Raw genomic sequence first — 56,702 nt, forward strand, 5'->3', positions numbered from 1 at the left:
TGACGCATGACTGCACTGCGACCTACAGCGACAACCGCATAGTGAAGTTTGCTGACGACACGACTCTGGTGGGTCTCATCACGAATGGCGACGAGACTCGGTACAGGTCGGAAGTTGACCTTCTGACCACGTGGTGCAGGGACAACAACCTCCTGCTGAACGTCAAGAAGACCAAGGAAATCATTGTTGACTTCCGGAAGGGTCACACAACACACCTGCCGCTGATCATTGACGGTGCTGTGGTGGAGAGGGTGAGCTGCACCAAGTTCCTGGGGGTGCACATCAGTGAGGACCTCTCCTGGTCCGCAAACACCTCGTCACTGGCAAAGAAAGCTCAGCGCCACCTGTACTTCCTGCGGAAGCTCAGGCGCGCATGTGCTCCTCAGGCAGTCCTGTCTACATTCTACCGTGGGACCATTGAGAGCGTCCTCACCAGTTGCATCGCTGTGTGGGGTGGTAACTGCACTGAACAGAACTTGAAGGCACTGCAGCGCATAGTGAATACGGCTGGTAAGATTATTGGTGCTTCGCTCCCCTCCCTGAAAGACATTTACACCTCCCATCTCACCCGCAAGGCAACCTCGATTGCCAGAGATGTGAGTCACCCGGCTCACTCTTTGTTTGACCTTCTGCCCTCTGGGAAGAGGTACAGGAGCCTGCGCTCCCGCACCACCAGACTCGCCAACAGCTTCTTTCTCCAGGCTGTTAGGGCCCTGAACTCGCTACCCCCTTCTGCGTAGCGTGCGGCACTGTTGCGCTATTTTCGGGAATGTCTGCTGTACGCGCACTTGCTCCTTTTTTTTTCTGCTCCCCTTATTTATTTATTCATTGTTGTGTTATTTATTCATTATTTATTCAGCACACTTTTGTTATACTTGTTTACTTGTTTGTCTGTTGTGAGCCATGTCTTGTCACCGTGGGATAGGGGGGAACGAAATTTCGGTTTCTTTGTGTGTCTTTGGCATGTGGGGAAATTGACAATATAGCTGACTTTGACTTTGACTTTGAAAGACTGCGTGGGGCGAGCTAAGGTAGGGTTGGGTAAGTAGCAGGAGAAAGAAAAAAATACGACAGATAATTATAAAGCGGGGTATGCAAGAGAGGGGGAAGTAAATCATACACCCGCCATGCATTCTTCTCCCAGCATTGATGAAAGACACCACACGCTCTATACCGCAACTGGATTTGCATCTGTGTGTCTGTGTGTGTTAGATTCTTCATCGAGACGGAAGAGTTGAGTGCCTGCAACAGGTGTTGCCAGCACATTTTTGTTCCAAGAATGTATACATTTTGATAAAATAAGCTGTTTATATTCAATCGACATGTTTTGTATTACTTTAAGATTATTTTTGAGATTAGAAAATGAGTGACACTCCCTTTTACATTGCTAGTTTCCTTTCAAGGCAAGTCCATTTTAAAAAATCTTTTACTTTCTAAATGAAATGTAAATTTGCTTTCTCGCCCAGCTACTGTGCCTTTGGTGACAAAGAAACAAATGTGCTTAATAACAGCTCCGTGATGCAGTTAAAAAAAAAAAAAAAAAGGTCTTCTCGTCACTCGCCTGAAGCATAATCACCATCTTTAAAGATCGCCTCTCGCTTCATTTCCCGCGTCTGTGCCCACCTCTCCGCCACTGTGTGTGCGCAGAGGCCATCATTACAGTGTTGGGTCTAAACCCATCTGTCTGGCCTCTCAATAAGAGCCTCTTTTTTTTTAAGGTCAGCTTGAATAAAGCAGCGAGCGGCCAAAGTGTACCCGCCCTGCATTTTTTTTTCTCTCGAGGCCTCCTCCCCCTCTCCATTTCATCAAGCGCCAGACGGGACACATACAGAACTTTCCCTACATGTTTGGAAATTGTCTTTTTTTTTTGTGGGTGCAGTGAAAAGTCCAGCACGTCCACTTAACTTCTAGTCCGCTTCACTCTTCTGTGTGTGCACGTGTACATGCTAAACCGGGGTAGTAAGTCTGGACATGCTGGAAGCAGCGCTGAAATTCTTGTGCGACGCTATTCATGCGGGCACGCAACAAGAAGTGTTAACCTGATTTGGTAACCTTAATCTGGCAAGGTAGCGCCTCTTCTAATAATCGACACTCAAATCAAGATAAGGAAGTGTCACGGCGCTGTGTTTTCACTGACAGCCAAATATTTGCTTAGCAATGTTTTAAATGACAACCACACCTGATAACAGATACACCATCGACCTTTATACAGGGTCTGGCAAAATTATCGGACACATTTGTAGGTTTAATAAAATGCAAATACATGAAAGAAACAAACAAGTTTTTATTTTTATTTTCAAAAAGTAGGTACATACAGGACTGTCTCGGAAAATTTGAATATTGTGATAAAGTTATTTATTTTCTGTAATGCAATTAAAAAAACAAATATGTCATACACCACGGTCACGACCATGACTTGCTGCTGCTATACTTTGGATTCTCTGTTCTCTACAATTTTGTTTTTGTGCCTGCAGTCACGTTACCAATCTACGGCAAGCCAAGGAGGTTACAATACAGTGCAAAAAGGCGAAGTGAACCCAGTGCGCTTTGTGTTCACAATGCACAGATTAGGTGAACCGTACCGTTGACTTTTTAGCGAACCGTACTGAGACCACCTCCTGAGGTGGTCTCAGTACGGTTCGTTTTAAAGGGGTCTGAGTACGGTTGGCGCGTTCACATCTGCGCAAAAAATGCTGAGTCATCGATCTGCGTTCGCTTCGAGGGCTGAAAGGGACCAAGTGTGAAAACACCCTAAATCACAAGTATAGGGAAGACTGCTGATCTGACTGCTGTCCAGAGGACCATTATTGACACCCTCCGTCAGGAGGGTAAGACACAAAAAGAAATTTCTCAAAGAGCAAGCTGTTCACAGAGGGCAGTTTCAAAGCACATGTGGCAGGTAACGCTGCACAACCAAGAGAGATGACCGCAGCCTTAACAGCATTGTGAAGAAGAGTTGCTTCCAGAATTTGGGGGAGCTTCAAAGACAGTGGACTGAAGCTGGAGTCCAGGTATCAAAAGCCACTGTTCACAGACGTGTCCGGGAAATGGGGTACAATAACCGTATTCCCATGGTCAAGCCACTTCTGAACTCGAGACAACGGAAGAAACGTCTGAATAGGGCTATGGAAAAGAAGCACTGGACAGTTGCAGAGTGGTCCAAAGTCCTCTTTTCAGACGAAAGCAAGTTTTGTATTTCATTTGGAAGTCAAGGCGCCAGAGTCTGGAGAAAGGCTGGAGAGGAGCAAAATCCAAGTTGCTTGAAATCCAGTGTGAAGTTCCCACAGTCAGCGATGGTTTGGGGAGCCATGTCAGCTGCTGGTGTTGGTCCACTGTGTTTCATCAAGTTCAGAGTAAATGCAGATGTGTACCAAGAGATTTTAGAGCAGAAAAGCTGAAAAGCTCTATGGAGATCATGATTTCATTTTCCAGCATGATCTGGCACCTGCCCACAGTGCCAAAACCACCAGTAAATGGCGTACTGACCATGGCATTACTGTCCTCGATTGGCCTGTCAATTCCCCTGACCTGAACCCCATAGAGAATTTGTGAGGTATTCTGAGGGATTAATAAAGTTGAGTCTAAGTCTAAGTCTAAGTCTAAGAAGAAGCTGAAAGACACCAGACCCAACAATGCAAATGAGCTAAAGGCCGCTATTGAAGCATCCTGGGCATCCATAACACCTCAGCAATGCCACAGGCTGATTGCCTCCATGCCACGCCGCATTGATGCAGTAATCCGTGCAAAAGGATTCCCAACCAAGTACTGAGTGCATTAATGGACATTTTCAAATGTTTGATTTTATTTTGCTGTTATAAATCTTTTTTTTAACTTGGTCTGAGGAAATATTATAATATTTTGAGATAGGATATTTTAGTTTTCTTAAGCTGTATGACATAATCAGCAATATTAAAATAATAAAAGGCTTGCAATATTTCAGTTGATTTGTAATGACATGTTTTTTTAATTGCATTACATAAAATAAAGAACTTTATCACAATATTCTAATTTTCTGAGACAGTCCTGTACAATGCCATTTTGTTTTGTTCCGTTCCATTTCATTTTCGAATAATGTTATTTTGGTCTTACCGCTGCCACATTTTCTGGAGTTGTGGCGCAGCGAGGTCGGTGGGTTGATTTTTGTTTCAATGCTGATCCACTGGCTCTGAAGTTGGTAACCCATAACAAGATCGTGTTTCAAGCCAGTATGGGATTATGTCTACCAAGTCTGAAGTGCAAACGGAACGGAACACTTGTTGTGTTGCAGTCACAGGTTCGTTCTTGATAATCGTTTCCACAATGAAAGCGCGATGCTCACCGGTCCAATTCATGTTAGCAACTGAAAGGAAACAAAATAACATAACTCAAAAACGAAACGAAACAAAACGGCATTATATTGAAAATAAAAAAAACTTTTATGTTTCTTTAATTTATTTGCATTTTATTAAACCTACAAATGTTAGATCATTATGCCGGACCCTGTATTTATCATTGCCCAAACACGCCGCAAGTTGAACAAGATCAGGCACCTGACACGACTGATTTGCACTTGACTGTACCTTACGAAGATCATCTTTGTCAACAATGTTTAGTGACAGGCAAAAAAATGAAGCCCTCTTCCACTAGAGGGCAGCAGAAACAATTAACCTGTATCCACTTGTTGCAAAATAGCTTGGGATGCGTCAAGAGGTCTAGATCAGGCATGTCCAAAGTCCGGCCCGCGGGCCAAATCCGGCCCCCGGTCAGATTTCATACGGCTCACAGCTTCGGTCTTATAACATATTATTTATGGCCCGCCTGCACTGTCAAACTGAATAATAAAATCATGAAACTTGAAACTGTAATTCCTCCTATTACCAAAGGGTGGCAGCACCACCCATCTCTGCACATTTCTGGGATGGCACTGCAAAGAAAACGAGGAAAGTTGACATTGAGGGCCGTCGCTTTCAAGAGAAATGGGAATTATGATACTTCTTCACTGAAACTCAAGGCAATTGTGTTCATTTGTAATTTGTAAAAAATTTGTCTTGTTTAAGGATTTCAACCTAGAGACACTATCAGACTAAACATGCTAACCTATACGACAAGCTAACAGGGAGTGACCACACTGATAAAGTGAAGCAGCTTCAAGCGGAAGTGGCATCTCAACAGCAATTCTTCACGCAGGGCTGTGAGTCAAAAGAGTAACTGACAAGAGCAAAATTCACTTGTTTTAAGTTTTAATAATAACAGACAACTTTGGATTACTTATAACTCCCGTTTAAAATGTTCATGAGGCAAAAATAATTTTAAACTCATGTAAATTTAAGATATTTCATACAGTTTGTTCAATGTTATCTGACTCTTCAAATATGAATGAAAGGCAGAATTTGTGTTTTTAGAGTTGTGCACATCTGTCTGAGTGGCTTATATTTGGTTATTTTGTCATTAAAAAAAAAAAGACAATTGGGACAATGAAATTTGTTTTAAAACAGTGTGTATTTGCATGAAATTTTTGTAGTTAAAAAATGTCCTGAAAAAACTATTGGCCCCCGGGGCCTTTCACTTTATCAAATCTGGTCCTCCTTGCAAAGAGTTTGGACACCCCTGGTCTAGATAGTCAATTAAAGAATAAACTGAGATCAGAAGTCACTGTAAGCAGATTCCTGAGTTATTGTTTTTTTTACTATGTAAATGAAAATATGTCAATAAGAGTTGGGAAACACTGTTGGAGGCTTTTCTTATTAGGTAATGAATACGTCACACTGCAGTTTTGACTGATATTTATTAGTAATGTCTTTTGGAATTCTTTGTTTTATTGGAACCACTCGTTCTAATGCAGTGCAGTCGCACAACCACGACAACAACGCTTCTCTAAAGGTGTCAATCAGCTCCGAGCCTCATGCCAAGTGCTCCTTTCATCAACAACGAATGTTGCACACCGACCACATGGCTTGACAAGCAACAAATATTTGCTTGCTTTGATGCATCACAACATGAAAGACAAATAGCTAACGTCTCGTTGGCGTGTTGTGTTGTTAAAAAGTTCGTTTAGCCATAGGGTTAGCAACAACAGTTTAGCAACGTATGCTAAAAAAAATTGGGTTAGTCGTGATGGTGGTAAAGTGGGTAATAAAAGCCCGACAATTATGCACGTCTCCCGGGGCGTCTGTTTCCACTCGGCCACGCGCTTTTATTCAACAAGCCAGCCGGCCGTGCGCTCTCCTAAGCCCGAAAAAGGGACCGGAGCTGCTATCTGCTGGTTAGCTTCCGGATGCTAACGTGTTGCGCTAGCCCTTCGACATGAAATCACAGCCGTTTTCAACTCACCCTTGGCGCCCTATTCACTTGCTCCGCAGTAGTAGAACTGAAAGCTATTGCTGGCTCATAACTCGCCGTCATTCACAGCTCCTCCGCTCGAGCATGCTCTCGCAGCCACTGGGAGGCAGCCGGCCGGCGGGCGGGCGGGGCTGGGCGGTGTTAGGGTGGCGACGACGGTGAGGTGGTTGCTGACAGATAGGCGAGACTGGCGGTTGACCGGAGTGGGTTACGGTTGCTGATGCTACTGCTGTCCGCTTCACTGTTGTTGCTGCGAGGAAGAGAGCAAGGGCGCATGCGCGGGTGGCGTTGTCTTATTGGTTACGCTCAGTTACTGTAAATACTTGTATAGGTGGCGGGCCGAAGCTCGCTAGAGGCTTTCTTTTGTGAAATGATTGATCTGGTTAAAGGGAGGATGTGATATTTTAATATGACCTACATTGATTTTTATTAACACATTTCTGATTGTTGGTAGCTGTTTTTCGGTCATCGTTTTATGAAAATCAATGTTTAATTTCGAAACGCAACAGGCACTGCTGCAAAGGGGTCCTTGTTGCAGAACCAATCAAAACTCATAAGGTGTCTCCCAATGGCATTCCTCCAACTCAGGAACAAGGAAGTAAATATTGCCTCCGCTCGATTGACAACAATGGACTTTGATCCCACTTGGTAAGTTCTTATTTAATATAAATTCATATTGAAAATGGCTAAGGATAGCCCCGGGGCTAAGAACGTGCAGTGTGAAAAGCCCTAAAATGTGATCGGATGTTAGGAGTCATCAGCAGTTTATATGGAGTCCATTTTGGCTTCAGAGATCACACATCACTAATTTTCGTTACAGATAGTAGCTGCAATAACTCCTGGTTTTGCCTTACAGTCTTTCTCAGATAGTAATCTAACATAAACGTTAGTCAAACAACCCTAACCCAATGCTAATAATAGTTGTTTCACATTCTTGTTGGGTGTTACGCTAGCATGTTGTGGGTAGTGGAATACCATTAAACAAGACCAAAGAGAGGAGGATCATAGTGGTAGAGAACATTTATATTTGTAACACAATAACATTACCATTTATTATTAACAATGTTCGGACATTCCAAACACACACACGTATGTCTGTACAAGGTAGGTCGTTTGATTTGCACATGCATCTCCCGTTCATACATTGTGTTGTTTTGCAGGAGCAGTACACAAGTTTCAGGATTCCGACTGGGGCTGGAGGAAGTGACATCCAGTCAATCTCAAAGAAGTCTCCTTTTATCCTTTTATTTGTATTTTATAGTGGACTACATCATACGGTGTCAAATCCTCAACAAAGACAAAGTCATGTTTTGACAGCTTCTGGAATTTGAGAAGAGGATAGGCGGTTTGGAGTCTCACTTTCAAGGAAGCAGATTTTTAAGAGGAAATGTCAATGCCTTCGGTGTCAAGTACAGATTTCCTAAACAGGGCTGTTAACTTTGAGAGCTTAAGCAACTTCCGTTCCTTTAAAAACCTCTCCTCCACCACCGTTTCACAAAAGTGCTTGTATCCTTTTTGATACAGTGTGTACCCTGTGCTCTTGTCTTGGTCATTTCTCTTGTGCAGAAAACGTGTGTAGTCTCTGTAGCATCTAAAATGGTACTTTGCTTCTGCAGCAACCAGATCTACCCCACGTATGTGGATGAGCAGGTTCTCATCTTTGCGGGCCTCTGCTGCATCACACAGCCTACTAGCTGTCAATGTTTCACAAGATGTGAGCCTCTCATCTTTGACCTTCTTCCAGTATTTATCTCGTCTGCATATTATGCATAAGACTGGAAGGAGATGGGATTTTTTTTGTTGGTGGTAGTGGTCGTTGCTGAGCGGAGGAGTCTACTCTTTGGTAGTCCTGTATCATGCTCAGTTACGTGTGCCTCTGCGTCTTCTACATTTGAAAGGGGAAAAAAATGGTGTTTGGGGGGGGGGGGTAGATAGAGATAATGTGATGACTAACTTTGTATTGTAGTAGCAATGCTCCAAAATGTATTGTTTGTCTGTTTCCCCAGATGCTCATCCTTGGACAACACTACAGATATCTTCTAGGCCTAATCTAATCTAAAATAGCCTGAGGGGTTCGTAATCTTGCAAGATCAAAGATTGAGCTGGACACCCCTGCACTGTAGTTACACATCACAAAATCAACATTCTGTTGATTCCTGTCTATTCCAGGCTAGATATGACCATGACTCATACATGCTGTGCCCATGTTACAGGATTAAGATGCTGTGTCCATGTTACAAGACTAATACACATCTCTCACACCCATATTGATAGCTTTCTCCTGAAAAGAAAAACCAGGGCAAATTTTACGCCCAGTCCAGTAAAATAAAATACAGTAATCATGTGTCAAATTTTTGAAATAAAGTGCATTTGGTACGAACCTTTTGCTGTCACTGTCATTTTTTTCTTCCTCTTGCGGGCAGGCTCTATATTCCGTACATTTGCGAATTGCACGTAGCATTCCCTGTGGTAACCTGCATTAGCTTGAGCATCCGGAATCGGGCTGTTAACTTTTAAATTGAATGTTTTAATTGCAAATTGTGCTATTGCACTCTCTGGGCCGTCCAAATTAGCCCACTGCAAAGAACAAGTAATACATTTCTCCCAGTTTATCCGTGAAAAAGGAATTATTTTAGTGGGCTCTTTACAGGATTTGCACACATGCATGCAGCACTCCATCGTTCTCACTGTAAATACCTAAATAAATATGCCACCTAGTAACGTCACAAGCACTACCGTTCATATCACGTTAACGTTAGCCATCTACCGTAATTTCCGGTGTATAAGCCGCACCAGCTAAAATTCGGGAATTTTTAAAAAAAATTCTTACATAAGCCGCACGTGCACACACGTTTTTTTACAACGAAAGACAGTACACGGAAAAAGTTTTAATAACATACTTTAACATGTCTTTCTAAACGTTCTAAACTCGCATGCACACTTCCGTGTTGCTGCGGTACTACTGCTACGCAGCAGTAGTACCGCAGCAACACGGAAGTGTGCACGCGAGTTATTAACAAAGAAATTCTGGACACAGAAAGCTTTTTTAAAGTTTTAATAACATACCTTAACATTTCTTTCCAAACACTGCCTGTGACGCGGCAGTAATACCGCAGCAACACGAAAGTAACACAGCACTAATAGGGTTTGATTAAATAAAACATACCGGTAAAAGTCACTGAGGCGCGGCGGTAGCACAGCACTAACAGGGCTGGTTAAAGTAAACGTAAAAAAAAAGAGCTTCATCGTCTTCATCTTCCTCCTGTGCAGTGAAACCATCGAAGTCTTCCTCCTCAATTTCTGATTGGAATAGCGTTAGATATCCTTCGCCACACACTTTCTCAGTATCTCTTTCGTCGTCGTTTTCATCCATTTCTTCTAGCATTTTCCTGTTCATGCTAATCTTATTCATGCACGAAGCGCTAAATTACATTAAACTAGCGAGCGACACGTGTCGCTCCAGAGTAGACGGGACCACGAAATAAAGAAAAGGGTGCCGCAACACAATGTCATCAACATCGACTGCCTTTAGCTTAAAAGCGGCATCATATGCATTTCTTTTGTCCCCCATAATGACGGTTCGTGTATAAAAGCTTCCTTTCAGTAATGTCCGCCTTGATCGCGTTCTACGTGATGCGCGAAATGTTGTAAACACAAACTAGCACGTCTTCTTCGGCGCATTATTTCTTCTTCGCCTGTCTCGCTCTTGCTTCCTGTTAGAGCGCCCCCCTGGAGGCCGGAAAAATCCATAAGTACGCCGCGCCGCCATTTAAGCCTCAGGGTTCAAAGTAACCTTCTGAATAAAATACATTAAAAGTTCACATTCATTACAACTTGTTTTTGGTGAGCAAAATGTCAGAAAATTTGAATTTAAATGCTGATTGATTGGGTTTTAATACAATGCAGATGGTCCAAACAGCGCCACTGCTTTGTGTAATCTCTGAGTCACATGGCAGAGTAAGAGAAAGGGTTTAGAGCACAGGTGTCAAACTCAAGGCCCGGGGGCCAGATACGGCCCGCCACATCATTCTATGTGGCCCGCGAAGACAAATTGTGCATCAAATTCGTGTGTCATTACTGGAATTGCAAATTGTCTTCACTTTTAATAATATCTTTGTTTTTAAATATTTGACCGGTTTTTACTTGTCTGATTTGAAAACGAGTTATTTGTCAGTTTGTTTTGTAGCTTTTACTGTATATAATAGTGTTAAGAGTAAAAGTGATCAAGTCATCACCAAAATCACGAAAAAAATATTATATAAGCCACCGCAGGGTTAAACATTTTGGAAAAAAGTCGCGGCTTATACACCGCAAATTACGGTAGGTTAATTGCAAGCAAGCTAACTATCTCAGTAGAATTTAATAAAAACACTACACAAGTTGGATCATAGTCTTGAAAGTTTTATTAGAATTGTATTTACTGTCTTCCAATGACAGTATGCAGTTCCGTCTTATTTACATTTGGGGGGGGGGGGGGGGGGTGTCCTTAATCCCCGTAGGCCAGGGGTGGGCAATTAATTTTTACAAGGGGCCACATGAAAAACCTGAGTTATGTCAGAGGGCCACACCAACAATAACTTAAACCTGCTCAACTTTATTCCATTGTAATATGCACTATATTTTAAATGGCTGGCACTGGTAATTAGAAGAATACAATTATTCTGTTTATATTTATATTAGGCTATGTGAAATTGTGGTGTATAGGTCAAATAAAAAAATCATTAATCAGTACAATTTATTCTTAACTTCAACTTTTCCTCAAACTGTGAATTACAACACATTTATAGAAACATATCAATGTGACCTCAACCCGCCTTGTTACGGTACGTTGGGAGAGTGACACATTCTCAAATGCGCTCTTTTTCTCCGGGCATATAAGTGCAACAGAGTCCAATAAGCACTCCTTAATAAACTCTCCGTCAGTAAACGGCTTACGTTTTCTGGAAATTTTGCAGGAAATGACAAAACTTGTCCTGACCGCTGCATCTCTGTGGGTGTGAAGTTTGATAAAAAGTCCTTGTTGGGCTTGCAGTTTTGCTAGCAATGCATCAGGCTCTTTATTAGACAGATTTCTGTATTTTCCTCATGCTTGGTCGTGTAGTGGCGACTCACAATATATTCTTTAAACACAGCGACCTGTGTGCCACAAACCAGACACACGGCTTTACCTTTCAGTTCTGTAAAGAAATACTTGGCAGTCCATGTCTTGTTGAAAACACGGCGCTTCTTGTCAACTTTTCTTTTCTTCGCGTCAGCACACATTTTGAGGGCAGCATTACTTCGCGCTGTTCACCTACACGCACAGCTCACATGCACGCACGCTACACGGAAGTGCGACGCCTTTCAAAATAAAAGCAGCACAGTTGTATTGCATGTACGACACTGATTTTTTAAATTTATTAAGATGCAATCAAATGTAATTTACGATTGCGGGCCGGACAGAGACGCACAAAGGGCCGGATATGGCCCGCGGGCCGTATTTTGCCCGGGTCTGCCGTAGGCGAATTGTCATTGGTTTATCAGCTACAGGTGTCCATCGATTTGAATGCAAAAACATTTCATTAAAATGTAAGATTGTGAAAAAGGATGACCAAAAATTAGCTGCCAACATTATTTTTTTTTTACTTAATATAATATCTAGATATCACACACAAAGAATTGTGTACTCCCTCGATGCAGATCGATCAAGTTCACTTAAATCGCCTTCGGCCCGCTGTCTAGATTAGACCTCCACATACTGGCGGTTCGGCACCTATTCGAAGATTAAAATAAATAATAATAAAAAAAAAATAACTCCGCCAAGTAACGGTGATTGAGAGCAGCTTCTCATTTTCAATGCCAATGTGGTAGCAGACAGCAAAGTAAAACAAAGCAAAATAGACGCTACTAAATTGTTGTACTATGTTCATCTTGTTTTCAATTGTCAATTATTTTACTGATTCTTTTATCACAAACAAATTATTTAGGTTTCATTACCTGATACCTGACATGTTTCGCGGAAGTGATAGCCGAAACATGTCAGGTAATGAAACCTACATAATTTGTTTGTGATAAAAGAACCAGTAAAATAATAGAAACTACTAAAAATATGTAGATCTCCTTTTCCTTTCGTCTTTTCCCCTCAGGGGTCACCACAGCGAACCATCTGTTTCCATGGTTTGGAAATAACAGACTGGGTTCGCGGCATGAGAAATTTTGGCAAATTTCTACGCCGGAAGCCCTTGCTGACGCGACCCTCTGCATTTACCCGGGCTTGGGACCGGCACAGGAAAGGCACTGGCTTATGGCTGCATTACTAAAAACATATAATCTGTACATTTTCATATAATTGCATAGCTATATAATCACATGAGAGCTCACAGTGATTAATAGGTTCATAATAACAAGTGCAAGTAAAATCGGATGAATAAGTTAAATTATTTGCTCCAGAGTGTTACTAAAATATGACAAGCACTACTGCAAACAATTCAACACATTTTAGAAGCGTTCACATTTGCAAATACGTGTTTTCCTTTATCGTATTATTTACACGATAGGCTTGATTTCAGTAACCCAAAACATTTTCACAATTTTTGGATGCCAGTTATGCACAATAGGGAGCAGTATAACACGGCTGCTTCTCCCTGCACTGTGAGAATGTAATAAATGGGGAAAATGCACTTCCCATTTGATGATTTTCCATCACTAACCTCAGGTGTCTTTCCTTTTGCTTGTTTTTTCTTAACCTTATTAATCTTCTTTAGGGCCGTGGGCTTGGCCTCGCACCATTCGCCTGTCCTTTAACACGCCTGGGGGGGGGGGGGGGGGTTAGGTTAGTTGAGATCTTATCGTTGAGAGGGTCTCTGTTATTTGGCAGCTCGCGTTTCCCATATGGTGTTAATTGGCACAAAATGTGGCCCGGCATCCGCCCCCGCGCGTCGCGCAGACTGCAGGCTCGTTAAAGGGGACCAAATGGAGCTTGGCGCTAGAATGGTGTCAAGATGACCCGTGGCTGTGCAGAGTCACCTTATACTCAGGTGTGACATTACAGCATGAGAAAGGCATGCTGGGAAAGCTCGCAGAGGGGTGGGGAACGCAGATGAGGAAGTTCAGCAGGTGAAAAACGATATCCTGCAGTACTCTGGACTTGAATCGTAAATAAAGGTACACCGTGTGTGGGTAACTCCCAAATAGACGGCTGTCCCAGCTGCAGTTAAGTAGTAAAGGAACGGCCACCCCAGCCAGCCACTTTTCAAGTATGCTTGCATTTGGAGGCGTGTGCAGTCGGGATTTGGACTTCCAGCCCGTACTTGCACATATACTGGTTGAGCGGGTGACTCAGCCGAGGCAAGATGGCAGGAGGGAGGGCCGAGGAATGGGGGGGGGGGGGGGGGGGGGGGGGGGAAGGTGTGGCGAGATGCCTCTGGCGCATTCCTCTAAGCAGTCGCGCCCTTTGTGTATGTACCTGTTTGACATTGGGAGTGTCTTTTTCGCCCTCCTCTGTCACTCCCACCTCAAGTTTTCATGCAGTCGCGCTAAAGACGTGTGTGTGTGTGTGTGTGTGTGTGTGTGTATGGGGTGGGGGGGGGGTTCACACTTTAGAGTTGCAGCGCAAACGGGCATGATGAGGGTTCGCAAGTGAATACATAGATCCAAACAGGCACCCTCAGAAAATAGTGTGTGTGTGCGAGCTGCTATTAGGGTACGTGTAAAACAAGGTGTGTTCATGACTTAGGCCATATAAAGGAAGCTAAAGTTCGGAAAGCACCTACCCGATTGTGCACTCATGCGTTGACTTGCGTCATTGTTCACTTTATCAGTCGAGATAAGGAGAGAGGGGCAAAACAAATTAGAATTTCTTTTCAAAATATATGTAATTTAAATAGGGATTTCATGCAACTATTCAGGTGGAAAAACGGGCGGCTCGGTGGCGCACTGGGTAGCACGTCCGCCTCACAGTTAGGAGGGTGCGGGTTCGATTCCACCTCCGGCCCTCCCTGTGCGGAGTTCGCATGGGTTTTCTCCGGGCACTCCGGTTTCCTCCCACATCCCAAAAATTGGTAGGCCGATTGATCTCTCCAAATTGTCCCTAGGTGTGAGTGCGAGTGCGAATGGTTGTTTGTCTCTGTGTGCCCTGCGATTGGCTAGCAACCGGTTCAGGGTGTCCCCCGCCTACTGCCCGATGACGGCTGGGATCGGGTCCAGGACGCCCGCGACCCCCGTGGGGACTAAGCGGTTCAGAAAATGGATGGATGGATGGATATTCAGGTGGAAAAACACTTGTACAAATATCCAGAATGAAAGTATATCACACGGTTTAATTCAGATGTATTGTTCAAAGCTCAACATTGATGAAAAATATTCTAGAGTGGGGACAAAACTAAGGTGGGCCCGCTCTGAGTGAACAGACCATCATTCAAATCACCCCAGCAGTGATTGGATCAGTAAAATGAGTCACTTCGGTTGTCCTGTGATGCATTCATCACTCACTTATTAACAAGTAAGAAGAAGGGAGTCACTCAGCAGCCAAGTAAGTGAGTATTTGGGGATTATCAAATACAAAACAGCCATAAAAAGCCATTTGAGACCAACAAGTACATGCAGGCTACACACAATCAAAGGTCTCGGATGGCGACCAACTGCCACTTCAATGCCACAAATTCAAACTATAACCAGCACAAACAATCAAAGCACGCCACACACAAATATATTGTAGAATTAAACAAGTTGCCTTAAGAACAAACAGCAAGCAGCCATGTTTTCAGTGGGGGGAAGAAAAAAAATACGCTGCAAGACTCACAGTGAGGGCGGAGCTTCCAGCCGGAGCCTGCGAGTGTCTGAACCGGGCCAACGACGTCTCTGGGCGGAGTCTCTGGGCTGGTGAGTGGGGGAGCGGGGAGCCGAGCGTCCCGCCTGCTCTTTCCTCATTCGCCGCAGTGGCGTAGTGGCGGCGGCCCTGAGTGTGCACTTGGACGCACACACGCACGCACGCAGGGCACTCGATCCAGGCCTGGAGCCACACTTTGGGGGAGGCTTTCAGAATAATTTGCTTTTTGTTGACAAGTTCCAATGCGGACGCAAAGAGAAGACGCCTTACAAGTTTGGAGGTAAATGGAAGGCGAAACACAGTTGGACAGACAAACGATCAAGCGGCTACAGTGGCTCTATTCAGTCGACTTCCTGACTTGACTTTCACACTTCTATTCATGCTACACATTCCATTCTGTCGTTCTGCTCCACGCGGCTGCTCATCTATTTGAATCCTGTCTGCTTTTTCCTGCACTTCTTACAAAATGTCTCCATTCAATTTCACATCATGTCTGAAAGAGTTGAGAACATAAATGCAAAATGTCTTTGATCTGCATCGAGTCTTGAGCATGACATCCTCCAGGTAACTCCTGCTCACATACACTAAAATAGACGGGATAGTTTTAAAAGGTGCGCCCAATTAAGTCAAGCGATCCTCACTTTCAAAAAGTTCCCCGCCTTTGTACTTCGATCCCTCTATTGTCATGACTGCACACATCTTATTTGGTTTAGAGCCGTAAAAAGTGCCAATTGAAATCGAGTTGCCGCGTTTTCCCAGTGAGTCACTCACTTGGAAAACAGTGGTCCACTGTGTGTAATTACAAGTGGGGGGGGTAGTCAGTATTGTGGCAAGAATTACTTGCGGTGCGTCTTTTTATGGATGTGGTATTTGCTGGAATGGTTTTGTTCCATTCTCAGAGAGCGTGGAAAAGGTCCATTCGTGCTCGATGTTACATAGTTGACAATTTTAGCAGACACAGAGAAAATGTTGCAGTACCGGCAGGAAACTACGGGGGCAACATTGTAGATTGGATGCAAATTGTTTACAGGGAAACCAGCGAAGAAAAACATTTTACGAGAAAAAATGTAGCTGCAACTACTATGAAGAAAAACGTCCAAACTATCACACCAAATAAAAGTTGTAACATGCAAGTTAGTCCAAAAATCATATGGCAATATTCTGCCAATAATGTTTGGTGTTTGAATGAGTGTCGTCCAAAGAGCTGAAGCACCTTTGGTTGGCTTTTGTGCCCGTAAACAACACTTGGACCCAGAGTGCTCACCACCACACACCCAACTGGATCTTGAGTCCTCAGTTTTTGTGCGCCACTCAACGGTTCTGGTGAGGTGCAGAGACCATGTTTGCGCTCGCCTGTTTGAGCACGTTAACTAACGCCAGCCGCTGGTAAAAAGCAGCTGTGGGCTCGCATGAACTGGCTCGTCCCTCCCAACCTGTTCTCAGGTATTCCTCGCCGAGCTGAATCATCTCACGAAATGAACGCTAGGTATGCCCGCTCCACTCGCGTGGGTGAGGCGGCTTTAGAGACAACAGATGCGATTGGGGAATATGGGTTCCAGATAGTTCACATGTTGACACGGAAATTTGTCTTTGGGTGCAGGCACCCATTCTCTCAAACGGCATTTCAAGTCAGTGTCTAGACAAGAATGCCAGGAATGAGCTCACCTCAACATCGGGCTTAGAAAGCCAGCGGAGGTTGAAGGCCTGCACTGATAACAAAACAGTGCCGTTTGAAACAGTGGTGACAGTTTGGAGCCGAGAAATGAAAACAGGCTTCAGTTCAGGAGTGGGTTTTTTTCCGCCGAGCATGAGTTTTCCTTTTTTGGTTAAAAAAAAAAAATACTAATGCAACTTAGTATATTTGGAGGCAAGAAACGAGGCACCCGAGGGAGTCAAAAGACGGTTGGGGGGGCCTAACCTTGACCCTAAACCTCAGCCAACGGGCCGTGTGTGAAAAGACTGTCGTTGCCTTTAAAGTAGTCGTCGTGTCCTTGTCAGTCACTTCACTTTTCCACGTAAGGGAGGACGAGCGTACGATTTCATTCAAGACTTTGATGTTGCTGTCAAAACAAAGCGAGCAGGCCGTGTTTGTTTGACAATCCGAACCAGTAAGCCAGGTGGGAGTGTTGGTTTGGAGAGAACCGCCCAGCAGTGCTTCTTCTTTCCACAGTAAAGCTCAATCTGGCTTGACTCGGAAATCTTCAGATTCCGTTGCGTGTTCATCATTTCTTAACACGTGAATTTCATCATGACTCAAACGTGATGATTCAGCACAACAGATCAAGCCCGAGGAAGATCCATTTATACGACAGTCTGTTGAAACAGTTCAATGCGAAATAGCATGTACGCCCGCCCGACATACTTCCCGGGCCGCTCGCTACGGAACTTTGGATGGGAGCGCCAGACCACAAAGTCAGGAACGAAAGGGAAAAAGCAGGAAGTTGCTCCCAGATGACGCACTGGGCAGAAAAAAAGTGCTACCTGGTGACTCACTAGGGCCACGAGTAAACTTGACTCTCCCTGCCCTATCACAGTAACATTGTGGGAAGGTCACACGCTCTTTGAGTTGGAACAAAAACACTTGGCCTCTTAAATAACAAAGATCATTTGTGCACACGCTGACAATCAGCCTCCCACCATCGTTAAAGTTAAAGTCCCAATGATCATCGTCACACACACATCTGGGGGTGGTGAAATTTGTCCTCTGCATTTAACCCATCCCCATGTGATTTTGATCCATCCCCTGGGGAAGAGGGGAGCAGTGAGCAGCAGCGGTGCCGCGCTCGGGAATCATTTGGTGATCTAACCCCCCAATTCCAACCCTTAATGCTGAGTGCCAAGCAGGGAGGCAATGGGTCCCATTTTTATAGTCTTTGGTATGACCCGGCTGGGGTTTGAACCCACAACCTTCCAGTCTCAGGGCGGACACTCTACTACTAGGCCACTGAGCTGGCATGACAGACTGTACGCTTCCACGGAGACGTAGCCACACAGTCCAAAACCGTGCGCTCGAACAAGTGGCTGAGCAGGGTAGTGGGTTTTTTTTAGTCTCCATTCTTACTTCAAGACGAATCTGACTGCGGCATCTCCATGAGTTGGAATTGCATCAGAAACAGAAAATCTTCAAATGCCGAGCAAACTCTCGAGGAGCTTGTAAAGTCTAGTGCCGCCGCCACCACCAGATGAGACATGTCGTGTGCTGTTGTTAGGGCTAAATTCAATTTGGGTGTTGTGGGATCGAGGGTCGACCTGCTTGGCTCAGCTGATTGCACTGTGCTGCTCTTGAAATGCAGCCTGAGACCACTCCTTAATAGAACCTTGGCAGAGTTGGAGTCCTGGAATTAATGGACAAGGGCCTACGAGAAAAGAGTTGATTTGGCTTGAACAACTTTGCCTCTTTAGCATCGTGCTATTTGCCCTTAACTTGGTGTCTGAGCGGTTTCCGGCTGTGACAGGTTGACTCAGCGGGATCTTAGCGGGAGAACCTGTCCATACACCTCTGCATACTTTGTGCTCTCCAGTTCTCAATCTTGACGCGATCCCTTTTGTGTTGTAGAGTTGCGACTTCCTCAGCACCAGCCCTGACTTGGACTCCAACTAATACCTCCAACCATGGCTCACCGCTCTCAGAGTTCTTCCATTGGTGACAACCCCCTGGACCCAAATTACCTGCCCCCGCACTACAAGGAGGAATACCGCCTTGCCATTGATGCACTGATTGAAAATGATTTATCGGTAAAAGAGATTTGCGGCGTATTTGGGGCTCGTTTATGTCAGAACTATGCATTGACCGGGCGCTTTCTGTCCCGCCAGGCCTACTACGAGTTCCTCCAGGGAGCCGACGTGGTCAGCTTTCTGGCACAAGCTGAAATTGAGCACATCAAATCCACGATCCAAGAGCCCACTCACGCCCACAGCGTTTCCGACCTGAGGTACCCAGAGGCAGGCCACAATGTGGAGGGCTCGTCCGACACCTACTGGCCTATGCAGTCCGACCTGGCCGCTCCGGGCCTGGACCTCGGATGGCCACTGACTCAGAACAGCTTCATCGGACCCACGGAGGTCACCACTCTGGTCAACCCGTCGGAACCAAACATGCCAAGTATCAAGGAGCAGGCCAGGAGACTCATCAAGAATGCTCGGCAGGTAAGAAAAGGTGCCGAGTAGCTTCAAGCACAGACGGCCAATCAGTGTGTCGGTCACCACCAGAAATCACATGCTGGGTCAAAAACCAACACGTCATATCCTATCTTGTCCTTATCGCACGTAGCCAACGGCCGAGCATTGCTGACTCGTGTATGTTTACATAATGCTATCTCCCTAATTGTACTATCTACCACTGCCGAATTTGCTGCTCCGCCCTTTCCGACCAAGGTCTGGCGAGGGCTAAACTGGCTTGCATTTGGAGGTCCTCGCAGCTTTGCAATCCAGATTGTTTGATTTGGAAGACAAATTGTACATTTGTTCTATTTTCTAGGTCATTGCGGTGGTGATGGACACGTTTACCGATGTGGATATTTTCGCCGACCTCTTGGATGCAACAGCTCGCCACATTCCTGTTTACATTCTTCTAGACGAGCAGGAAGCTCAGAACTTTGTCTCCATGGTGATCAACTGCAAGGTCAACTTGGACTTAATTCAGGTAAAAAAAAAAAGGTCTCGCATTCAGAAAGGTCGATCTGCCTCAATCTGACACGCGAATGCACATTTGAATTTTACAGATGATGCGAGTCAGGACCGTGGCGGGAATAACGTATCAATCCCGAACGGGGAAGTCATTCAAGGGGCAAATGAAAGATCGTTTCCTATTAGCTGATTGCAGAGCTGTGCTCAGTGGTAATTATAGGTGAGTTCTGTTCCTTGTGATTTTTTTTCTTTTGTTTCTCTGCAGTCATTTTGATGATTTTTTGGTATTTTGTCCCAGCTTTATGTGGTCATATGAGAAAATCCATCGCTGCATCGCGCACCTTTTTCTGGGTGAACTGGTGGCCACATTCGACGAAGAGTTTCGCATTCTCTACGCTCAGTCCGAGCCCCTCGTCATCGACCCGTCGGACGGAACGCTGGCAGTCCCGGACACTGGCGCTTACTTAAGCAGACAGTTGGGTTTAAAGAGGACCCAGTCCTTACGGAACCCTCTAGGCTTCCGGAGGCAATCCGAGATAACCTCCAGCTTCTCATACGGAGATCAGGAACGCAACCTGGGACTTCCATTCCGACGAAACGACCCCTTTCGTCACACCATTGAGCACGGGGCGGCGATCGTGATGGGGAAGTATTCTCAGCAGCAGTTTCGTCCCCAGCAATCCTACTTGGAGCAGGGACGGTCTATCGTGTCACGGCAGATAGAGATGAGCGGCTTCAAGAGGCACAGCTACGCCGAAGGCACCCAGGACAACTACATGTCCTCCAGGCACTACATGAAGCACAGAGTCATGAACAATCTGGACGAGACAGACTTCAACAGGTACGCTACACTGCCCACTATTCTTTTGGTGCCACAGACAGTAAACTCACTGAATCGCTGTCTTCTTAACAGGGAACCCAGACACCATTTCTACAGCGAAGGTCCCGGCCCGGGTTCTGGCCACGGACACTTTGACAGACATCGTCCGCCGCATCTATCCATCGACCAGTATTCAGACTCGAGTTCTTTTCGCTCAGACCTCGAGTTCAGTGGCGGAAACTATGCGAGAGGCAATGCACATCTTTCCTCTGACGATTTAAGCGGACCCGACGGGATTCACGCACCTCCAGTAGCCGGGAGGTATGGAGGAACCGCCACCCAGAAGAGGCCAACCATTGGTCAGGCTTATGCTTGTCAGAGCTCGCCCACGCATCCTCACCCGCCAGACAAGAAGTCCTTTCCAAAGCACTCAGATCAGGAGCACGGGGAGGACGCAAGCGTGCGACACGGCTTGCGCAACTGGCGGATCCACTCGTATCTGAGCACATACGAGGAAGGCGGAGAAGATGGGCTCAATCAACCCGCCGGGCCGGACGCCTTTGAAGATCCTCCACCTGCTCAGGAGCCCGGTGAAAGTTCAGCCGCCCGCTTTGGGGTAAAGGAGCCGCTGAACGTTGCTTCCAATCCCAGAGCGGATTTCAAAAAACCTCGCTTTGGGAAGCCTGTCGTCCCTGACAGCACCGGCAAGGAGTTGACCACCAAGGACCTGCTTCCGTCATTTTCGCTGGATAGAAGTGAGAAGGAAGCGGAGAAAGACCGGGAGCGAGAGGTGAGGTGGGGTTCTGAAAAAGACGCCAGCAGGGAAAGAGAAGCCAAAGAGCACTCAGAACTCTTCCTTTCCAAACATGACTCGTTCCGCTCACGGATCAACCCGCTCCTGCAGCGGAGCTCACGTCTGCGCTCCTCACTCATATTCTCATCTTCCAAAGCTGAAATGCATAGCGGGAGCACCGCTGCTGCCACGGAGGATGAGGGCAAATCCTCCATTGTAGCCCAGATCTTAGAGAAGAGGCGATCGTTGTCTCGGGAACCTTTCGAGTGGAAAAAGATGGCAGAGGAGAAGGATCAAGACAAAAGTGAGACTGCAAAGGAAAGCGAAAAAGGAATGAAAGACATAGCAGAAAGCAAAGATGAACCTCAGCAGCACCTGGCAACCGTTGACACCTCTGACGCTGTCACCTCATCTCTCAACTTTAACGACCCGGCGAATCGACTCAAGTATTTCAAAGACGTAGCTGCTAAACGGAAAGCATCCAGAATGGAGACTGAAGCGTCGCTGAAGGTCCCAGAATCAGCAGAGAAGAAGGCGGACTATCCTGACCATCCCCCCCCCACAAACACTACAGCCGGTACTGCGAGTAGCTCGACAGAATCTGAGACCAAAAAAACGGATGCATTGGGAAAAGAATCAGAACTCACTCGGCGATCTTCGCTTACATCCTCCAAGCCGTCTCTGCTCTCTCCCAAGCCTTTCGTAAGTAGCGTTAAGCACCCCGAAAGCCACAAGGACGAGAGCTCGTCCGACGGCCAAAAGAAAGACCTCTTCAAGACTTTGAAGCCCCTCCCGTCCCCAAAGATCTTCAAACGGGACCAGCTCAAGTTTAAGGTACTCAATCCTCGCAGGGTCTCCTGTGGCGAGGAGATCCTCACGGACGCTACAGACTCCGAGAAGAGCGAGATGAAGAAGAGTCGCTCTCAAAGTTCCTCCACTCTGCCACACGATGAGTCCAAGGAGAAGGTGATGGGTTCCAACACATCCATCAACACGTTCGGCGAAGGGAAGGGCGACGGTAAAACGTTGGACTTCCTAAAGAAACAGACTCAGAGGCTCAAGGGATTCTTGGGTCCCAAGGATAAGGAGAAGAAGTCCTCGGGAGAAGATCGGGGCAGCATGAGCACCGTCAAGGAAATGGTCGAAGATTACAACAAGAAGCAAAGTAAAGACACGGGGGGATCGGCCTCACCCGCCGCCGACGACCAGCCCACGGCAAACCACAGGACGTCGCCTGGCACATCGGGTTCATCGCGCTACCAGCCCTCGGGGAGCTCTGTGCTGTTCAGCAGCAACCTCCGTGACGACACAAAGGTCATCCTGGAGCAGATCTCGGCTAACAGCCAGAAGAACCGACACGAGCGGGGCGAGGACGGAGATCGCGATGCAAAGGACAATGACTTCTTGGCCAAGAAAAACCGCTTGCTGAGACCCCAAGGCGGCATACAGGAGAGGGAGGGACTGCTCAAGAGGATAGAGAGCCTAAGAAAGGAGAAGAAGGTCTACAGCCGCTTTGAGGTACTTTACGGCGACATACGATCTTTGTTTTCCACTCCAACTGAGACTTGATTCAAACATTTGAAATTAGATTGTTTTCACACACTATATCTCAAGTTGTAACATTTTGGAACCAAGTTAGGAACAGCATCCCAAAAGTGCGATCTTATTCTTTCTACCTTGTTTCTGGTTTGATTTCCTGATCAAAATTAATTCAGTATGTTTGACTGACTTTTTGCGAATGCCAACAAACAAGTGTGTTGTTGTTCTTTGAACAGATGGGAAATACACTGGGATAGCTGGAAAAAGAAGGTGCCTGCTTGAGGACGACGTGGGAGTCGACTAAAGCGCCACCATCAAGTGCTAACAACACGCAAGCTTTGCTCCAACACAGTCACCTCTGCTAACCTGGAAGAACGTTTGGAAAAAAAAAAGTAAAGACAGATGCAGAATGTGCCAGTTTGCTAAACATCGCTACAACTTTGGCCTTAGAAGGTGACCGAAAGTGGATCGTGTGTTGACAGGAAAAAAAAAGGTGGCAGTGGTGCAGGCTTGTTGACTGAAAGTGGAAGTTGGCAAAACAAAAATACACAAAGAGAGATGGATGCCATTCAACAACAAAAAATGTATTTTGTCTTATGGAAATGTGTGCCAAAACACAAATATTAAGAGTACAAAAATTTTGGAACGCTGTAATGGGGAGGACACACTCATCCAAGGAAGGTTTGTGTGTTTGTTTGCTGCGCCATACAGACGGTGTGTTGTAAGTGAGAAGACGCGTTGAAAATTTGCGTTGCCCCCTCTTGAGCCAAGTGCGAAAGGACGCAAAGGTTTTGATGGCGCCTCTGCCGAATCGCGTGATGAAACCAAAGATTTGCGCTGATTGAGCTTTTTTCTTTCTTTCTTTTCATATGCGGGATTGTACAAATTGACAGGAATTCATCGGCTGGGTATTTTGACTTAAAAGCTTCTTTGTCTCGCTGGACATCAAAGAAGCTTGTCTTAATCTTGTTTTTAATTGAAATTGAAAATGTGGCCATTTAGTGTTAATAAAATTGCATTTGAAGTATGCTGCAAAATACTTTTATTAAAGCTCTTCAACAATATAGGAACACTATCAATGGCTTTGCAAGAATTGAACACCCTTTTGACATGTTATGTAAACACACATCAAAGTAGGACAATCCAACAGAGGAAGATTTGGAATGTTACCTTGGGTCAACGTTAGGAAAGAGGAGCAAAGTGGCCTGCTTTTTCCATGAAAGTACCAAGGCAGTCCTTGAGGTGGACGTCATCGGATGAGCTGACGTCTCACGTTCTGCGACAACAAAGTATTTTGACAGTTTGGAACATGAGAGGAAGAAAAGAAAAACAAGCAGCGAAGGTTCATTACCTTGAGTCAGTGCTCCGCTTTACTCTGTTGGCTGAGCGTCTTTCTGGATGAGATGACCAGATGCAAGTCGACGGCTGTTTGTGACGCGGCGGTGGCGGCAAAAGGTGTCGACTTACAATGTCGGCGTAGAGCTGCTTGTGCTGTTGCATCATTGAGTAGAGCTCATTCTCAAACTTCAACCTGTCGTTTGAACACGTCCTGTCATCACTGTGGCCATATATCATTGTGCTTCAAAATCAGACGCACTTCATCTTTTGCTGCTTGAGCTTTAACTCCCAGATTTCAGAATGGTGCTGAGAGATGAGGTCCTCGCTTTTCTTGTTCCGCTCAGCAAGCCTAAAACGGACATCAAGCAGTGCCAAAACTGAGAACATGCCTTCCGCTGCTTCACAAGATACCGCTCATAGATGTGATGCGGCATTTTCAAAATATGCAAAAGATGTGATTGGTTGTTGAATTTCTGGCTCTAAAGACTTTATGACAACTTTCAATGGAAGACAACTTGCAAGTTGGAAGACGAACTGGAAGGACTTGTATGTCGTTCCACAGGTTTGAGTGTGAAAAATCACCTGACATTCTCATGCTTGGATTCTTCGCACTGGAGCTGCAACTTCTGCAACAGTTCTGGAGGAACCGGGATGTTGTTGTTTTTTAAAACAGACTTCATTGAGGGCGTTTTGAACTGGACATGAATCTCCAGTACCTTCTTTTTCCTGCCCCTTCCTCTCCAGTTGGGAGGCCTCTGTTTGCCCTGAAACGACAACTGAGACATTTTAGGACACTCCCGTTGAAAATGCTAACAAAGTACGAAACGATGGGACCTGTTAATAGGTCACGGTGCAAAAATGTTTTTCACAAGAATGACGCAACAATTGTCAACGTAATTTCACCGTGACAATAACGAGCAACAGTTGGCGTTTGGCTGTGCGATACTCCGCCCTAGTGGCAGTTTCTAGGCATGGTTATTTATTAAAGCCTGTAGTTCGAACTCATTTCCGTGTTTGTGGTTGGTTGACGTTCAACTTTTGCTTGATGACAATATATGCGCGCTCCTTACGTGCAGCGAAATCCTTGTGTAGACAAACAATGAGTGATTTCCTCTTCATAATATCAGTCTCCAGATCTTTTTTGGCTGCAAAAACACACCAAATATAACGAGAAAACAACATTAAAAATGATATCAGGCTTCCCATTGAAATGATGATGAAATAAGGATGGCCTTCCGAATGCACGACCAAGTTCCAAATGCTCAATGATTCAAACACTTATGTACTATTTCAAATTTTTCAACAATGAGCTGAACATTTACAGAATTGGTAATAGAATCTCATTTCCTAAAAAAACTATGGTGAATGTGTCAGTTCTTTACTTCAATTTTACATCAATACACGGATCAGAATGGGGTGTGGTTGAGGGCATTATTGCCCAGAACAGACTATGGACTTAAGTTTCGCAGTTGTGTGATAATTCAACTTCTATTACGAGGAACATAGTTTTGTGTATAGACCCATAGGGTCTCATTAACATGCCGATATTCCTACTGCACATGCGGAATGTGCATGGTAGGTTTTAACTATATAACAACATCACACGGGTCAGAATGATTAATACGTACAGGATGCGAACATCCCAATATGTGAAGACTATGGCTTTAATCATGTCTCATAGTCAGTCATTCATCACACCCATGGTACAAAAATCTTAGTCAGATAAGGATATACCAAACTGATAACGTCGGTGTAACTTGTGCAATCGCTGGTTTGACTGGGAGGAGTAGCTAAATAACTTACGGTTTCACCTAACTTTATTTGCCGCCTCTCTCACAAGAAACTCTTGATGTACAGGTTTCTAAAACGATGGGTCACTCGATAAAATTTCAATTTACGCAGTCATTTTGTAGGTTCAAAGTAAACAATATGAAAACATTGTTAAATACGTCATCAGAAAGAAGCTTTCTTATTGGCGCACTTAAAAAGACGCGAATTGAACGTTCAACGAAAGTAATTTCACGCTAACTTCGAATTCTAAGCCCAAAGGAGAAAATAGTGCACATATTGCACACACGTGTTGCGTCGGGCGTGCCGTGTTAACAAAGAAAAAAACGTTAAAACACGTCGACATGAAAAAACGGAAATGGAAATAACTTTGACGTGGAGCATTTCCGCTGACAAGAAACTAAATTAAGTAAACCTACAAAACTAGAACGATGTGTGAGAAATATGGACTACACGCCATAAGCACGTCAAAGTGCGTTTTAGCTTTTCTAAGTTGTTTTTTTTAAATTTTATTTCATTCCTTTATGTTAAATAGCATGAGCCAAAGTAAAAGCAGAAATACGTATCCAGGGCGTAGCTCGCGTCACTTTAGAAACCATCCACAGAAATGTACTATTAAAAAACAGAATAACAACATAATGATGTAAGTTATGATGTCCACTGCACTGTAGAGATACTATATGTGCTCTTTGGATAGTACGCAATCTCCTCATTTAGCCAACTTACACGTTAGAAACCTTGAAATATCATAACGTTGTCCAGAAGATGTCACTGCTAAGTTTGAACTTTCCATAAGAGACCCCAATTCCCATTCCCCAAAATACACGCAGTTATAACAATTTTAATCACCATTTATTGTATGACTAAATACCAAACAAGTAGTTTCATTTAAATAATGTGTGTGTTAAGAAATAAAAAGTCGGGTCACCTTGTTGCAGGCTCACGACTTTGTTCTCCAGCTCTTGAATGTTGGGCTCCTTTAGTCCTCTACCTAGTGGAGGATTATAATTTAATAGCGGACGTGTTTATCTGAATATGAAATTATAACATTTGAATACATCTTAGACCAACTCACCTGCTTTGGCTCTAATATCTTCCATGTTGAACCCTGTTACAATACATGAGAGTATCAACAAATATTGTTAAAAAGGTGGTAACTGGACTGGTGTTGCCCATTTATTTAGGGCAATTAAATGCCACGTTAGATATACAATTAGCTTATTAGCTTTAGCCAGTTATAGTATACTGTGCTAACATTAGCCGCGCTGGGAAGCACCTGTGAAGTATGTGATGCTCGTAGCTTCAGCTTCAGCAACGCACAAAGCAACTAGCACATCGGTATTGTTTTTAACCCTTAGCAAAGTCGTCAACCTACTTGTCGAGTTGCTCAGTTTTACGCTCAAGAATGGTAGAGTTTCGGCTGGAAAACGGCTCGTTTAACGAGCTCCTTAGACGTCCAATTTGTTGTGTGCACGTTCCCGGCGGTCTGCCTCACTGTTGTGTGATTCTGCTTTTAAATCTCAGGCCTTCTTGTGTCTTGTTTTAGTTTTTAGTTGCATTGAAACGTCTTTATTTGTGAATATTTGCTTGTCTATGTGCCCACGCCCCTCACCCAAATCTATGTAGTTGCATTAAAACCTCTATTTGTGAATATTTGCTCATCTATGTGCTCACGCTCCTCACCAAAATTAATTTAATTGCATTAAAACCTCTTCATTTGTGAATATTTGCTCGGCTATGTGCACACGCCCTCACAAAAATCTATTTAGTTACATTAAAACCTCTTCATTTGTGAATATTTGCTTGTCTGTGCCCACACCCCTCTCCCAAATCTGTAAACCAGATTTGTATAGCTAGACATCACTTTCACACTTCACTGTTTACCTGTTGTGTTGTTTTCACAATTTGCTCTTATGTAAGGTCCATTTGTATCTTCATTGTTGCACATTAACCGGCTGAGAAGTACTGAACAAAATTTATTTGTGCAATGAACCATGACACTATATCATTGTTGTCTTCTTGTTCCAAAGACAGCTGAGATAGGCTCTGGTATACCCACCACTTTGCTGAAGACTCACTTTTGAGAGAAATTAACAGAAGTCCTCACACATTCCACGTTGTTTTAATGTGAAGCCGACAGTGAGGAGGAATGCGTTTCCAATCAAATGGAAGGCATTACGTACAATGCAAACGCGCACCCAGCCTATACACATCTAAGCACTTCTATGTACACCTACGCCTTGCGTTAGATACAAACATCTTTGCCAAGCAACAAACCTTCCCAAATACAAATTGCATTATGTGCTGACAATTCACATGCGACAGGCCATGCATGGGATGGGAAATAAAATGCCAGACAAATCATTAAAAACACTGCGTGAGACTGCAGCGGTACCTTCAGTGTCACTTTGTCACCAGTGTTTGAACATTTCCAGTCCTCAGTTAGTAACTCATCTACATGACGATCAATAAATAAATAAGTTATCATGCATTTGTCTCCGTTGCATGTGTAAATCCAGCGTTCGGCTACTTTATTAGTGGTCATTCCCGTAAAATAATAATGTAAAGCAGCTTACCAATACTTAATGGAAACATGAAACTACAGCACTAAAAAGAAATACGATCACTGCACACCAATGACCAATCAGGAAGAGAAAGGGAAAAAAGTACGACGAAAGGCTTACTTGTACATAATTGTCACACTTTTTCAAGGTTGAGCTAACGCACTAGAAAAGTCAGTGCGAGGGTGTCCGAGACTGGCTCGCTGTTTTAGTTAAGGGCCAGCAAACTCAAGTGAAAACTAAACTGAAAAATATGACCAGAACATAGTCCATGGGAATAAGACGAAATATTTGCAAAAAAGACAAACCAAATTGACGTTGCAACCGTCATGAAAAGAAAAGCAAGTTGTGATAAATTTAGTATTTTAAATTTGTAATTTAGCATCCAAGGTAGACTGCATTTACTGGACGATGTCTTGCGAGTAAATTTTGTGCAATATTTTGCTGGCCCACTGTACCAAAGCGTGAGGTAAGCATGAAGGTAGGAACCAAATCAGATTTTTTTTTTTTTTTTTTAAATAATGCACCTATCAAGAACAAATGGTTTGGTTTTAACAATGAAAATAGCATTCTTCAGTGTCGGCCAGCCCTGCATTACAGCTCCCCTCGCCCCCCAATGATTATTAAGTCGTGTATAGTGCTACGTGGAACTATTTGCAGCTGGACTACCGCGCAAAGGCGATTGACTAATGCTTAAAGAAACGAGCGTCGGGTAGTTTTTCCGCCGTTGCCATGCAGTTACAATCGGAGGGATGATTCCAGCCGAACGTGGCAAACACGCACGGGAGATAGGACGCGTCTCCAGATGGGACGTCGCCGGCGAGTGACCATTTTGTGTTAGCAGAAGCACACAGGGAGTTTTAAACACGGAGAGGGACCACGAGGGTGCTACTGGCAAAAAACGGTCAGTAAATGAAAGAGCAGAAGGAAGGAAGAGGGGGGAAAAAGAAAGGCCGCCAAAAAAGGGAAGAAAGAGAGCCCACTTGCTCCCGCTTTGCTCATTCGCGGGAACGTCCCACGATAGCCAGGATGTAGAGGAATATGTTGACTATGTCTGTGTAGAGGTGGAGGGCGGCGAAGACGTATTCCTCGGGACTCAGAGACAGCTTCTTGTTGCCCAGGAGAAGCTGCGTGTCCACCGCCAGGAACTGAGAAAAACGCCCCCAAAAAAAGACGCATTAACCACTTTAAGCGAGTTAAAGTCCCCGGCCCCTTCCAAACTCACGCAGGTGAATAAGAGGGCCCCCAGCGAGGCGTAGACGATGTGCAGGATCTTGTGGCGGATGAACATGCAGAGGATGCCGAAGAGCAGGAGGACGATGAGGCACACGAAGAGCACGCCTTGGCAGGAAGTGAAGTCGTACTTGCTCTGAAGAACGAGACAAGAATGTACATTAGAAAAGCAACCAGGGTTAGCTCATGTTCATGGGTGCGGTCTCCACCTGTAGTGAGAAGAGGACCACAGTGAAGCAAACCACGGTGGTGATGCCCACGGCCATAATGACGGTGTCTGTGTCATAGAAGCTGGCGATCATGCCCACCATGTAGGACATGCTCAGGGTCAGAATGGACTACAAGATGACACAGAGGAGGGAGACAAAAAATGTGCCCATAAAGAACTTGTCAACATCTGACCCCCCCCACCCATTTTTTTTTTTTGTTTTCTTTACCAGCGCAACCAAGTTCCAGGGGTGCCTGCGGCGAAAGTCCCCACAGCAGCTGAGCGCGATTAGGGACACCAGGAAGACCGCGTAGGAGATGTAGTACGTCCACGGGTTGCGACGTACAAACACCTTGGCGTCGTCCACGAAGGTGAACACAGCCACGAAGGAGAAGGTGACCAGCAGCTGCACTGTGAGGACCATGAAAACCTGAGGGAGGTGAAAAAGGTGGTCACAAGATGGCACTCAAGGCCCCAAAACAAAAACCTTCTGAATATGCTGTGAGATGACTTTCAAAAAGGGTTTGTGATTGTAGGTTTGCCGACGCAGCAAATTACCTTTCTGATAAAGGCCCGTCGGATGCCTTTGTCCTCAAAGCCAGAGTTGGTAAAGTCCTCATTGTCGTAGTAAGTGGGAGGCACGTCGCCATGGTAACCGGGGCTACCAGCAGGTGCTGGGAAAACAAATGGCATTAACACCAGGACATTCAAACTTGCACATCTGTTTTCTTTGGGCTGTTCACTCACCAGAGGGGTCCCCAGGGAAGCCCGGCTGCCCGGATCCTTGCTGGTAGGGCCCCTGTGGGTAGGGCCCCTGTGGGTAGGGCATCTGAGGGTAGGGCATCTGCGGGTAAGAAGCGGGGCCAAAGCCTGTCTGAGGGAAGCCCGGCTGGCCGTAGCCGGCGGCCGGCGGGTACGGGCCTCCAGGGGCCTGGCTGTAGTTGGGCGGCGGCATGGTGAAGCCCTGCTGCGGGGGGCCATAGACGTTGTTGTGGAGTGGGGGGAAGCCACTCTTGTCCTGGGACATCTTGTGTCAAGCTAGGAAAAGCAGAAATACAGCAACAAATTGAAATGGAGTATTTGACTCTTTTGAATGACAACTTTTGCCCAAAAGGAAACAAAAGGAGCCTCTTCAAAACAAAGTAAAAGCCACATGAACAATTAGCTCTGCAAGCTAATTAGCCACCCATGCACACACGTGCAGGTGCATGCGAAGAGCAAGGACTTGGCAACAAAATGCATGATTTTGTCATGCTGATTTTGTCTGAGGTCCACAACTAAAATCTCATTTGGCTTGAGATGAGAGCTGCCATCAAGACTATAAACTGCTGTCAACAGTTGTCAGAAAGACACCCGCCACCAACGACTACACCATTTGTGCCCTGCAACTGATTGGTAATCAGTCAAGGATGTCAACCACCTCCTGTCCTATCCAAAGTCAGCTGGTATAGGCTCCAGCTCACCCATGACTGCAATGAGCACAAGATTGCTGATGAGAGCAGACCTGTAAAATTGCTTGTAATCTCTTTAACCTAGCATGGCAAACACATGGGTGAAAAATTAATCAATTTAACCGGTACCAAACAAACCATAAGATTGTTCAAACACACGAGGTCAATAACACATGGCATTTTAAAATGTTGCAAGTTAACTTGTTTTTGTGTCCAAAGAGCCATTCATAAACAAGTATCAACCATCCTACGGTTTTATAATTTCAACATCACAATATTGACGGAAATGTTGATGCAATCGGATAAAAATAAGCCACTTTGAGCAAAGAGCATCAACGCAGGCTAGGTGGCGTTCTGCACCATTTGGGGAAACGAAACAAACATCCATACATGAAGCACCCGTAGGGGGCACTCCTCCAGCAATAACGAGGCCTTGCCGTATCAAACGAATGCGACACACGTCGTCGTTTATTGAAAATGAAACATTGTGGAAAAAGGTGGCCGAGAGGAGACTATATGGTAAAGACCTCTTAAAGACGGCGATGAGCGATTATCCGAGCTAGTGAGCGAACACCGCAAGATCGCCCCGCGATGACGGCTTTTCTGTTATTTTACCTCACGCCCAGTGGACGTTCTGAGGGATTAAAACGTAGTTAACGTTTTCAGCATATTTACAAGCCACGCTTGGATCACTTGACGTTGTTCATTTCTGCTCATGCGAGGCTAAACGTCATCCGGGCGAGTAGCTACTTGCTAAACTAGAAGACTGCTGCAAACGGACCAACGAAAAAAAACCGCTTATAACGGTTCAAATTTGATCGAGTTGCTGCCATATAGTACGATTATTTACCGTCTACTTCTCCTTCTTCCTGGAACGTTGCTTGGAGGCCGTGTGGTGTTTTGATTTATAATTTCGTCGTCGCTTGAGTGTGTTTGGTGCGGTGGAGTCTACGACGTCAAATGGTCGTGTGGGTCAGTTGATTACGTCACCTCGCGACGTGGTCACATAACGACATGCGCCGTTGTGACGTCACGTGGGTTGTTTTTGTCATCGCAACCTAAACAGATGAAACCTTTTGTTTTTTAAATGACACATTACAAAAAAAAAAAATTATTCCATTTTCATAGTTTCTACTTCAAGATTTAATTATTTTTTTCATGGGTAAATAAGTCAAGTGGGTTGTTTTTGTCATCGCAACCTAAACAGATGAAAGCTTTTGTTTTTTAAATGACACATTACAAAAAAAAAAAAAATCCATTTTCATAGTTTCTACTTCAAGATTTAATTATTTTTTTCATGGGTAAATAAGTCAAACTGTTGCCATCACAAACATTTTATTAACAATACAGGTAATGTTCTACTGATTCATAGAGGCCATCCATGGTATTCTCACAAAAGCAAAAAACTCATGGTCTTCTCACAAAGGTCAAAAATTGTTGTCAACATGCTAATTGATCAGAAATTTCATTTTCCTCTCTCACAAAGGTTTGATAAGAAATTGTCCTTTCTTCTTATGAAACCACCTTGAGAAGAATTGGTCTCTTTAAAATGTCCTTAATGAAGCAGGACCACCCCCCCTCACCCCTGCCGTTAGGGCATAACACACTATTGGTTGCATGTTCGCGCCTGAAGCAGGTTGTCCAGCTCCGTCTTGCTGATGGTTCCGTACGCCTGGCAGTAGCTGCCCAGCTTTGCGCGTGGGTCACCCGCCGCCGCCACGTTGCAGTTGTTCTGGAAAACCTTCTTGCTGAAGCACGGCGCCGGTCGTCCATCGCGGGCTTGAGAGCCTGAGTGCTGGTTCTGCGCGGGACATGGGTAAAAGAAGAAAGTAGTCTGGAAAGTGCTTGAATAACCACAAATGTTCTCTCGCTCACCGGGTTAGCGTTGGCGATGCTCAGTCCCGGAGGCGATTCGTGCTTGCGTACCAGCAGGTTGTTCTGAGAATGGGCGAATGCCAGGGAGAAAGCCCGGTTTGGGTGCGCCGGGGCCGAGCGACCGCGCTGGATAATCTGGTCCATGGACTTTGGGAAAGAGGAAAACTTTATAGCGATGTTGTAATAAAAGATAAGGGAAAAAAAAATAGACCAGACTTACTGTGTTAGCTCTGTTGCCCTCTGTTGGCGACGAGGTGGCACTGTTGCTCCTCTGTCTTGCTCCTCTGGTGCCGGCCGCGTTTGAGTGAAGGAAGCCATCTGGATGAGACAGTCGGACCTACCGTTTACCTATCTGGTTTGTTGATGCCGGTGGCTAACGTCAGACCTACTTGGGGCGTGTGTGATGGGGTTATAGGTGCATCTGCCCGCGTGGGGGTACCCTGAAGGGTCCGGCTTGTCCGCAGGAGGCGGCGGCGACGCGTTCTCTGCCTGGCGTGGACTTTCACCTTCGGGCTTTGTGTCCCTTTTCTCGTCTCCTCCCTCCTTTTGGCCATCCCTGACGGTCACGACCTTTGTGGGTTGGAGGAGCCGCAGCATACCCTGATGGCTTTTCCTCTCTCGAATCATCTGCGAGGCAATGTCATGTTTACTTTATGAAGACCACAGAGACTCACAAGTTGTGATTTCTTCCGGTTGGGCAATTTTCTGCTTTTGCTTGCCATTTATATTTTACAATATAGCGTCATTTTTTTCATTGTGGAATAGATTGGTTACATTTCATTTCATTTCAATGGGTCCAATTGATTGTGTCTAACTGGCTTGGTCGCGAAAAAACGAAATTCCCGAGATACAATTTTGCTTGTACCTCATATAATTTGTTGCGGTACTGCTCCACTGATAACTGCACGTCGTCATCCAGTGGCAGAATTACGTCGTAGTTGAGTGACGGCTCCTTGCCCGGATTGTGGAACCTGCAACGACGATTTGGACGAGACGGACCGACAATGCAATACATCATCTACCCAAAGTCAAGAGAACTCACAATAGTGGCATCAGAAAGGAACGGCGACATGTCATGTTGGTACCTGGCTACGTAAGGATGCCGGAGGGCTTTTTCCGCAGTCAGCCTCTTGTCAGGGTTGAAGACCAGCAAACCCTTGAGGAGGTCCAGGGCGTCAGGCGGCGCAGACACCTGTAGGAGGTCCTCTAAAAGAACCTGCGGCCTGGCCGGGGAAGGACAGGTATTTCACATTAAAAAAAATCGGAATAGTAAAACTTTTAGACTGCAAGATAGCAGAACAAAATAGAAAATAAGAACAGTTGTCTTACTTCTGTAATATTCTCTGAATGACCGACGACCCAATTTCAGACTTGACGGCGAGGATATCTGCCAGTTCAAGAGCATTCATTTGAAAATCAAATATTCTCCAAAGTGGGGCCGGCATAGCGCTCACCTTCTGGACACGGGTGCGGTATGGCCCCCATGATCCTCTCGATCTGATTGATGGTTGACGTTCCGGGGAACAAGGCCTTTCCCAGCAACATCTCGCCCAGGATGCAGCCCAGGCTCCACATGTCCACGCCCTTCGTGTACCTTTCGAACCACACTGGTTGTTTGCACCACTTGTTACATGACTGCGATCCCTTCAACGGGTCACGGTCGTACCTGGTGGACCCCAGCAGGATCTCGGGGGCTCGGTACCACCTGGTGGCCACGTACTCCGTCAGCGCTGGGTTTACAGCATCCTCCTGGTCTTGGTTGAGCGATCGGGCCAAGCCGAAGTCGCACAGCTTGACCACGCAGTCTGAGTCCAGCAGCACGTTGGAAGGCTGGGGAAAAAAAACGTTGGACACACATTGTAGCATGTTGAGCCTTAACTATAATCAAAATGGCTGACTTGCTGAGACATGGCCATAGCTCTGTCAAACTTAGTGGAATGGCACCTTTTGGTCCCGGTGGATGACGTTCCCCGAGTGCAGATATTTGACCGCCTTGAGCAGCTGGTACATGACGTACCGCTTGTGGATGTCCTTCAGTAGTGATCCTTTCTTTATCACTGCATGCAGGTCACTGTCTGGATAATTTTTTTTTTTATAAAAATTAAAAGAGGTTACTTTGCCTTTGTTAAAGCACGTCCTGCAGAAGCCTTCCCAAACTCACCCATGTATTCAAAAATGAGATAAATGTCTTTGTCATTTTGTGCCCGGATGACATTTTGGAGTTTGACCACATTGGGGTGATCGCCAAACTCCTGCGCAAATGACAACGATGACAGAACACTTGATGAATTCTGACCCTGTGCCGATATTTGATATTTCTCATTGATATTGGCTTTGGGGCTGAATTCTTGCTTCAGGGGGCGCTACAAAACCAACTTTCCAGGGAAAGTCTGGTTGAACATTAACAGGCAGATAGTGTGTCAAAGCTTTGTACACAAAAAGGCATGAAGGGATTATGAACAGAAATAATAATTGACACATTTACTTTATGGGTTTCCAAACAGCAGTGTAACAGTGATTTTTTTTTTTATTGCGAGGTTTTACCTGCAATAACACGACTTCTCGAAAGGTCCGCTGTTAAAAAATACAAAAGTAAAACAATCAGGATGTAAACTCCGAGCACTCAAGCATCCTGATGATGTAATCATTAGCCAAACATGGGAACATTTGAGTTTCCTGTCTCAAATGAATTACAAAATGGCCCACCTGAGCATCTGTCTTGTTTTTGAAGGCATCGAAAATCTTCTTCACCGCCACAATTTCTCCCGTTTGCCTGTCCACCGCCTTCCAAACAATGCCGTACGCCTACCACAAGGACACAAAAAACTATTTGAAATGCGTAAAAAAGTTTTTGCTCCAACATTAGCTGTTTGTAACTAGCAATTTTGGATGCACTCCCCTCAGGTGTAAAACAGGTTAAGCAACTAGTGACAGTGACACTTAGTAATTAAGGTCCGCATTTTGTGGGGAAGTTAATTCCAGTACGTAGCAATACCACCGAGCAAATGGTTCGTCCTTCAAGTCCAAATAAACATCAAAAAGGAAAAAACTAAGGGAAAAAAAGTTGAACGTTAAACACCTTAAAGGTGTGTGATGCGTTCACGTTCCCTCTGTACAAATGTAAAACCTACCACTCACCCCTTTGCCAAGTCTTTTCTTTATCTCGTATTTTGTGGAAATGTGATCCTCCACTTCAGGCATGCCCCCGGATTTCACACTTTTGCTCATTTTGAACACTTGCGCACTCCTTCCACAACTGTGCCGCAAAAAGTCGGACGACAATCGGATGACAAAAGTAATCGCGGCTAACCGGAAGTGGTGACGCGTCTGCAGCCAACAAAGTCGTTATTTTACTCCTTTGGACGCCATTACAATTATATTTGAGCGTTGCGTGGGTCTCTTGGTCGCATTAGTGTCTGTTTAGAAGTTGGAAGTGTTTAGCAAGTCCCGTTAAACGAAGTCGGCCGGTGGGGAGGAGACAAGCAGGTGGAGCCATTTTACATCCGACACTAAACAGCCATTTTAAAGTTACACTTCCCTCCTCGCGGTCAGTTTGTAGCCGGGTAACCAACGCATGCTTGCCGATCGGCCGTGTGGTGTTTCGCGACAAGTCGGGGACGAGTCGATGTGGCGGCCGTATGAGCCCGGGAGGTGAGTTTTGTCTCAACTTGTAGTCGTGGAAACCGTACGGCGCGGCCAGCCAACAGGCGGCGACGACTGCCGTGACGACACGCGTTAACTGTTGTCATGGTGACACGCCTGGCGTAAGAGAGCGGCGCGTATTGCGCAATCCCCTTCTTTCATCATAGTTACTTCACTTCAGTGAAATTCTAAAGAGGAAGATACAATCTGGTTTTCTGTATTAAAGAAACTGAAAAAAGATATGTATATGAGGAATTACTGTAAAGGGATATTATATCTAAAAGAATTAAAGGCGTTAGCTTTGTCGCCCTCAGCTGGTAATAAAGGACAAAGACCTTTTTTTCATCACAAAGAAATTCAACTAAATTCAGTTTCAGAAAACTGTGAAAGGTTTTTTACTTGTTTTAATTTTTTATGAAATATAGAACTGTGTAAAAACAAGAACCACAGTAAGATCACATTTTAAGGTATATTTAAACTTTTATTGTTAAAAAGAGTAAGTGTGTATGATTCTGGATGTAATTATCCTAACATTTGTATATACATTTTAATAAATATTTACTGAAGTCGATAAACGGGGGTGGGGGGCCTGATTAGCTAAAAGAAGACATTGAGAAATCCAATATATTACTGTACATGAATTACATTAATCGTTCCAGGTATTAATAGGATACAAAGCCTAATTACTTAAATTATTTCCCTGTCATTTTGATGACAATAATATTGTAGGAAGAAAGAAGGGAACAAAGAAAGAGTACCAAATATCAATAAGGACACATGGAAAGGTCATGTAACCTTAACAAAGACGAATAGCTCAAGAAGAGTGCAGGAAGCGGTTGAAGGCGTTATAGGCCGACTCCAGGTCAAAGAGCATCTGGCGCACTTGGCTGTCGTCCAGCTCGTCTGAGGCTGACATGCTGCTCAGGGTACTTAACCTGATGACATGAAAGATGCAGTGAACATGGCGCCAGCTTGCTCGCAAAATGAACGCCGGCTTGCTAGTGACGTTGACTCACCACCGGCTGACTTTGTCCTTAGCCTCCGAATCGGGAGGCATGTTGCTCATTCGGTTCATGGTCTCCATCAGCTCGCGCAGATCCGGTTGGATCTAATGCAAACAGAGTTAAACATTCAAGCTTTATAATTCTGTTGATAACCAAAACAGCAGCACCTATCAAGACACAATATCAAGTGTGGAAACAAGTATTGAAGATAATCTGAGGAGAGGTATAAGGAGAATTTAGCGACAATTAGCTTTCTCGTAAACCTGCAGACCCGCCTCCGCCTACCGTTTTACTTAGAGTCAAAGTCTTGGGACCTACCTCGTCCATGGCTCTGATCTCCAATCTCAGTTTGTCCATGACGGTGATAAACAGCTAAAAAACCAAGTGGAAAAACAAATACGTAAGTGAGGATCACCTCGAGAAAACGAGACCAGTAATTTTTAAATCTCCTCGCGTGAGTGTCCCATCTGGTCTGATTGAAGAGGGGACATACAGAAACGATGTCGGCAATGCAGCGGTTCAAATTGCCCTTGTCGTCCTTGATGGTGATTGGCCGATCCTCCTTGATCCTTTCCATGGCTAGCGGGCAATCTAGCTAAAAGAGGAGAAAAGGATCAGCATAAGTACATCATTAGCGTTAGCAGCAGCAAAAAACAAAATCAAGGTTAACAATAAATAAGTGTGTGACGCTATACAGCAGAACACCCAAAATCAAACACAATTAACTTTTGCCAGTGATCCTTTTCACCCACTATGGAATTCAACATAAACATGACAATCACCTCGTAGCAAAGTGCCACATCAATAAGTTTTATTTTAAATTTGATATAATTTTGGAAAACTTACTCTGTACTTGCGGCAAAAGTCGTCGATTGAGCCCACGTCGGAGCCCTGCACCTGTTTGAAAGCCGCCTTGTACTGTACCAAAAGTCTGGAACACGAGCCGGTGTACCTAAAAAAAAAAAAAAAAAAAGGCATCCCGGTATCAACAGAGACAACAAAGTCAAGGCATTTTCAAATCCCAAATTCCAAACTCACTCATTGGGTGTGACGCAGTCTTTGATGTAGGCTTTCTCCAAGGCCTGCAAGGTCTTGACAACAGCAAATAACTCCGCCATGTTGTCATACCTTCATGAAGAAGCATCCCACAGTGATTATGAACCTTCACATCAATGGGGAGGGAGCATCATGTGACACTTACTTTTCTCTTTCTCTTGCATTTTTGTACAATTTCACCTCCTGGAATGATTAAAAAAATAAACATATGCGGTCACATTATTTGAGATAAACTGTGAATATGCTCAACTTTTACCTCGTAGAGCTCAGGTTTATGGGGTGCAGATCCTGGAAGATTAAGCCACAACTTCAGATGTGTTTTATACATATGACATTGAGATTTGCTATTCATTATTTGCAAATGTCCTTATTATAGGACTATTAAGGTGTTATTTTTAAATAAAAGGCACCTTACCTCCTCCCATGCTGCCTGTAACCGGAATGCCATGAAACATGTTTGATGAATCAACTTAATCTAAGGAAATAAGGATTTGTGTCACTGTTTGGCGAGTTAATGAATTTTATATTCAGTCCAATCTCTAAATCATTATTATTAACACGTCACGGAAGTAGCATGCCGCCACGTACGACTAAACTCGCTAATTCGAAACAATGGTAATCCTATTAAAAAGTTTGAATTTAACAGCAACACGAAAAAAAAAACTGTTGAAGAATGCCAACAAGCGAGCAGCTTGGCGTCTCGTTTGTTACAGTAAACCGGTTAGCTTGAAATTAGCTTCCAGTGCTATTTCGTAACAATGGCCAATAAATTTGCCATGACTTGAAATATGTAGTTAAAAGCTAACTTTTTGTGCCTTCTTATTTACGTCAAAATCGGTTGTCTCATGTGTCTTTGATTTGTCAATGTTAGATTTAGAACCGAAAATATATACGTTCAAAAGAGACGCTTACCCTTTTCCGTGTCGCTGCTATGACGTCAAAGTAAACACACCCTGCTACCAGGACCAGAAAAGTTGTGCCCAACGCGCCTGAAAGAAATTCAACTATTATTTTCTTTAAATTCACATTCTCGGACGGTTAAAATTAGCATTTCAATTTCCTGAAACCCGACAGTACTACAGGCCAGTGTTGTTATCAAGCCGGTTCATGCATATGGGCCCCACGCGTTATTTGGGGCAGTCAAACGTCAGGGTCAGCCTGTCGCCACGGCGCCAGACTCAAACAACGAAGATAAAAAAAATCGACGTCAACAAGAAAAAGGTCAACCTAAACACAAATTAACATTTTAACGTAGAGTTTGAACTGTTTTCATGTTTGTTTAAGTCGGTTAAACAGCTACTTTGTGACTGTCATTCCGAGTGTTTCGAATTGACAGGTACCTTTTGTCGTTATTTCTAGTGGACGTAGTCAAGCCCACCAACTGTCGATTCGCAGAAGTAATAATTTTTCAAAATATATTTCCCGAGGCTGCCACGATGAAGACATCCAAAGGGCTTCAGTCGAAACCTGCCCTTGAAGAATGTGGCGTGTGGTTGGACACGGTGGAGCTCAAAGGAAGACCTAAACAGGTTAGGCGATAGCAAATAAGACGCGAATAAGACATTTAACCAATTTTAATATACTTTTTTTTTTTTTTTTTTGCAGAAAAAATCCGCCTGGCCCATCTCCAAAATGCTCAACCCGCTTGCTAAAGGTGCTGGCCATTGTTTGGCTGTGGTGTTCAACTTCACGCAAACCAAGATAGAAATGCCAAAGACCAAACAGAGCTCTATATCCAGCTACTTTCCACCTCGAAATAAATCTGTTCTGGCATCGGGAGGAAAATGCGAGAGCAAGACAGACGTCGAGATGCGCAAAGACAACGCTCACAAGGAAAAAAATCACAACATTCACTGTGAAATACAAGGAGAGCAATCATTTGAGATGGAAGAGGACATCCAGTGCAAAGTCCGAGAGGAGGAACCGCACGAGATTGACAGTAGCCAAGAATCCTCTATTCCGTTACCCCAAACGTTAACAGACTTCGACCTAAGCAAAGACGAAAAGGCCTTTCGGATGGAGGCGAAAAGCAAAACGTCCACTCAGAACCCACTTCAACTTGCTCACTCTTCTCATGACGACGAGAAAGAAAACAGACTCTTCACAGAGTCGTTTTCTCCCCCGAGGAAGCGAGCGAAGCAGCGCGACGATGAGGATAGCCTGGCCTCGATGTTCACGCAGGACTCCGACGGATTTCGGGTGATTGCTCACCGAGCTCAGAGGAGTCCCTTCCAAAAGCGCAACGGCAACGATGGGATGAATGTTTGACGCACTCTTCACACAAGACACTGAGGGGAATTTGGTTATTAAACACTGACACCATGGAACTGTGAACGCATTTTAATTTGTAAAAAGACATTGTTTTGCTTTTAAGGTTTTTCTTTTTAAGACACATTGGAATTGTGTTTAGTACACTAAGGCAGTGGTCCCCAAACCCGCGGACTGGTACCGGTTCGTGGGTCACTTGGTACCCGGCCGCCAAGCCGCACAGGAAAAAAAAAAAAAAAAATCTTTTTATTATCGACGATCAATTCATTCTGGTCAAGATGGTCACGTGACATGTTTCCCCAGTCGAGCCCGCAAAGCTAGCAAAAATGAGTTAGAATTTATTTTGAAAAAGAAAAATTCTCTCCCAATTACATTCGTCGCTGTGTCTCTTGACACAAGACGCTCGGCTCGGTCACGTGACATGTTACCCCAGTCGCTCCCGCAAGGCAAGCAAAAATGAGCAAGAAACAGAAGTTTGGAAAGCTTCTTCGGAAAGGGAAAAAAGCCCAATGAGGAGACTGAAGAAGAAGAGGTGAACACTTCTAAGAAAAGGAAAGCTGCATTTAAAAGAACATTTCTGGAGTCCTTAAAATATGGATTTATTGCCACAGGTGACTGATGCGCCAAGCGCACTCGGCATGTGGCAACAGGCTAGCTAACGAGGCAATGAAGCCTTCAAAACAGCTTCGGCACATGGAGACCAAGCATCCTGCATTAAAAGACAAACTTTAACCACTTTAGGTGTCATTGTGTTCGATTACGCCTGGATGGGACCGGCTCGTTTCTGAGAGACAAGCTCGGTGCTCCCAATAATTCTATGTAATGGTGAGTTTTATGTGGTTAATATTTGTTTTTATGCCAGTCGATTCATTTTATTTAATCGTATTTATATATTTATTATAAATGTATTATTTGTTTATATAGACACGTAACCGATCCATGGCACAAAAAAGGTTGGGGACTAGTGATGTGCATTCCAGTTCTTTCAAGTGAACTGAATCTTTAGAATCAGTTCACTCAAAAGATTCGTTCAAACGAATCGTCAACGACCCCCCCCCCTCCGCCACTCCCCCACCTCCGCAACCACCCCCACACAGACACACTGTTGTTTTTTTTTTTAGAACATTCAAGATTCAAGAATCCACATCTCGTGAAAACAACCCATACAGAGCATACAATAGAACTACATAACACCCCCCCAATCTTTTTTATTATATATAATAATAATTGGCTCGGGTAATTCACACATTTCTTTCTATAATACAACACCTACACACTGATCCGTTGGCAACAGTCTCTCACCCGGTCGTGAACGGGAAGTTGCGTCACTGACTCGTTCGTGAACGGGAAATTACGTCACTGACTCGTAAAATCCCGAATTTGGCAATTTTGGGAATGTCGAGAATCTTTACGAATGTGATTTGAATGTGCTGAATGTTGTGGAATAGGTAGGCAAAAGATGAACAGTTGAAAGTTGGAACGGCTTGAATCGGTGGAAAAATGTAGAAATTAGAGGCGGAAAAACTAAATTTTGGAGAATTTGGCGTGAATTTCAAATTTGAAAATTTTGAATTTTTGGTAATTGGGAAGTTGTGGAATAGGTAGGGAAAAGATGAACAGTTGAAAGTTGGAATGGGTTGAATTGGTTGAAAAATGTAGAAATTAGAGGTGAAGAACGAAATTTTGCGGGAATTTAAAACATGAAATCAGGAAATTTTGGAATTTGGCAATTTTGCGAATGTCAAGAATCTTTCCGAATGTGATTTGAATGTGCTGAATGATGTGAATTTCAAACTGGAACGATGTAAATGTGAAATGTTGAATGTGCCATTAAGAATGAATGGGGAAAACTTTGTCGTAAATTCGCGAATTTTACGAAAACGGAAAGTTTTCGGAATGAGAAAAATGCAAGTGCGCATCTCGTGAATATTTGGAATATGTCAAAAGTGGAATGAGTGAACCGGTTGAATTATGTGGAAGGAGTAGCAGGACAGAAAAGTGAGGAAAATAAAATAGAATAACTAGAAAATGCAATTTAAAGTTAAAGTTAACGTCGCAATGATCGTCACACACACACACCTGGGTGTGGTGAAATTTGTCCTCTGCATTTAACCCTTCCCCGTGTGATTTTGATCCATCCCCTGGGGGACAGGGGAGCAGTGAGCAGCAGCGGTGCCGCGCTCGGAATCATTTGGTGATCTAACCCCCCAATTCCAACCCTTAATGCTGAGTGCCAAGCAGGGAGGCAATGGGTCCCATTTTTATAGTCTTTGGTATGACCCGCCCGGGGTTTGAACCCACAACCTTCCAGTCTCAGGGCGGACACTCTACCACGAGGCCACTGAGATGGTGGCTCAATTTCTGGAGAAATTGCGTGTGAAGGCGAAAACTTTGAATAACTTCTCGGGGAATGATGCAGAATGATGTTGAAATGAGTTGAATTACTTGAGAAATGTGGAAAATAGAAGTGTAAAACGAAATTTTGGAGAATTTGTGGTGAAAATGTGTAATTTTTGGTGAGTGGGAAGTTGTGGAATGCGTAGGAAAATGGTGAACAGTTGAAAGTTTGAACGGGTTGAATCGGTTCAAAAATGTAGAAATAAGAGTTGAAAAATGAAATTTTGGAGAATTTGGTTGAATTTCAAATTTGAAAGTTTGGAATTTTTGGTAAGTGGAAAGTTATGGACTAGGTAGGCAAAAGATGAACAGTTGAACGTTGGAATGGGTTGAATCGGTTGGAAAATGTAGAAATTAGAGTAGAAAAACGAAATTTAGAAAAATTTGGTTGAATTTCAAATTTAAAAATTTGGAATTTTTAGTAGGTGAGAAGTTGTGGAATAGGCAGGCAAAATATGTACAGTTGAAAGTTGGAATGGGTTGAATCAGTTTAAAAAGGTAGAAATTAGAGGTGAAAAACAAAATTTTGTGAAATTTTGTCGAAATCTTAAACATGAAAACGTGAAATTTTTGAATTTGGCAATTTTGGGAATGTCGAGAATCATTCCGAATGTATTTTGAATGTGCTGAATGATGTGAATTTAAAAGTGGAACGACGTAAATGAGAAATGTCGAATCTGTTATTAAGAATGAATGGGGAAAAATTTGTCGTAAGTTCGCGAATTTTGCGAAATCGGAAAATTTTCGGAACGAGAAAAATGGAAGCGCTCATCTCGTGAATATTTGGAACACGTCAAAAGTGGAACGGAGTGAATCGGATGAACTATGTGGAAGAAGAAGCGGGACAAAAAAGTGTGGAGAATAAAATAGAAGAATAATAATAACTAGAAAATGCAATTTCTGGAGAAATTGCGTGTGAAGGCGAAGACTTTGAATCACTTCTTGGGGAATGATGGCGAATGATGTTGAAATGAGTTGAATTTCTTGAGAAATGTGGAAAATAGAAGTGTAATACTAAATTTTGGAGAATTTGGTTGAATTTCAAATTTGAAGTTTGGAATTTGTGGTAAGTGGGAGGTTGTGGAATAGGTAGGCAAAAGATGAACAGTTGAATGTTGGAACGGGTTGAATCGGTTAAAAAATGTAGACGTGAGAGCAAATGTTGAATCTCCATAGAGAATGAATGGGAATTAAAAGAAAAAGCAATTGCGCCAAAATATTTTGAAATTTGGAACAAAACGTAAAAAAACAGCTTCAGGAGGTTCACTTTTGGGGTTAAAATGTTGAAACGGGTTCAATCGGACAAAAAATGCAAAAGTTAGCGCCTAATGTAGCTATTTATGGCAGTTAATGTTGAAATAAGTTCACTTCCGGGTTGATTTGGGACACTTCCGGTCCATTTGGGTCACTTCCGGTCTGATTAGAGGCACTTCCGGTCCAGCTGAGGTCACTTCCGGTTTATTTGGGGTCACTTCCGGTTTAAAAAGGTCACTTCCGGTTTAAAAAGGTCACTTCCGGTTTGATTTGGGGTCACTTCCGGTTTACCTGAGGTCACTTCCTGTTTACCTAAGGTCACTTCCGGTTTGATTTGGGGCACTTCCGGTTCATTCTAGGTTCATTGGGAGCACTTCAGGGTCAATCCAAGATGGCCGCCACACTGGAAGTGGGGGTCAAGGGTTGAATTGTGTAAGCATAGTGGAAGTGGGGGTGAAGGGGGTGAATATGGTAAGGATGAGGTGACCAAAGTGAATAGAGTTGGAATGGGTTGAATCGGTTGAAAAATGTAGAAATTAGAGTAGAAAAACCAAATTTTGTAGAATTTGGTTGAATTTCAAAATTGAAAATTTGGAAATTTTGGTAAGTGGGAAGGTGTGGAATAGGTAGGCAAAAGATGAACACTTGAAAGTTGGAATGGGTTGAATCGGTTGAAAAACGTAGAAGTTAGAGTAGAAAAACGAAATTTTGGAGAATTTGGTTGAATTTCAAATTTGAAATTTTGGAATTTTTGATAGGTGAGAAGTTGTGGAATAGGCAGGCAAAAGATGAACAGTTGAAAGTTGGAATGGGTTGAATCGGTTGAAAAATGTAGAAATTAGAGTAGAAAAACGAAATTACGAAGAATTTGGTTGAATTTCAAATTTGAAAATTTGGAATTTTTTTGTAAGTGGGAAGTTGTGGAATAGGTAGGCAAAAGATGAACAGTTGGAAGTTGGAACGGGTTGAATCGGTCGAAAAATGTAGAAATTAGAGGTGAAAAACGAAATTTCGTGAAATTTTGTCGGAATTTTTAACGTGAAAACGTGAAATTTTTGAATTTGGGAATTTTGGGAATGTCGAGAATCATTCCGAATGTGGTTTGAATGTGCTGAATGAGGTGAATTTAAAAGGGGAATGACGTAAAAGTGAAATGTCGAATCTGCCATTGAGAATGAATGGGGAAAAATTTGTCGTAAATTCGCGAATTTTGCGAAATCGGAAAATTTTCGGAACGAGAAAAATGGAAGCGCTCATCTCGTGAATATTTGGAATACGTCAAAAGTGGAACGGAGTGAATCGGATGAATTATGTGGAAGAAGAAGCGGGACAAAAAAGTGTGGAGAATAAAATATAATAATAATAATAACTAGAAAATGCAATTTCTGGAGAAATTGCGTGTGAAGGCGAAGACTTTGAATCACTTCTTGGGGAATGATGCCGAATGATGTTGAAATGAGTTGAATTTCTTGAGAAATGTGGAAAATAGAAGTGTAATACTAAATTTTTGAGAATATGGTTGAATTTCAAATTTGATTTTTGGAATTTTTGGTAAGTGGAAAGTTGTGGAATAGGCAGGCAAAGGATGAACAGTTGAATGTTGGAACGGGTTGAATCGGTTAAAAAATGTAGAAGTGAGAGCAAATGTTGAATCCCCATAGAGAATGAATGGGAATTAAAAGAAAAAGCAATTGCGCCAAAATATTTTGAAATTTGGAACAAAACGTAAAAAAACAGCTTCAGGAGGTTCACTTTTGGGGTTAAAATGTTGAAACGGGTTCAATCGGACAAAAAATGCAAAAGTTAGCGCCTAATGTAGCTATTTATGGCAGTTAATGTTGAAATAAGTTCACTTCCGGGTTGATTTGGGTCACTTCCGGTCTATTTGGGTCACTTCCGGTCTGATTAGAGGCACTTCCGGTCCAGCTGAGGTCACTTCCGGTTTATTTGGGGTCACTTCCGGTTTAAAAAGGTCACTTCCGGTTTAAAAAGGTCACTTCCGGTTTGATTTGGGGTCACTTCCGGTTTACCTGAGGTCACTTCCTGTTTACCTAAGGTCACTTCCGGTTTGATTTGGGGCACTTCCGGTTCATTCTAGGTTCATTGGGAGCACTTCAGGGTCAATCCAAGATGGCCGCCACACTGGAAGTGGGGGTCAAGGGTTGAATTGTGTAAGCATAGTGGAAGTGGGGGTGAAGGGGGTGAATATGGTAAGGATGAGGTGACCAAAGTGAATAGAGTTGGAATGGGTTGAATCGGTTGAAAAATGTAGAAATTAGAGTAGAAAAACCAAATTTTGTAGAATTTGGTTGAATTTCAAAATTGAAAATTTGGAAATTTTGGTAAGTGGGAAGGTGTGGAATAGGTAGGCAAAAGATGAACACTTGAAAGTTGGAATGGGTTGAATCGGTTGAAAAACGTAGAAGTTAGAGTAGAAAAACGAAATTTTGGAGAATTTGGTTGAATTTCAAATTTGAAATTTTGGAATTTTTGATAGGTGAGAAGTTGTGGAATAGGCAGGCAAAAGATGAACAGTTGAAAGTTGGAATGGGTTGAATCAGTTGAAAAATGTAGAAATTAGAGTAGAAAAACGAAATTACGAAGAATTTGGTTGAATTTCAAATTTGAAAATTTGGAATTTTTTTGTAAGTGGGAAGTTGTGGAATAGGTAGGCAAAAGATGAACAGTTGGAAGTTGGAACGGGTTGAATCGGTCGAAAAATGTAGAAATTAGAGGTGAAAAACGAAATTTCGTGAAATTTTGTCGGAATTTTTAACGTGAAAACGTGAAATTTTTGAATTTGGGAATTTTGGGAATGTCGAGAATCATTCCGAATGTGGTTTGAATGTGCTGAATGAGGTGAATTTAAAAGGGGAATGACGTAAAAGTGAAATGTCGAATCTGCCATTGAGAATGAATGGGGAAAAATTTGTCGTAAATTCGCGAATTTTGCGAAATCGGAAAATTTTCGGAACGAGAAAAATGGAAGCGCTCATCTCGTGAATATTTGGAATACGTCAAAAGTGGAACGGAGTGAATCGGATGAATTATGTGGAAGAAGAAGCGGGACAAAAAAGTGTGGAGAATAAAATATAATAACTAGAAAATGCAATTTCTGGAGAAATTGCGTGTGAAGGCGAAGACTTTGAATCACTTCTTGGGGAATGATGCTGAATGAAAAGATGAACAGTTGAAAGTTGGAATGGGTTGAATCGGTCAAAAAATGTAGAAATTAGAGGTGAAAAACGGAATTTTGTGAAATTTTGTCGAAATGTTTAACGTGAAAACGTGAAATTTTTGAATTTGGGAATTTTGGGAATGTCGAGAATCATTCCGAATGTGGTTTGAATGTGCTGAATGAGGTGAATTTAAAAGGGGAATGACGTAAATGTGAATTGTCGAATCTGCCATTGAGAATGAATGGGGAAAAATTTGTCGTAAATTCGCGAATTTCGCGAAATCGGAAAATTTTCGGAACGAGAAAAATGGAAGCGCTCATCTCGTGAATATTTGGAATACATCAACAGTGGAACGGAGTGAATCGGATGAATTATGTGGAAGAAGAAGCGGGACAAAAAAGTGGCGGGAATAAAATAGAAGAATAATAATAACTAGAAAATGCAATTTCTGGAGAAATTGCGTGTGAAGGCGAAGACTTTGAATCACTTCTTTGGGAATGATGCCGAATGATGTTGAAATGAGTTGAATTTCTTGAGAAATGTGGAAAATAGAAGTGTAATACTAAATTTTGGAGAATTTGGTTGAATTTCAAATTTGAAGTTTGGAATTTTTGGTAAGTGGGAGGTTGTGGAATAGGTAGGCAAAAGATGAACAGTCAAATGTTGGAACGGGTTGAATTGGTTAAAAAATGTAGAAGTTAGAGCAAATATTGAATCCCCATAGAGAATGAATGGGAATTAAAAGAAAAAATAATTGCGCCAAAATATTGTAAAATTTGGAACAAAACGAAAAAAAACAGCTTCAGGAGGTTCACCTTTGGGGTTAAAATGTTGAAACGGGTTCAATCGGACAAAAAATGCAAAAGTTAGCGACTAATGTAGCTATTTAGGGCAGTTAATGTTGAAATAAGGTCACTTCCGGTTTGATTTGGGTCACTTCCGGTTTGATTAGAGGCACTTCCGGTCCAGCTGAGGTCACTTCCGGTTTATTTGGGGTCACTTCCGGTTTTAAAAGGTCACTTCCGGTTTAAAAAGGTCACTTCCGGTTTGATTTGGGGTCACTTCCGGTTTACCTAAGGTCACTTCCTGTTTACCTAAGGTCACTTGCGGCTTGATATGGGGCACTTCCGGTACATTCTGGGTTCATTGGGGGCACTTCAGGGTCAATCCAAGATGGCCGCCACACTGGAAGTGTGGGTGAAGGAGGTGAATATGGTAAGCATAAGGTAAACAAAGTGAATAAAGTTGGAATGGGTTGAATCGGTTGAAAAATGTGGAAAAAAGAGTAGAAAAACGAAATTGTAGAGAATTTTGGTAAGTGGAAAGTTGTGGAATAGGCAGGCAAAGGATGAAGAGTTGAATGTTGGAACGGGTTGAATCGGTTAAAAAATGTAGAAGTGAGAGCAAATGTTGAATCCCCATAGAGAATGAATGGGAATCAAAAGAAAAAGCAATTGCGCCAAAATATTTTGAAATTTGGAACAAAACGTAAAAAAAAAGCTTCAGGAGGTTCACTTTTGGGGTTAAAATGTTGAAACGGGTTCAATCGGACAAAAAATGCAAAAGTTAGCGCCTAATGTAGCTATTTAGGGCAGTTAATTTTGAAATAAGTTCACTTCCGGGTTGATTTGGGTCACTTCCGGTCTATTTGGGTCACTTCCGGTTTGATTAGAGGCACTTCCGGTCTAGCTGAGGTCACTTCCGGTTTATTTGGGGTCACTTCCGGTTTAAAAAGGTCACTTCCGGTTTAAAAAGGTCACTTCCGGTTTGATTTGGGGTCACTTCCGGTTTACCTAAGGTCACTTCCTGTTTACCTAAGGTCACTTCCGGTTCGATTTGGGGCACTTCCGGTTCATTCTAGGGTCATTGGGAGCACTTCAGGGTCAATCCAAGATGGCCGCCACACTGGAAGTGGGGGTCAAGGGTTGAATTGTGTAAGCATAGTGGAAGTGGGGGTGAAGGGGGTGAATATGGTAAGGATGAGGTGACCAAAGTGAATAAAGTTGGAATGGGTTGAATCGGTTGAAAAATGTAGAAATTAGAGTAGAAAAACCAAATTTTGTAGAATTTGGTTGAATTTCAAAATTGAAAATTTGGAAATTTTGGTAAGTGGGAAGGTGTGGAATAGGTAGGCAAAAGATGAACAGTTGAAAGTTGGAATGGGTTGAATCGGTTGAAAAACGTAGAAGTTAGAGTAGAAAAACGAAATTTTGGAGAATTTGGTTGAATTTCAAATTTGAAATTTTGGAATTTTTGGTAGGTGAGAAGTTGTGGAATAGGCAGGCAAAAGATGAACAGTTGAAAATTGGAATGGGTTGAATCGGTTGAAAAATGTAGAAACTAGAGGTGAAAAACGAAATTTCGTGAAATTTTGTCGGAATTTTTAACGTGAAAACGTGAAATTTTTGAATTTGGGAATTTTGGGAATGTCGAGAATCATTCCGAATGTGGTTTGAATGTGCTGAATGAGGTGAATTTAAAAGGGGAATGACGTAAATGTGAAATGTAGAATCTGCCATTGAGAATGAATGGGGAAAAATTTGTCGTAAATTCGCGAATTTTGCGAAATCGGAAAATTTTCGGAACGAGAAAAATGGAAGCGCTCATCTCGTGAATATTTGGAATACGTCAAAAGTGGAACGGAGTGAATCGGATGAATTATGTGGAAGAAGAAGCGGGACAAAAAAGTGTGGAGAATAAAATATAATAATAATAATAATAACTAGAAAATGCAATTTCTGGAGAAATTGCGTGTGAAGGCGAAGACTTTGAATCACTTCTTGGGGAATGATGCCGAATGATGTTGAAATGAGTTGAATTTCTTGAGAAATGTGGAAAATAGAAGTGTAATACTAAATTTTTGAGAATATGGTTGAATTTCAAATTTGATTTTTGGAATTTTTGGTAAGTGGAAAGTTGTGGAATAGGCAGGCAAAGGATGAACAGTTGAATGTTGGAACGGGTTGAATCGGTTAAAAAATGTAGAAGTGAGAGCAAATGTTGAATCCCCATAGAGAATGAATGGGAATTAAAAGAAAAAGCAATTGCGCCAAAATATTTTGAAATTTGGAACAAAACGTAAAAAAACAGCTTCAGGAGGTTCACTTTTGGGGTTAAAATGTTGAAACGGGTTCAATCGGACAAAAAATGCAAAAGTTAGCGCCTAATGTAGCTATTTATGGCAGTTAATGTTGAAATAAGTTCACTTCCGGGTTGATTTGGGTCACTTCCGGTCCATTTGGGTCACTTCCGGTCTGATTAGAGGCACTTCCGGTCCAGCTGAGGTCACTTCCGGTTTATTTGGGGTCACTTCCGGTTTAAAAAGGTCACTTCCGGTTTAAAAAGGTCACTTCCGGTTTGATTTGGGGTCACTTCCGGTTTACCTGAGGTCACTTCCTGTTTACCTAAGGTCACTTCCGGTTTGATTTGGGCCACTTCCAGTTCATTCTAGGTTCATTGGGAGCACTTCAGGGTCAATCCAAGATGGCCGCCACACTGGAAGTGGGGGTCAAGGGTTGAATTTTGTAAGCATAGTGGAAGTGGGGGTGAAGGGGGTGAATATGGTAAGGATGAGGTGACCAAAGTGAATAAAGTTGGAATGGGTTGAATCGGTTGAAAAATGTAGAAATTAGAGTAGAAAAACCAAATTTTGTAGAATTTGGTTGTATTTCAAAATTGAAAATTTGGAAATTTTGGTAAGTGGGAAGGTGTGGAATAGGTAGGCAAAAGATGAACAGTTGAAAGTTGGAATGGGTTGAATCGGTTGAAAAATGTAGAAATTAGAGTAGAAAAACGAAATTACGAAAAATTTGGTTGAATTTCAAATTTGAAAATTTGGAATTTTTTTGTAAGTGGGAAGTTGTGGAATAGGTAGGCAAAAGATGAACAGTTGGAAGTTGGAACGGGTTGAATCGGTCGAAAAATGTAGAAATTAGAGGTGAAAAACGAAATTTCGTGAAATTTTGTCGGAATTTTTAACGTGAAAACGTGAAATTTTTGAATTTGGGAATTTTGGGAATGTCGAGAATCATTCCGAATGTGGTTTGAATGTGCTGAATGAGGTGAATTTAAAAGGGGAATGACGTAAATGTGAAATGTCGAATCTGCCATTGAGAATGAATGGGGAAAAATTTGTCGTAAATTCGCGAATTTTGCGAAATCGGAAAATTTTCGGAACGAGAAAAATGGAAGCGCTCATCTCGTGAATATTTGGAATACATCAAAAGTGGAACGGAGTGAATCGGATGAACTATGTGGAAGAAGAAGCGGGACAAAAAAGTGTGGAGAATAAAATAGAAGAATAATAATAACTAGAAAATGCAATTTCTGGAGAAATTGCGTGTGAAGGCGAAGACTTTGAATCACTTCTTGGGGAATGATGCCGAATGATGTTGAAATGAGTTGAATTTCTTGAGAAATGTGGAAAATAGAAGTGTAATACTAAATTTTTGAGAATATGGTTGAATTTCAAATTTGATTTTTGGAATTTTTGGTAAGTGGAAAGTTGTGGAATAGGCAGGCAAAGGATGAACAGTTGAATGTTGGAACGGGTTGAATCGGTTAAAAAATGTAGAAGTGAGAGCAAATGTTGAATCCCCATAGAGAATGAATGGGAATTAAAAGAAAAAGCAATTGCGCCAAAATATTTTGAAATTTGGAACAAAACGTAAAAAAACAGCTTCAGGAGGTTCACTTTTGGGGTTAAAATGTTGAAACGGGTTCAATCGGACAAAAAATGCAAAAGTTAGCGCCTAATGTAGCTATTTATGGCAGTTAATGTTGAAATAAGTTCACTTCCGGGTTGATTTGGGTCACTTCCGGTCTATTTGGGTCACTTCCGGTCTGATTAGAGGCACTTCCGGTCCAGCTGAGGTCACTTCCGGTTTATTTGGGGTCACTTCCGGTTTAAAATGGTCACTTCCGGTTTAAAAAGGTCACTTCCGGTTTGATTTGGGGTCACTTCCGGTTTACCTGAGGTCACTTCCTGTTTACCTAAGGTCACTTCCGGTTCGATTTGGGGCACTTCCGGTTCATTCTAGGTTCATTGGGAGCACTTCAGGGTCAATCCAAGATGGCCGCCACACTGGAAGTGGGGGTCAAGGGTTGAATTTTGTAAGCATAGTGGAAGTGGGGGTGAAGGTGGTGAATATGGTAAGGATGAGGTGACCAAAGTGAATAAAGTTGGAATGGGTTGAATCGGTTGAAAAATGTAGAAATTAGAGTAGAAAAACCAAATTTTGTAGAATTTGGTTGAATTTCAAAATTGAAAATTTGGAAATTTTGGTAAGTGGGAAGGTGTGGAATAGGTAGGCAAAAGATGAACAGTTGAAAGTTGGAATGGGTTGAATCGGTTGAAAAACGTAGAAGTTAGAGTAGAAAAACGAAATTTTGGAGAATTTGGTTGAATTTCAAATTTGAAATTTTGGAATTTTTGGTAGGTGAGAAGTTGTGGAATAGGCAGGCAAAAGATGAACAGTTGAAAGTTGGAATGGGTTGAATCGGTTGAAAAATGTAGAAGTTAGAGTAGAAAAACGAAATTACGAAGAATTTGGTTGAATTTCAAATTTGAAAATTTGGAATTTTTTTGTAAGTGGGAAGTTGTGGAATAGGTAGGCAAAAGATGAACAGTTGGAAGTTGGAACGGGTTGAATCGGTCGAAAAATGTAGAAATTAGAGGTGAAAAACGAAATTTCGTGAAATTTTGTCGGAATTTTTAACGAGAAAACGTGAAATTTTTGAATTTGGGAATTTTGGGAATGTCGAGAATCATTCCGAATGTGGTTTGAATGTGCTGAATGAGGTGAATGTAAAAGGGGAATGACGTAAATGTGAAATGTCGAATCTGCCATTGAGAATGAATGGGGAAAAATTTGTCGTAAATTCGCGAATTTTGCGAAATCGGAAAATTTTCGGAACGAGAAAAATGGAAGCGCTCATCTCGTGAATATTTGGAATACGTCAAAAGTGGAACGGAGTGAATCGGATGAATTATGTGGAAGAAGAAGCGGGACAAAAAAGTGGCGGGAATAAAATAGAAGAATAATAATAATAATAATAGAGAATGGTGTAGAATAACATATGTGTGAAGGCCATCGCCTTCACACAATAATAATAATAGAGAATGGTGTAGAATAACATATGTGTGAAGGCCATCGCCTTCACACAATAATAATAATAGAGAATGGTGTAGAATAACATATGTGTGAAGGCCATCGCCTTCACACAATAATAGAGAATGGTGTAGAATAACATATGTGTGAAGGCCATCGCCTTCACACAATAATAATAGAGAATGGTGTAGAATAACATATGTGTGAAGGCCATCGCCTTCACACAATAATAATAATAACTAGAAAATGCAATTTCTGGAGAAATTGCGTGTGAAGGCGAAGACTTTGAATCACTTCTTGGGGAATGCTGGCGAATTATGCTGAAACGAGTTGAATTACTTGAGAAATGTAGAAAATAGAGGTGAAAATCGGAATTTTTGAGAATTTGGTGATATTTCAGAATTTTGGAGAATTTGGTTGAGTTTAAAATCTTAAAATGTGGAATTTATGGCAAGTGGAAATTTGGGGAATAGGTAGGAAAAAGATGAAGAGTTGAAAGTTGGAATGGGTTGAATCGGTTCAACAATGTGAAAATTAGAGTAGAAAAACACATTTTTGGAGAATTTGGTTGAATTTCAAATTTCAAAATTTGGAATTTTTTGTAAGGGGAAGTTGTGGAATAGGTAAGCAAAAGATGAAGAGTTGAAAGTTGGAATGGGTTGAATCGGTAGAGAAATGTAGAAATGAGAGTAGAAAAACGAAATTTTGGAGAATTTGGTTGAATTTCAAATTTGAGATTGGTGGGAAGTTGTGTAATACGTAGGCAAAAGATGAAGAGTTGAAAGTTGGAATGGGTTGAATCGGTTGAAAAACGTACAAATTAGAGTCGAAAAACGAAATTTTGCAGAATTTGGTGGAATTTCAAATTTGGAATTTTTGGTAAGTGGGAAGTTGTGAAATAGGTAAGCAAAAGATGAAAAGTTGAAAGTTGGAATGGATTGAATCGGTTGCACAATGTAAAGATTAGAGTAGAAAAACAAAATGTTTGAGAATTTGGTTGAATTTCAAATTTTTAATTTTTGATTTTTGGTAAGTGGGAAGTTGTGGAATAGGTAGGCAAAAAATGAAGAGTTGAAAGTTGGAATGGGTTGAATCGGTTGAACAATGTAGAAATTACAGTAGAAAAACGAAATTTTGGAGATTTTGGTTGAATTTCAAATTTGGAATTTTTGGTAAGTCGGAAGTTGTGGAATAGGTAGGCAAAAGATGAAGAGTTGAAAGTTGGAATGGGTTGAATCGGTTGAACAATGTAGAAATTAGAGTAGAAAAACAAAATGTTGGAGAATTTGGTTGAATTTCAAATATGGATTTTTTGGTAAGTGGGAAGTTGTGGAATAGGTAGGCAAAAGATGAAGAGTTGAAAGTTGGAATGGGTTGAATCGGTTGAACAATGTAGAAATTACAGTAGAAAAACGAAATTTTGGAGATTTTGGTTGAATTTCAAATTTGGAATTTTTGGTAAGTCGGAAGTTGTGGAATAGGTAGGCAAAAGATGAAGAGTTGAAAGTTGGAATGGGTTGAATCGGTTGAACAATGTAGAAATTAGAGTAGAAAAACAAAATGTTGGAGAATTTGGTTGAATTTCAAATATGGAATTTTTGGTAAGTGGGAAGTTGTGGAATAGGTAGGCAAAAGATGAAGAGTTGAAAGTTGGAATGGGTTGAATCGGTTGAACAATGTAGAAATTAGATTAGAAAAACGAAATTTTGGAGAATTTGGTTGAATTTCAAATTTGGAATTTTTGGTAAACGGGAAGTTGTGGAATAGGTAGGCAAAACATGAACAGTTGAAAGTTGGAATGAGTTGAATCGGTTAAAAAATGTAGAAATTAGAGTAGAAAAACAAAATTTTTGAGAATTTGGTTGAATTCCAAATTTGGAATTTTTGGTAAGTCGGAAGTTGTGGAATAGGTAGGCAAAATATGAAGAGTTGAAAGTTGGAATGGGTTGAATCGGTTGAACAATGTAGAAATTAGAGTAGAAAAACAAAATGTTGGAGAATTTGGTTGAATTTCAAATATGGAATTTTTGGTAAGTGGGAAGTTGTGGAATAGGTAGGCAAAAGATGAAGAGTTGAAAATTGGAATGGGTTGAATCGGTTGAACAATGTAGAAATTAGATTAGAAAAACGAAATTTTGGAGAATTTGGTTGAATTTCAAATTTGGAATTTTTGGTAAACGGGAAGTTGTGGAATAGGTAGGCAAAACATGAACAGTTGAAAGTTGGAATGAGTTGAATCGGTTAAAAAATGTAGAAATTAGAGTAGAAAAACAAAATGTTGGAGAATTTGGTTGAATTTCAAATATGGAATTTTTGGTAAGTGGGAAGTTGTGGAATAGGTAGGCAAAACATGAACAGTTGAAAGTTGGAATGAGTAGAATCGGTTGAAAAATGTAGAAATTAGAGTAGAAAAACAAAATTTTTGAGAATTTTTCA

General features: G+C 42.8%; 6 protein-coding genes across 12 annotated transcripts; 2 read left to right on the forward strand and 4 right to left on the reverse strand.

Moving 5' to 3' along the window:
* The first annotated feature begins 15,210 nt into the window (after nt 1–15,210).
* On the forward strand, nt 15,211–23,929 carry fam83hb (family with sequence similarity 83 member Hb). Its single transcript, XM_049751043.1, has 8 exons — nt 15,211–15,404; nt 18,681–18,859; nt 18,938–19,270; nt 19,602–19,766; nt 19,846–19,970; nt 20,049–20,591; nt 20,664–22,881; nt 23,139–23,929. The coding sequence occupies exons 2-8, from the start codon at nt 18,737–18,739 to the stop codon at nt 23,157–23,159; spliced, it is 3,528 nt and encodes a 1,175-aa protein (XP_049607000.1). The 5' UTR covers nt 15,211–15,404; nt 18,681–18,736; the 3' UTR covers nt 23,160–23,929.
* si:ch211-199g17.9 (uncharacterized protein LOC108180085 homolog) lies at nt 23,928–27,985 on the reverse strand. Of its 4 annotated transcripts, XM_049751165.1 has the most exons (10): nt 27,404–27,985; nt 27,104–27,136; nt 26,957–27,019; nt 25,311–25,385; nt 24,957–25,004; nt 24,823–24,877; nt 24,500–24,589; nt 24,370–24,433; nt 24,254–24,296; nt 23,928–24,178 (listed from the first exon to the last, which is right to left on the reverse strand). In XM_049751165.1, the coding sequence occupies exons 2-9, from the start codon at nt 27,126–27,128 to the stop codon at nt 24,273–24,275; spliced, it is 444 nt and encodes a 147-aa protein (XP_049607122.1). In that variant the 5' UTR covers nt 27,129–27,136; nt 27,404–27,985; the 3' UTR covers nt 23,928–24,178; nt 24,254–24,272. The 4 variants fall into 4 exon arrangements, with proteins under 4 accessions (XP_049607122.1, XP_049607118.1, XP_049607120.1 ...); XM_049751161.1 differs by having other exon boundaries at nt 24,254–24,433; XM_049751163.1 differs by having other exon boundaries at nt 24,254–24,433; nt 27,305–27,985.
* A 149-nt stretch (nt 27,986–28,134) lies between these two features.
* Nucleotides 28,135–32,498, reverse strand: grinaa (glutamate receptor, ionotropic, N-methyl D-aspartate-associated protein 1a (glutamate binding)). The gene is made up of 7 exons (XM_049751118.1): nt 32,332–32,498; nt 30,778–31,068; nt 30,589–30,704; nt 30,260–30,460; nt 30,032–30,160; nt 29,815–29,958; nt 28,135–29,737 (listed from the first exon to the last, which is right to left on the reverse strand). The coding sequence occupies exons 2-7, from the start codon at nt 31,055–31,057 to the stop codon at nt 29,588–29,590; spliced, it is 1,020 nt and encodes a 339-aa protein (XP_049607075.1). The 5' UTR covers nt 31,058–31,068; nt 32,332–32,498; the 3' UTR covers nt 28,135–29,587.
* Nucleotides 32,499–32,799: 301 nt separating this feature from the next.
* On the reverse strand, nt 32,800–36,639 carry mapk15 (mitogen-activated protein kinase 15). The gene is made up of 14 exons (XM_049751066.2): nt 36,495–36,639; nt 36,063–36,161; nt 35,901–35,930; nt 35,518–35,608; nt 35,301–35,431; nt 35,023–35,186; nt 34,811–34,950; nt 34,686–34,743; nt 34,442–34,579; nt 34,222–34,327; nt 33,746–33,983; nt 33,577–33,674; nt 33,357–33,503; nt 32,800–33,282 (listed from the first exon to the last, which is right to left on the reverse strand). Exons 1-14 carry the CDS (start codon nt 36,582–36,584, stop codon nt 33,088–33,090), a joined length of 1,725 nt encoding a protein of 574 aa, XP_049607023.1. The 5' UTR covers nt 36,585–36,639; the 3' UTR covers nt 32,800–33,087.
* A 227-nt stretch (nt 36,640–36,866) lies between these two features.
* On the forward strand, nt 36,867–42,062 carry LOC125987048 (uncharacterized). 4 transcript variants are annotated; one of them, XM_049751138.1, is made up of 3 exons: nt 36,867–37,007; nt 40,486–40,587; nt 40,664–42,062. In XM_049751138.1, the coding sequence occupies exons 2-3, from the start codon at nt 40,495–40,497 to the stop codon at nt 41,324–41,326; spliced, it is 756 nt and encodes a 251-aa protein (XP_049607095.1). In that variant the 5' UTR covers nt 36,867–37,007; nt 40,486–40,494; the 3' UTR covers nt 41,327–42,062. The 4 variants fall into 4 exon arrangements, with proteins under 4 accessions (XP_049607095.1, XP_049607094.1, XP_049607093.1 ...); XM_049751137.2 differs by lacking the exon at nt 36,867–37,007 and adding an exon at nt 39,130–40,394; XM_049751136.2 differs by lacking the exon at nt 36,867–37,007 and adding an exon at nt 39,130–40,279 and having other exon boundaries at nt 40,418–40,587.
* Nucleotides 37,459–40,053, reverse strand: vps28 (VPS28 subunit of ESCRT-I). Its single transcript, XM_049751149.2, has 10 exons — nt 39,971–40,053; nt 39,474–39,533; nt 39,315–39,346; nt 39,204–39,241; nt 39,041–39,130; nt 38,849–38,954; nt 38,496–38,597; nt 38,321–38,374; nt 38,015–38,106; nt 37,459–37,933 (listed from the first exon to the last, which is right to left on the reverse strand). Exons 2-10 carry the CDS (start codon nt 39,511–39,513, stop codon nt 37,813–37,815), a joined length of 675 nt encoding a protein of 224 aa, XP_049607106.1. The 5' UTR covers nt 39,514–39,533; nt 39,971–40,053; the 3' UTR covers nt 37,459–37,812.
* Nucleotides 42,063–56,702: the final 14,640 nt, after the last annotated feature.

Source organism: Syngnathus scovelli, chromosome 19 (genome assembly GCF_024217435.2).
Source record: "Syngnathus scovelli strain Florida chromosome 19, RoL_Ssco_1.2, whole genome shotgun sequence".
NCBI lineage: Eukaryota > Metazoa > Chordata > Actinopteri > Syngnathiformes > Syngnathidae > Syngnathus > Syngnathus scovelli.

Coding starts and splice junctions, on each gene's coding strand:
- fam83hb (XM_049751043.1), top strand. CDS start 18,737: ATGGCTCACCGCTCTCAGAGTTCTTCCATTGGTGACAACCCCCTGGAC. Junction 18,860..18,937: donor TGATTGAAAATGATTTATCG/GTAAAAGAGATT, acceptor CTGTCCCGCCAG/GCCTACTACGAGTTCCTCCA. Junction 19,767..19,845: donor TCAACTTGGACTTAATTCAG/GTAAAAAAAAAA, acceptor TGAATTTTACAG/ATGATGCGAGTCAGGACCGT.
- si:ch211-199g17.9 (XM_049751161.1), bottom strand. CDS start 27,128: ATGGAAGATATTAGAGCCAAAGCAG. Junction 24,878..24,956: donor GAAGGGGCAGGAAAAAGAAG/GTACTGGAGATT, acceptor CGGTTCCTCCAG/AACTGTTGCAGAAGTTGCAG. Junction 24,590..24,822: donor TCCAAGCATGAGAATGTCAG/GTGATTTTTCAC, acceptor TGTCCGTTTTAG/GCTTGCTGAGCGGAACAAGA.
- grinaa (XM_049751118.1), bottom strand. CDS start 31,057: ATGTCCCAGGACAAGAGTGGCTTCCCCCCACTCCACAACAACGTCTAT. Junction 29,959..30,031: donor TGGTCCTCTTCTCACTACAG/GTGGAGACCGCA, acceptor CTCGTTCTTCAG/AGCAAGTACGACTTCACTTC. Junction 29,738..29,814: donor GGGCCCTCTTATTCACCTGC/GTGAGTTTGGAA, acceptor CGTTTTTCTCAG/TTCCTGGCGGTGGACACGCA.
- mapk15 (XM_049751066.2), bottom strand. CDS start 36,584: ATGAGCAAAAGTGTGAAATCCGGGGGCATGCCTGAAGTGGAGGATCAC. Junction 35,931..36,062: donor AAAACAAGACAGATGCTCAG/GTGGGCCATTTT, acceptor ATTTTTTAACAG/CGGACCTTTCGAGAAGTCGT. Junction 33,283..33,356: donor GCATCGCCAACGCTAACCCG/GTGAGCGAGAGA, acceptor TGTCCCGCGCAG/AACCAGCACTCAGGCTCTCA.
- vps28 (XM_049751149.2), bottom strand. CDS start 39,513: ATGTTTCATGGCATTCCGGTTACAGGCAGCATGGGAGGAG. Junction 38,598..38,848: donor ACTTTTGCCGCAAGTACAGA/GTAAGTTTTCCA, acceptor CTCCTCTTTTAG/CTAGATTGCCCGCTAGCCAT. Junction 37,934..38,014: donor AAGGACAAAGTCAGCCGGTG/GTGAGTCAACGT, acceptor TCATGTCATCAG/GTTAAGTACCCTGAGCAGCA.
- LOC125987048 (XM_049751135.2), top strand. CDS start 40,166: ATGCATATGGGCCCCACGCGTTATTTGGGGCAGTCAAACGTCAGGGTC. Junction 40,280..40,485: donor TCGACGTCAACAAGAAAAAG/GTCAACCTAAAC, acceptor ATATTTCCCGAG/GCTGCCACGATGAAGACATC. Junction 40,588..40,663: donor TCAAAGGAAGACCTAAACAG/GTTAGGCGATAG, acceptor TTTTTTTTGCAG/AAAAAATCCGCCTGGCCCAT.